At 39.5% G+C, this 72,089-nt stretch overlaps 7 protein-coding genes across 8 annotated transcripts in view; 6 read left to right on the forward strand and 1 right to left on the reverse strand.

Annotated features, from left to right (window-relative positions):
• Nucleotides 1-789: 789 nt before the first annotated feature.
• Nucleotides 790-1,734, forward strand: LOC128317274 (putative gustatory receptor clone PTE03). The gene has a single exon (XM_053228665.1). It carries the CDS (start codon nucleotides 790-792, stop codon nucleotides 1,732-1,734), a length of 945 nt encoding a protein of 314 aa, XP_053084640.1.
• A 12,052-nt stretch (nucleotides 1,735-13,786) lies between these two features.
• LOC128317294 (putative gustatory receptor clone PTE03) lies at nucleotides 13,787-14,731 on the forward strand. The gene has a single exon (XM_053228692.1). The coding sequence runs from the start codon at nucleotides 13,787-13,789 to the stop codon at nucleotides 14,729-14,731; it is 945 nt and encodes a 314-aa protein (XP_053084667.1).
• A 3,747-nt stretch (nucleotides 14,732-18,478) lies between these two features.
• On the forward strand, nucleotides 18,479-19,423 carry LOC128317292 (putative gustatory receptor clone PTE03). The gene has a single exon (XM_053228688.1). It carries the CDS (start codon nucleotides 18,479-18,481, stop codon nucleotides 19,421-19,423), a length of 945 nt encoding a protein of 314 aa, XP_053084663.1.
• Nucleotides 19,424-31,481: 12,058 nt separating this feature from the next.
• Nucleotides 31,482-32,426, forward strand: LOC117595858 (putative gustatory receptor clone PTE03). Its single transcript, XM_053228673.1, has one exon. The coding sequence runs from the start codon at nucleotides 31,482-31,484 to the stop codon at nucleotides 32,424-32,426; it is 945 nt and encodes a 314-aa protein (XP_053084648.1).
• Nucleotides 32,427-34,083: 1,657 nt separating this feature from the next.
• On the forward strand, nucleotides 34,084-35,253 carry LOC128317264 (olfactory receptor 10J4-like). Its single transcript, XM_053228530.1, has one exon. The coding sequence runs from the start codon at nucleotides 34,084-34,086 to the stop codon at nucleotides 35,026-35,028; it is 945 nt and encodes a 314-aa protein (XP_053084505.1). The 3' UTR covers nucleotides 35,029-35,253.
• A 2,677-nt stretch (nucleotides 35,254-37,930) lies between these two features.
• Nucleotides 37,931-52,836, reverse strand: wipf2b (WAS/WASL interacting protein family, member 2b). 2 transcript variants are annotated; one of them, XM_026917972.3, is made up of 8 exons: nucleotides 52,738-52,836; nucleotides 49,363-49,461; nucleotides 47,189-47,321; nucleotides 46,971-47,111; nucleotides 46,145-46,681; nucleotides 45,869-46,066; nucleotides 43,048-43,149; nucleotides 37,931-42,872 (listed from the first exon to the last, which is right to left on the reverse strand). In XM_026917972.3, the coding sequence occupies exons 2-8, from the start codon at nucleotides 49,402-49,404 to the stop codon at nucleotides 42,832-42,834; spliced, it is 1,194 nt and encodes a 397-aa protein (XP_026773773.1). In that variant the 5' UTR covers nucleotides 49,405-49,461; nucleotides 52,738-52,836; the 3' UTR covers nucleotides 37,931-42,831. The 2 variants fall into 2 exon arrangements, with proteins under 2 accessions (XP_026773773.1, XP_053084474.1); XM_053228499.1 differs by lacking the exon at nucleotides 37,931-42,872 and having other exon boundaries at nucleotides 42,879-43,149.
• A 14,593-nt stretch (nucleotides 52,837-67,429) lies between these two features.
• Nucleotides 67,430-72,089, forward strand: part of LOC117595878 (uncharacterized) — an 11,286-nt gene continuing 6,626 nt past the window's right edge. The window contains exons 1-5 of the mRNA XM_034298752.2: nucleotides 67,430-67,507; nucleotides 67,619-67,700; nucleotides 67,918-68,140; nucleotides 69,112-69,362; nucleotides 69,483-72,089. The exon at nucleotides 69,483-72,089 is cut by the window's right edge and continues 2,801 nt beyond it. Coding sequence (XP_034154643.2) covers nucleotides 67,632-67,700; nucleotides 67,918-68,140; nucleotides 69,112-69,362; nucleotides 69,483-72,089 — 3,150 coding nt within the window. The 5' untranslated portion in view covers nucleotides 67,430-67,507; nucleotides 67,619-67,631. The remainder of the gene's footprint in view (nucleotides 67,508-67,618; nucleotides 67,701-67,917; nucleotides 68,141-69,111; nucleotides 69,363-69,482) is intronic.

The following is a 72,089-nucleotide window of genomic DNA, read 5'->3' on the forward strand; positions in this document are numbered from 1 at the left end:
ACAAAAGCATGAACTAATTTTTCTGCATCGTGTAGTTGTCAGGTGGCAAAGTGCACACTCAGTCTGTGTGCATAGCATACTCCACCAGCTATACCAGCCTCTCTCTCTCCCCCCTTCTCTCTGTACAGTAGTTTCTGAAAGCACTAAGAAACACACATAAGTAAACTGGTGGTAATAAGACACAGGTAAGGATTATTAAGTGTTACCTGCCAGTTAAACCCGCCCCCTCTGACTTTTCAGCCACCTTGTATTGTATTCAGTTACATGCAAAGAAACAAAAGAGTTTTAGCTGTCAGACTGACCTTTGAATATTGTTGGACCAAAATGTAAATGTATATTAAAAAAATTAATATGATGTAACATAAAAGCAAGACACAATTTAAAAGTAAAAAATAAAAAGAATAATACAATTGTCTGTGAATGAGAAGATGATTATTTAAAAAAAGCGTTCCTGAAAGACATACACTAGAATTCAAAAAGACATTCAAGATGTGTTTAGTCTGCAGTTATTTAGGAGAAGGACATTAAAAGACTTTATATATAAAAAAAGAAGGTTTTTCTAATTTAAACCATTGACATTACTGATAAGCCAGATTTATGATAGCAAATGTCAGGAAGGAGGCAGGAATTTTCTTCTAGTTGCTCTCAGCAAATCACTAAGGACTATGTGTCTGGATGAGAGAGTATTAAAGTCTGTGAAGTTGATTTCCTCACCACAACTGTGGTTTATCTGCACTCTGCTCTCTGAATGACTACCATTAAATCACATGGATTACTTTACAGAAATTAATGGATTATTCTACCAATTTTACATATTTAACACTGGAAGGACATGTTGAATTAGAGCATTACAGATATCTTTATTTTATATTTACACTCACTGTCTATATAATGATTATCTTCTTTAATACTGTTATCATTTCTGTCATATTCAAAACGAAACGTCTCCATGAGCCCATGTACATTTTGATTGCTGCATTGCTTTGTAATGCTCTCCTTGGATCAACAGCTCTCTATCCTAAACTGCTCATTGATTTACTGTCTGAAAAACAAACTGTGTCTTATAAAGAGTGTTTATTTCAGGCATTTTGTATTTACACATATGCTGCATCAGAGTTCACACTGTTATCGACTATGGCTTATGACAGATATGTGTCCATCTGTAAACCATTACAATATGCAACTCTTGTAAAAATGACCACGGTCAGAAAGCTCTTATTTTTATCATGGTTTTTGCCTTCTTGTGAAGTTGGTGTCGGTGGTATTCTAGTATCCCAACTTCAACTGTGTAAATTTAAATTGAACAGAATATACTGTGATAATTATTCAGTTGTGAAATTAAGCTGTAAAGAAACATCACTTAATAACACATATGGACTTTTTATTTTTAGCATTGCTGTATTTCCTCCAGTGATCTTCATACTTTACTCTTATGTCAGGATCCTCTCAGTGTGTTTAAAGAATTCTAAAGATTTCAGAAGAAAAGCTCTACAGACCTGTTTACCACATCTTCTCATTTTCATAAACTTTTCTGTCAACATGAGTTTTGAAATTATAAATTCTAGACTCGAATCAAATCAAATTCCCCACATTATTGCCATGATCATGTCGGTTGAATTTTTACTCATTCCTCCTTTATTCAATCCCATAATATATGGATTAAAACTGCAGGAGATTTATAATAATATTAAGAAAATATTTAAATGTCAAACAAGAACTCATGTTTCTTTTTAGATACTTCCTTTCCTCTTGTTTGAGATTCAAAAAAGTTACATAATGATTGTTAACTGTATGTGATTATATTAGACTGACGTTACTATAATAAGCAACAAAGTTTGAAGTTGGTATATCCATTACACTAACATCCCGACTTCAGCTGTCTAAATATAAAGTAAGCAGAATATGCTGTCATAATTACTCAATTGTTAAATTACTCTGCAAGGAAAAATCTCTGAATAACCCATTTGGCATCTTATTTTCAGCATTGTTGTATTGCCTCTTGTGATTTTCATAATCTACTTGTATATCAGGAAACTTGCTGTCTGTTTAAAGAATTCTAAAGATTTCAGAAGAAATCTTTCCTACGTCTTCTAATTTTCAGCAACTATTTTGCCAATGCATGTTTTGATATAATAAATAAGAGACTAGAATCAAACAAATTCCCCTCATTATTGTCATGAGCCTGCCAGTTATTCCTTTGGTTCCTAGTCTAATTAATCCCATATTAAATACAGGGTGTCCCAATGTCTCCATACACAGGGGACTGTGTTTGCCAGCACCACATCGGTTGTGCCTTTCGTCAGTGGGTGTTTGTGGACATCCACTTCTCGGTTTTCAACACTTCCAGTATGTTTGAATTTGTTAATAAGTTTGGTGACAGTGTGGTGTGTGATGTGCTTGCCATGTTTCCTGTTAAAGCCCATCACAAGCTTGCGACAGCTTCCTGATCCAGCCATGAGAATGATTTCAATATGATTTCAATAGTGGACTTTGAGGAGGACAACAACCTACATGACTATAAATAAATACAGAAAGGACATTGTTCATATCACACTCTCCAGTGTCACCCAAATGAGGATAGGATCGCTTTTGAGTCTGGTTCCTCTCAAGGTTTCTTCCTCATATCATCTAAGGGAGTTTTTCCTTGCCACAGTCGCCTGAGTCGCCTCAGGCTTGCTCACTAGGGATAATTTTGTCTAACATCTAGGACTGTTTCCATGTTTTTGTTTCTGTTTGCATGCTTTTTGTTTCTTATGTTCTGTAAAGCTGCTTTGAGACAATTTTCATTGTTAAAAGCGCTATACAAATAAAATTGAATTGAATTGAATTGAATTCTTTTGTCAAAGGCATTCTTAAAGGTTATCTGAAAGAAAAAACAAAATAATATATCTGTTTACATTATATATATATATATATATATATATATATATATATATATATATATATATATATATATATATATATATATATATGGAGACTTTTGGGACACCCTGTAAATTAAACCTTCAGAAGATTATTAATACTGATTATTAATACTAATAGAAATCATGAGATGATTTCATGAAAAAGAAAATCAGAAAATACATCTTTTTCATGTAGATTTGTCTCTCTCATTAGAAACATAAATGAATATTACTTTTTCAATTTTGACTGTAATTGTTACATCATAAAGCCAATATGCCATTATGGTAAACACTATATATCACATGTATTACATATATCATTATATTTTAATTGTATATTATGAAATATATATGATACGATTTTGTATGTAATCCCAATGTCTTATATCTGCAACATATGATTAACATTAAACTTCAATATAGTACATCTATTATTCATTATAGCTCACATCTCAACTACTATACAGGTCTGTCATTACTTTTTTGTGAGACTCATAATACAATCAAACGGCACACCATGTTAGTAGCATACGGACAGGCGAGTGATTCTGAAAAATATTGGAGTGGAGTTATTACAGGCTGTGTGTGATATATATAGCTTTCTTTATGTAATTTGTTTGTGTTCTTGTTTGCTTCAATTCCATACTTTTTGCTGACACATTTTTCTTTGAAATTGTTTTCCATGATGTCATTAAACATTGGCTATCGTGATTTGGTCTTGAAGGCCATACGAACCTGTAAGTGATGTTCAACAATATCAAGGGAAAAAGCAGTGTTGAGGCAGTTAGCCCTAGCCTGACATGGCTGTGGTTACAAAACATGAAAATTTGGGTGGCAGGGGAGTTATAACACAAAGGCTAGCTTTTATACTCTCCCTGAGAATTCCATCTAGAGAGGTGACTAGACAAAACCCTGAGGCACACCTTTGACAAATGAATGGTCTGTTCTAAGCCCAGTGCTCCTTTCTGTATATATACTACTTCTGGTCACAATTACCATTGAGGGTGAGGTTGTTGGTGGAATACCACACACAGTAATTGGTGAAAAGGGAGTAGAATAGCTCTCAGCACACAACCCTGTGCAATGCCAGTGTTCAGGATGAGGGTAGAGGACATGTGATTGTGCAACCTAACAGATGTGAAAGGGATTCCGCTGTTGTGTTCTTAGACCCCCGGTATGAAAGGGTACACTGGAATCTCTTGAAGAACATGGCCCATCTTGCTTGGTGAGAGTTCAGCCTTTTGGCAGTATGTGTGCACTCTAAATCCTGACCAGTACCTGTGGAAGAGTTGGCTGGTTTATCCAGTGACAGAATTGGGTGTAGCAAGGATAATATTATGACAAATGATAGTACAACTGCAGGCAGGTACTGAACTTTGGATAACTGATCCTTCAAAGTCCTATTGAATCATTCTATCCACATGGGTGGTAAAGAATGGTTCTTTTCTTTTTGATTTTTAGCTTCTCACAGATGTCCTGCAGAATCTTGGACTCATACTGATGCCCCTGATCAGAAAATAGTTTCTCTGGGATACCATGCTCTGGTACCACTGTACTGGCTTTCTGATCTACCGTTGGATATGCATTGATATATTTAGTTCTTACAGTACTAACACATGCCTATTTCATCTGGAAGTAACAGGCATTTCAGTAATACCAGTGCACACAAACTGAAAAGGTCTAAAGGCACAAATAGATTAGAGAGGTGCCCGTCATTGAGGAACTCTTCTGAGTGTGTGCTCAGCACTATAGTGTCCAGCACATGGATCACCATGTTAATAATACAAAGTGTACCAAATGAGAGCATCAGGAATGATTGCTTGGTAATTCTCAGGGTTATCTTGGGCAATGCAAGCTGTATGGCAAAGCTCTTCGCCATCTAACACCAAACGTGGAAACTGCCACCAGAGTTGTCTCATTTTACAATTAGGAGTCTATTGGTTTTGAAAACAGCTATACACCTGAGAGAACAGGATCTTCTGGTACAGTGTAATGTCCTTTCCATCCCTACACCAAGTTACTCAAGTAATGATGAAAATACCTGAATGACCAAACTATTGCCCATAATACTTTGTCGTACTATGTAGACCATTTGTGTTCAGTAGGAGATAGTACATGGCTAACATATTCAACAACATATCTTTTGCCATTTTAAGTTTGATAAAATAGCACCAATTGCGGTATTAGATGCATCTGTACTCAATGTGAATGGTTACTTAAAATTAGGAAATGCCATGACAGGAGATGATGCAAAGGGGACATCCTTATGAGTATGTTTGTGTAAGGGTTGAGTTTTAAAGGCATAGTATGTAACAAATCACCTATAATGACTACAAAGCCCAAGAAATGCTCATACCTCAGTGGGAGACCTAGGTGTTAGGCAATCTGTTACTAGCTGTCTATGAGCTGGCTCAAGGGCCAGACCCTCCTTTGAGACAATGTGGGCCATGTACTTTACTGATGCTTCGCAAAATTGACATTTGTTTTTAGGGTTAAGCTTGAGACCATCTTCTCTGAACCTGGTCAAAATGTCTGTGATGTTCTTTACATGATCAGTGAAGTCTTTCCCCATAAAAAGTATGTCATCTAGACAAATGACACATTTCGTCCAATGCAGCCCTCTAAGGACAAGTTCCATAAGCCTTTGCAACATGGGTGGACTATTCTTAAGACCCATAGGCATAACCTTAAATTGATATAGTCTATCACCAGTGGTAAAGGCAGTTTTCTGTCTATCATTTGGGTCTAACTCTACCTGCCAATAAGTAGAGGACATGTCCATGGTAGAAAAATACTGAGATGCTGAAAAAAGCATCAAGACTATCATCCACCTGATGTAATGGGTGTGCATCAATAATGGTTACTGAGTTTAATGTACGGTGATCAATGCAGAATCTATAAGTATTGTCTTTCTTCTTTACCATGACTACCAGACTTGACAGTGGGCTATCACTATCATCCATCACTATCTAATATCAAATAAACATTTATACAAAAATAAATCACACAATTATTAGTCATAAATATATGTAAGAGATATGTACATTGTATATACACCACAATACCCAGATTATCCATAGATAACATACAGTGCATATACAGATAACATACAGATATATAAAGATAACCTAGGATATATACAGAAATAATACAGAATATACAGTGCAGAATAGAGCTGCAGGATGATTACAGGCAGTAACACATCATTGGCATAACGGTTTCTTGTGGAGTTCAGCAGCAGGGTGATGGTTGTGGAGAAGATGCTGGCCTTGAACCTCCTGGTTCTGGTGCAATGTTCCTGTATCTCCTCCTGGACGGAAGGAGGTTGAACAGTTTGTGACTGGGATAGGAGGAGTCCCTGATGATGTTGCGTGCTCTATGCAGACATCTACTGTGGTCAAGATGCTCAATAACTCGTAGTTGAGAACCTGTGATGTGTTGGGCTGTTTTCACCACCCTTTGAAGGGCTTTTTTATTGGACACCATGGAGCTGCCATACTGCACTTTGACAGAGTTGGTCAGGATCCTCTCAATGTTGCAGCGATAGAAACTTGTTAAGATGTGGGGGGGAAGATGAACTTTCTTCAGTCTCCTAAGGAAGTAAAGATGCTATTGCACCTTTCTACCAAGAATTGAAGTATTATGGTTCCAGGACAGATCCTCAGAGATGTGGTCACCCAGGAACTTGAAGCTGGAGACACGGTCTATTTCAGTCCCATTGATGTAGATGGGAGAGTGTCTGCTGCTTTTAGATTTCTGGAAGTCCACAATGAGCTCTTTGGTCTTCTTGCCATTGAGAGTGAGGTTGCTGGAATACCATGCTGCTAGACTTTGGATCTCCTCCCTGTAGTCCAACTCATCATTGTTGCTTATGTGAACTACCACTGTGGTATCATCTGTATGTTTGTTAATACATATTTGTTATGCAGAGGAACACAGTCATTGGTGAAAAGGGAGTAGAATAGCACTCAGCACACAACCCTGTGGGATGCCAGTATTCAAGATGAGGGTAGAAGACATGTGATTGCTCAACCTAACAGACTGAGGTCTGTTGGTTAGGAAGTACAGAATTCAACTGCATATGGAGGTGCTGATGCCCAGGTCACTGAGCTTGGTGATCAGTGTTAAATGCAGAGCTAAAGTCAAAGAACTGCATTCTTTTGTATGTGTTGTTTTTGTTGTTTTGTGCTCATCAAGGCACTGCTGTTTGGGAGAGTCTGTGTTGTTGGTTTATGGTCAGTGATGATCTGGATGCACTTCCACATGCATCAGCGGTCAGAGTTGTTGTGGAAGTGCTCCTCAATGCGTTTGGAAGAATGTTTAGCTTTCCTAATGCCCCTTGTCAGGTTGGCCCTGGCTCTGCTATAGGCCTCTGCATAACCAGATTTAAAAGCTGCGTCTCTTGCTTCAGCAGAGTTCATCCACGGCTTCTGATTAGGAAAGGTTTTCACATGTTTGAGGAATGTGGCATTGTCTATACGCATGTTAATATGATCCAGGACAGAAGATGTGCAAGTGATCAGATCTGTGATTGGGCCCAAGGTGGTGTGACGGCAGGCAGCCCGCGCACAAAAGACACATCACTCCTTGCACGACTGCTGGCGGCTTCAGCACCCCCATTGTTTTGGACAGCTGGTGTGCACGTGGCTGCAAGGTGGAGAGCATACAGAGGTGGGGGCTTATGTATCTATGTAAACAAAACATGGTGCACTGTCTCTATCACTGTTGGTTCCTGTTGCTCTGCTGATCTTGAATACCTGATTATTAAGTGCAGACCCTTTTATTTACTATGCGAGTTTACATGCGTTGTTGTGATAGTAGTGTATGTCCCCCCGGATGCAAAAGCTAATATGGCCATGAAAGAACTTAGTGCTGCTATTAACAATCTGCAGACAGGGCACCCTGACAGAGCCTTTATCGTCACTGGGGATTTTAATCACTGCAACTTAAGATCTGTTCTGCCAAAATTTCAACAGAATATTGCCTGCTTCACTAGAGGACAAAAAACTCTGGACCATGTATACAATAATGTGGCTGATGCTTACAAAGTCACACTCTTCCCCCACCTTGGACAACCTGATCATCTTTCATTGTTTCTGCTGCCCAAGTTCTCTCCAATCATCAAACATGTGAAACCCACAACCAGGACTGTTAAAATCTGGCTGAATGGAGCTAACACCGCTCTCCAGCAGCAGTTCTCACACACTGACTGGAGTGAATTTGCTGACCAGGCCACCGTAGACTCAGACACCAAAAAAAACACCTACACCAACTCAACAGATGTGTGGACCAGGTGCCCACACAGAAAACAATTATAATGTTCCCCAACCAGAAGCCCTGGATGAACCGTGAGGTTTGCCTGCTGCTCAAAGCACACAAGACAGCCTTCAGGTCTGGAGACAGGGAGGCCTACAGCATCGCCAGGGCCAATGTGAGGAGGGGAATCTGCAAAGCCAAACATGAACACAAACAGCGGATTGAGGCGCACTTCAACTCTGCTGACCCCAGGCGCATGTGGCAAGGGATTCAGGCCATTACTGACCTCAAACCACCCAGCACATCACCTCCAACAAACTCTGCCTTACTCCCAGATGAGCTCAACCACTTCTATGCTTGTTTTGAAAAAAGGAGGATGGAGCCAATGCTCAAGGCTGAGCTACTACCAGGTGAGCAGCCACTCACACTCTCCACCTCTGAAGTGTGTGCTACTCTGAACAGGGTTAATGCACCTAAAGCAGCTGGTCCTGATGGCATCCCTGGCCGGGTATTTAGAGCCTGTACAGAGCAACTGACTGGAGTCTTCACAGACATCTTTAACCTGTCCCTAGCTCAGGCAGTTGTCCCCACCTGCTTTAAGTCAGCTACCATTGTGCCTGTGCCCAAGCACTCTGCTGCAATGACACCCAGTGACTTTCGTCCCGTCGCACTCACCCCTGTCATAGCAAAGTGCTTCAAAAGGCTGGTCCTCACCCACCTCCAAGCCTGTCTACCTCGCTCTCTGGATCCATACCAGTTTGCTTATTGCTGCAACAAGTCAACAGAGGATGCCATTTCCATAGCGCTCCATTCTGCTCTTACTCACCTGGACAACCCCAACACTTACGCCAGGATTCTGTTCATAGACTTTAGTTCAGCATTTAACACAGTCAGCCCGTCCAAACTAATCTTAAAGCTTAAACAGCTTGGAATCAGTACTCCTCTCGGCAACTGGACTCTGGACTTTCTCTCAAACAGACCACAGTCTGTCAGACTGGACAACCTCACCTTCTCCAGTCTCATCCTCAACACTAGAGTTCCCCAGGGATGCGTATTGTCCCCTCTCCTATACTCCCTTTTCACCCATGACTGCATACCTGTACATGCCTCTAACAGCATTATCAAGTTTGCAGATGACGCCACGGTGATAGGCCTGATCAGAGGTAACGATCAGACGGCATACAGGGAAGAGATCCAGCACCTTGTGGCATGGTGTGAGGACAACAACCTGGTACTCAACACCAAAAAAACAAAGGAGGTCATCGTGAACTTCAGACGTGCTGGGAATCACACTCACGCCCCCATTCACATTAAAGGAGCTACTGTTGAGCGTGTACCCAGCTTTAAGTTCCTTGGGGTCCCCATCTCCAAGGACCTCACCTGGTCCCTGAACTCCTCCTTTCTGGTTAAAAAGGCACAACAATGCCTTTATTTCTGAGGAGACTGAAAAAGGCCCACCTCTGCTCCAAGATACTTGTGAACTTTTACCGCTGTACCATTGAGCGCATCATCACCAACTGCATCTCAGTCTGTTATGGCAACTGCACGACAACAGACCGAAAAGCCCTACAGCTGGTGGTGAAAACCGCCCAACGCATCACTGGTACTCAGCTACCCACCATCAAGATCATTTACAACAAACGCTGCCTGCAGAGGGCGAACGGCATTATCAAAGACGCCTCTCACCCGAATCACGGACTATTTACCCTCCTCCCATCTGGAAGGCGCTACCGGTGCCTTAGCGCCGCACAAACAGACTGAGAAATAGCTTCTTCCCAGTGGCTGTTTCCACACTGAACAGCTGATCACACTGTACACTGTAATATCTGTTTTCAGTTTTTTTGCACTACTGTACCTATATACATGCATATATGTGTGTATATATATATATATATATATATATATATATATATATATATATATATATATATATATATATATATATATATACATACAATATGTATGTATGTATGTATGTATATATTCATTTGTATATATTCATTTGTATATCCTGTTCACATTCCTATTATATTCTTAACATGTCTTCACCACTGTACACTGATTGTAAATACATATATCAACGCTTATAGAAAATAATAAAAGTAATCCTAAATTCTTATTTAACACCATAGCAGAATTAACTAGGAATAAGACATCAACAGAAATTTCCACAATAACAACATACAAAAGTAATGATTTCATGAAATTCTTTGATAGCAAAATTAAAAACATTAGGCAGAAGATACAGGCCCAAAGTACAAATTATACAATAGACTGGGAGGATAGACTAACCATAGATCAGAGCTTAGAAAGTTTTACTCCTCTTGAAGAGAATGATTTAATCTCGCTCATCTCTTCTGCTAAATCATCAACCTGTCTATTAGATCCGGTACCAACACGTCTTCTTAAGCAAATAGTTGGAACCGTAACTGAACCTCTGCTTAAAATAGTTAACTCCTCACTGAGCAATGGGTACGTACCAAAATCACTTAAATTAGCTGTTATTAAACCACTAGTGAAGAAACCAGACCATGACCCTAGTGACTTAACTAACTATAGGCCGATTTCAAACCTTCCCTTTCTATCTAAAATACTAGAGAAGGTAGTAGCGCAGCAGCTAATTTCATATCTACAAAGTAATAATATCTATGAACTTTATCAGTCAGGTTTCAGGCCCCACCACAGCACAGAGACAGCATTAGACAAAGTAGTCAATGTCTTGCTATTAGCCTCTGATCGGGGTTGCATTAGTCTATTAATTTTACTCGACCTTAGCGCAGCGTTCGACACTATCGACCATAATATCCTTCTTCACAGACTGGAAAAGGTCGTGGGAATTAAGGGCTCAGCCCTCGACTGGTTTAGATCTTATTTAACTGATCGCTATCAGTTTGTAGATTTAAACAGTGACCACTCGGCACGTTATCGAGTAGAATATGGCGTTCCGCAGGGTTCAGTCTTAGGCCCACTGCTTTTCACGTTATACATGCTCCCTTTAGGTAACATAATCCGTAAACATAATATTAGCTTCCATTGTTATGCTTATGACACACAGTTATACGTCTCAGCTAGGCCAGATGAGAATAGCCAGTTAAAGAAAGTTGAGGCATGTGCAATAGACATAAGAGACTGGATGCTAAGCAACTTTCTCCTGCTAAACCCGGAAAAAACAGAGGTTCTGGTACTGGGACCACAAGCCGCTAGAAGTAAGTTTAGAGATCACACTGTTACTTTAGATGGTCTCTCTGTTTCAAGTAGTCTAACAGTAAAAGATCTCGGTGTGATTATAGACTCTAATCTCTCATTTGAGGCGCATGTAGATAATGTAAGCAGGTTAGCATTTTTCCACCTCAGAAATATCGCTAAGATTAGAAATATACTTTCGCTAAGTGATGCTGAAAAACTAGTCCATGCATTTATCACGTCCAGATTAGATTACTGTAATGCTTTACTATCTGGATGCTCGTCTAGATGCATAAATAAGCTTCAGATAGTTCAGAACGCAGCAGCGAGGGTCCTTACTAGGACTAGGAAGTATGAGCATATCACGCCAGTCTTATCTACATTACACTGGCTCCCAGTAAGATTCCGCATCGATTTTAAAATATTACTCCTAACCTATAAAGCATTAAAAGGTCTCGCTCCGCAGTATTTAAGTGATATGTTAGTACCTTACGTTCCGCCGCGCCTACTTCGCTCTAGGGATGCAGGCTGTCTATCAGTACCACGCATTGCCAAAACCACGGCAGGGGGCAGAGCTTTCTCTTACCAAGCCCCAAAATTATGGAATAGTCTCCCAGTTAATGTACGTGAAGCAGACACGGTCTCAGTGTTTAAGTCGAGGTTGAAGACTTATTTATTTAACCTAGCATTTAGCGACTAGTGTTTTAGACAAAGGAGTAGATCTGGGGGACTCGTGGATGTTGAGTTTTATGGTGATCTGGTGTGTTTGGATGCTGTCTTCCTCACTCTCATTAGTCACTCAGGTTTGTGACGGCAGAGTGACTGTATGCCTTACATATCAGGGATCTCTCACGTCTGTGTTTCCCCCTGGTTCTCCTTTTAGTTATGCTGTTATAGCTAGTCCTGCCGGAGTCCCCTGCACTCCTCATTAAGTTTTATCTCCATACGGTGACTGTGAGTGTACCTAACCACTTTCCTTCTCTTTCTGCCGAGCTACACTCCTGAGCTGCCAGTGATCCAGACCCCCCTACGCTCTGGACCAGATGAGCTACACTCCTGAGCTGCCGGTGATCCAGACCCCCCTACGCTCTGGACCAGATGAGCACCACTCCTGAGCTGCTGGTAATCCAGACCTCCCCCCCCCTTCACTCTGGACCTGTCCACCGGCAATGCTTCACACTGCCACGAAGACGCTTCAGCTGTTTTCCATGGACTACACAAACACACATTGTACACACACACGCGCACTACAGTGTAAACTCATATGAGGATGGGTTCTCTGATGAGTCTGGTTCCTCTCAAGGTTTCTTCCTATCACCATCTCAGGGAGTTTTTCCTTGCCACCGTCGCCCTGCTTGCTCATCAGAGACATCACACACACTTCACTTTACTTTACTTTTGTTTGTGTAAAGCTGCTTTGAGACAATGACCTTTGTAAAAAAGCTCTATACAAATAAAAATGAATTGAATTGAATATATATATATATCATATTTATCCTTATTTATAATACCCACTGCACCTCCTGTACACAAGTCATCCATTTCCCTGTACATATCACCCTCATAGCTGTATATCCTTATTTGTAATTTATTGTTAATATGCCACTTATGCACTTCTGGTTAGATGCTAACTGCATTTCATTGACTTAGTACATGTACTTTGAACAATGACAATAAAGTTGAATCTAATCTTATCTAAAAATCTAATCTTTAATTTTGGAAGTACAATTCTCATATTGGAGTAATTAAAATCTCCAGCAACAATAAAGGTCCATCTGGATGGGCAGATGTTATTTGCTGATAGCTGTGTGCAGTTCTTCCATAGCTAGTTTAACATTCATGGAAAATTAGTGTCATGCTTTTCTGCACTTTTTACTTTTTTTTTTTTAAGTATTTGTCTCTGTGCCAAGCTCCTTCACCTTTTTACACATAGAGCTCACACATATTTACATATTCATAAGTCACAAATATTTCCATGTTTATCCTGTTTCAGCTTCCCTATGGCCAGATGAGTCCACACACTGCATGCGTTAATTTTCATGCTGTGTTCATTTATTCTCCTTCAGTAGTTGATTTATCCTAGTCAGGGTGGCAGTGGATCCAGAGCTTATGTTAGGAACACACTCTAGATGTGACACCAGTCATTCCATGCTCACACACCACTGTGCCATTGATATTACATTATATGTTATGTTTAAGGAAGTATACAAAATTTCAAATGTAACTATTGAAATGCATTCACGCTGGAGTTTGTTGTTATTACTACACCAGTATTTCCTGATACATCTTGTTAGAAGTACAAGAATGAGGGCAGGACTCAGCTAGTTACTGTCAGAGGATCACTATGGAATCCGAGCCAGTAAGAGAATATAAATGTGTCCTCCAGGAACATTGTCTAGATTATGATGCAGGAATAGCTGACAAGGCTTAAATTTCATACATTGATGGATTATTCTACTAATTTTACATATTTAATTCTGGGAGGACATGTGGATTTACAGCACTACAAATATGTTTATTTTATGATTACTTTGAAAGTCTACATAATGATTATCTGCTTTAATATGGTTATCATTTCTGTTATATACAGAAACAAATGTCTTCATGAGCCCATGTATATTTTCATTGCTGCTTTGCTCATTAATGCTCTCTTTGGAGCGACTTCTCTTTATCCTAAACTACTCACTGATTTACTGTCTGAAAAACAAATCACTTCTTATGAACTGTGTTTAGTTCAGGCATTTTGCATGTACACATATGCTTCAGCAGAGTTTGCGCTGTTATCAGCTATGGCCTATGACAGATATGTGTCCATCTGTAAACCATTACATTATGCAACTCTTGTAAAAATGCACATTGTCAGAAAGCTCATATTTTTTTCATGGTTTTTGCCTTGTTGTACAATTGGTACTGTAACTGTACTAGCATCCCAAGTTCAGATGTGTAAATTTAAATTAAATAAAATATATTGTGATATTTATTCAATTGTGAAATTAAGCTGTAAAGAAACATCTCTTAATAACATATATGGACTTTTTATTTTCAGCATTACTGTATTTCCTCCGGTGATCTTCATAATCTACTCATATATCAGGATCCTCTCTGTGTGTTTAAAGAATTCTAAAAATGTCAGAAGAAAAGCTCTACAGACCTGTTTACCACATCTATTCATTTTCATAATTTTTTCTGTCAATATTTCTTTTGAAATTATTAATAACAGATTAGAATCAAAACAAATTCCCCACATTATTGCAACGATCCTTTCAGTTGACTATGTACTCATTCCTCCTTTATTCAATCCCATAATATATGGAATCAAAATGCAGGAGATTTTTATTAGTATTAGAAGGCTGATGTCATGGAAAAAGAGGACTCAGATTTCTTTTTAGATGCAGATTCTTCATTTACTCTTATTTGAGTTTCAAAAAAGAAACATTTCAGATGTTTTAACAGAATGATTGTCAACTATGTGATTGTATTAGAGTGATGTTAATGAACAAAGTTTGGTGTAACTACCATAACAACAATATTTAACTGTGGTTGTGGTGTATAGCACTCGATGTCATTTTAATAAAACCTCTGTCACTAAATCAGGTCACAAATCATTTTGTGAACCAAATATCTCATACATCTGCAAAAAAAATAACCTTCTTAAGAAAATGCTCTGCATGTAATTAAACATTTCACATGTTTTAAAATATAAATGCATCATTCAAAATTTCATCACAATCCATTTTTATATATAATTGTATATATAATGTGAAACTACAACATATTAAGTGAACAATTAAGTGAAAAACAATCAACCATTTTAAGAAAAATAAAAATTTACAATAACCTAGTTGCTTAAGTGTGCACACCTCTAAACTAATGTATTGTTGAATCACCTTTTGATTTTATTACACTGCTCGCAAGCCACATCTTCACTTGGCAATATTTTCTCACTCTTTCTTACAAGAACATTTTAGATCCATCAGACTGTAAGGGCATCTCCTGTGCACAGCTGCTTCAGGTCACCTCACAGATGTTTAGTTGGATTCAGGTCTGGGTTCTGGCTCGGCCATTCAGAAACATTGACTTTCTTTTGGTGAAGTCATTCCTTTGTTGATTTGGATGTATGTTTTGGGTCATTGTCCTGCCGAAAGGGGAGATTCCTTTTCATCTGCAGCTTACTAGCAGACACCTGAATGTTTTGCACTAAAATTGACTGGTATTTGTAGTTATTCATGATTCCCTCCACCTTGATAAAAGCCCCAGCTCTGGCTGAAGAAAAGCAGCCCTAAAACATGATGCTGCCACCACCATGCTTCACCGTGGGGATGTTGTTCTTCTGGCAATGTGTTTTTTTTTTTGTTTGTTTTTTTTGTTTGCATCAAACATAACTTTTGGAATTATGAAATTATTATACCATTTGGAATTGGTCTCATCAGACCATAACACATTTTGCCACATGGTTTGGGGTGAGTTATTTGAGCTTGGAGGTTTTTTTTGTGAGAAAGGGCTTCCATCTAGCTCCCCTACCCCATCGCCCAGACATGTGAAGAATATGAGAGATTGTTGACATATGCAGAGAATAATCAGTACTTGTCAGATATTCTGGCAGCTCCTTTAATGTTGCCAGTGGTCTCTTGGCAGCCTCCCTGGTAAGATTTTGTCCTCAATTCAATTCAATTTTATTTCTATAGTGCTTTTAACAATGGACATTGTCACAAAGCAGCTTTACAGAAATAAATAAATTCAAATTAAATTAAACCAAAATAAATTGTAAATATGTGAATGTATCCCTCATGAGCAAGCCAGAGACGATATGAGGAAGAAACCTTGAGAGGAACCAGACTCAAAAGGGAACCCATCCTGATCTGGGTGACACCGGATAGTGGGATTATAAATAATTCCCTTCTATAACTGTGTACTAAATGGTGAAATATTGCAAGTGTGCAACCTGTGAATTCATCACAATTTTCACAAGAAGTCTGGTTTGTTAAACTTCTCCACTGTTTTTTTGTATCCATTTATTTCTGTAAAGCTGCTTTGTGACAATGGCCATTGTTAAAAGCACTATACAAATAAAATTGAATTGAATTGATTTGTCCACTGATCAGTATGAGTCCAAGATTCTGCAGGACATCTGTCAGAGGCTAAAAATCAAAAAGAAAAGAACCATTCTTTACCACCCATGTGGATAGAATGATTCAATAGGACTTTGAAGGATCAGTTAGCCATAGTTCAGTACCTGCCTGCAGTTGTACTATCATTTATCACACTATTATCCTTGCTACACCCAATTCTGTCACTGGATAAACCAGCCAACTCTTCCACAGGTACTGGTCAGGATTTAGATAGCACACATACTGCCAAAAGGCTGAACTCTCACCAAGCAAGATGGGGCCTGTTCTTCAAGAGACAACTGAGCAAAGCTGCTCCTGGTAACTGCATCCCCAAAGCCACCACAGCAATCGCAGTCCCAAGCCATCACAGTATAACTCCCCATATGAGATCTCCAAGCCATCTCCACAGCCCCCAAGTGGCACCATCCCCAGCAATCCCAATGATCTTTAGGCTGTCCATGTGGGGCCGCCCCCAGCAGCAGCACGCGATCTCAACCGATGAGAACTCCAACCAGAAGTAGGGCATCAGGATGGATAAGGCAGGTCCGGAGAGCCGAAGGGGTCAGGATCACTGCTATCTAAGGAGTAGCATGTGTAGCTCGAAAGAGAGAGAGAGACAGTGAGGGAGAGGGAGAGATGATTATTAGGTGTGCTTATTGTCATGTAATGGTTAAGGACAATGTACTTTGCATGCAGAGTGCAAGCAGGGACTCCAGCAAGACTAGCTATGACAGCATAACTAAAAGGGAGAGCCAGAAGCTAACACAGACATGAGGGCGTCCTGGGACATAAACAAATATGTTTTCAGCCGAGACCTAAACACTGAGACTGTGTCTGAGCCCCGAACACTAAGTGGAAGGCTGTTCCATAACTGTGGGGCTTTGTAAGAGAAAGCTCTACCCTCAGCTGTAGCCCACACTTTTCGAGGTACCAACAAAGAGCCTGCGCCTTTTGATCAAAGTAGAAAGTAGGCGTGGCGGATCATAAAAGACCAAAAGTTTGTTGAGGTACTGTGGCGTGAGACCATTCAGTGCTTTATAGGTCAATAGTAGTATTTTATAATCAATTTGAAATGTGATTGGGAGCCAATGCAGTGTGGATAAGATAGGGGTGATGTGGTCATATCTTCTGGTTCTAGTAAGGACTCTTGCAGCTGCATACTGGACTAACTGGAGCTTGTTTATGCATCTACTGGAACATCCAGACAGTAAGGCATTACAATAATCCAATCTAGAGGTAACAAAAGCATGAACTAATTTTTCTGCATCGTGTAGTTGTCAGGTGGCAAAGTGCACACTCAGTCTGTGTGCATAGCATACTCCACCAGCTATACCAGCCTCTCTCTCTCCCCCCTTCTCTCTGTACAGTAGTTTCTGAAAGCACTAAGAAACACACATAAGTAAACTGGTGGTAATAAGAAACAGGTGAGGACTATTAAGTGTTACCTGCCAGTTAAACCCGCCCCCTCTGACTTTTCAGCCACCTTGTATTGTATTCAGTTACATGCAAAGAAACAAAAGAGTTTTAGCTGTCAGACTGACCTTTGAATATTGTTGGACCAAAATGTAAATGTATATTAAAAAAATTAATATGATGTAACATAAAAGCAAGACACAATTTAAAAGTAAAAAATAAAAAGAATAATACAATTGTCTGTGAATGAGAAGATGATTATTTAAAAAAAGCGTTCCTGAAAGACATACACTAGAATTCAAAAAGACATTCAAGATGTGTTTAGTCTGCAGTTATTTAGGAGAAGGACATTAAAAGACTTTATATATAAAAAAAGAAGGTTTTTCTAATTTAAACCATTGACATTACTGATAAGCCAGATTTATGATAGCAAATGTCAGGAAGGAGGCAGGAATTTTCTTCTAGTTGCTCTCAGCAAATCACTAAGGACTATGTGTCTGGATGAGAGAGTATTAAAGTCTGTGAAGTTGATTTCCTCACCACAACTGTGGTTTATCTGCACTCTGCTCTCTGAATGACTACCATTAAATCACATGGATTACTTTACAGAAATTAATGGATTATTCTACCAATTTTACATATTTAACACTGGAAGGACATGTTGAATTAGAGCATTACAGATATCTTTATTTTATATTTACACTCACTGTCTATATAATGATTATCTTCTTTAATACTGTTATCATTTCTGTCATATTCAAAACGAAACGTCTCCATGAGCCCATGTACATTTTGATTGCTGCATTGCTTTGTAATGCTCTCCTTGGATCAACAGCTCTCTATCCTAAACTGCTCATTGATTTACTGTCTGAAAAACAAACTGTGTCTTATAAAGAGTGTTTATTTCAGGCATTTTGTATTTACACATATGCTGCATCAGAGTTCACACTGTTATCGACTATGGCTTATGACAGATATGTGTCCATCTGTAAACCATTACAATATGCAACTCTTGTAAAAATGACCACGGTCAGAAAGCTCTTATTTTTATCATGGTTTTTGCCTTCTTGTGAAGTTGGTGTCGGTGGTATTCTAGTATCCCAACTTCAACTGTGTAAATTTAAATTGAACAGAATATACTGTGATAATTATTCAGTTGTGAAATTAAGCTGTAAAGAAACATCACTTAATAACACATATGGACTTTTTATTTTTAGCATTGCTGTATTTCCTCCAGTGATCTTCATACTTTACTCTTATGTCAGGATCCTCTCAGTGTGTTTAAAGAATTCTAAAGATTTCAGAAGAAAAGCTCTACAGACCTGTTTACCACATCTTCTCATTTTCATAAACTTTTCTGTCAACATGAGTTTTGAAATTATAAATTCTAGACTCGAATCAAATCAAATTCCCCACATTATTGCCATGATCATGTCGGTTGAATTTTTACTCATTCCTCCTTTATTCAATCCCATAATATATGGATTAAAACTGCAGGAGATTTATAATAATATTAAGAAAATATTTAAATGTCAAACAAGAACTCATGTTTCTTTTTAGATACTTCCTTTCCTCTTGTTTGAGATTCAAAAAAGTTACATAATGATTGTTAACTGTATGTGATTATATTAGACTGACGTTACTATAATAAGCAACAAAGTTTGAAGTTGGTATATCCATTACACTAACATCCCGACTTCAGCTGTCTAAATATAAAGTAAGCAGAATATGCTGTCATAATTACTCAATTGTTAAATTACTCTGCAAGGAAAAATCTCTGAATAACCCATTTGGCATCTTATTTTCAGCATTGTTGTATTGCCTCTTGTGATTTTCATAATCTACTTGTATATCAGGAAACTTGCTGTCTGTTTAAAGAATTCTAAAGATTTCAGAAGAAATCTTTCCTACGTCTTCTAATTTTCAGCAACTATTTTGCCAATGCATGTTTTGATATAATAAATAAGAGACTAGAATCAAACAAATTCCCCTCATTATTGTCATGAGCCTGCCAGTTATTCCTTTGGTTCCTAGTCTAATTAATCCCATATTAAATACAGGGTGTCCCAATGTCTCCATACACAGGGGACTGTGTTTGCCAGCACCACATCGGTTGTGCCTTTCGTCAGTGGGTGTTTGTGGACATCCAATTCTCGGTTTTCAACACTTCCAGTATGTTTGAATTTGTTAATAAGTTTGGTGACAGTGTGGTGTGTGATGTGCTTGCCATGTTTCCTGTTAAAGCCCATCACAAGCTTGCGACAGCTTCCTGATCCAGCCATGAGAATGATTTCAATATGATTTCAATAGTGGACTTTGAGGAGGACAACAACCTACATGACTATAAATAAATACAGAAAGGACATTGTTCATATCACACTCTCCAGTGTCACCCAAATGAGGATAGGATCGCTTTTGAGTCTGGTTCCTCTCAAGGTTTCTTCCTCATATCATCTAAGGGAGTTTTTCCTTGCCACAGTCGCCTGAGTCGCCTCAGGCTTGCTCACTAGGGATAATTTTGTCTAACATCTAGGACTGTTTCCATGTTTTTGTTTCTGTTTGCATGCTTTTTGTTTCTTATGTTCTGTAAAGCTGCTTTGAGACAATTTTCATTGTTAAAAGCGCTATACAAATAAAATTGAATTGAATTGAATTGAATTCTTTTGTCAAAGGCATTCTTAAAGGTTATCTGAAAGAAAAAACAAAATAATATATCTGTTTACATTATATATATATATATATATATATATATATATATATATATATATATATATATATATATATATATATATATATATATATGGAGACTTTTGGGACACCCTGTAAATTAAACCTTCAGAAGATTATTAATACTGATTATTAATACTAATAGAAATCATGAGATGATTTCATGAAAAAGAAAATCAGAAAATACATCTTTTTCATGTAGATTTGTCTCTCTCATTAGAAACATAAATGAATATTACTTTTTCAATTTTGACTGTAATTGTTACATCATAAAGCCAATATGCCATTATGGTAAACACTATATATCACATGTATTACATATATCATTATATTTTAATTGTATATTATGAAATATATATGATACGATTTTGTATGTAATCCCAATGTCTTATATCTGCAACATATGATTAACATTAAACTTCAATATAGTACATCTATTATTCATTATAGCTCACATCTCAACTACTATACAGGTCTGTCATTACTTTTTTGTGAGACTCATAATACAATCAAACGGCACACCATGTTAGTAGCATACGGACAGGCGAGTGATTCTGAAAAATATTGGAGTGGAGTTATTACAGGCTGTGTGTGATATATATAGCTTTCTTTATGTAATTTGTTTGTGTTCTTGTTTGCTTCAATTCCATACTTTTTGCTGACACATTTTTCTTTGAAATTGTTTTCCATGATGTCATTAAACATTGGCTATCGTGATTTGGTCTTGAAGGCCATACGAACCTGTAAGTGATGTTCAACAATATCAAGGGAAAAAGCAGTGTTGAGGCAGTTAGCCCTAGCCTGACATGGCTGTGGTTACAAAACATGAAAATTTGGGTGGCAGGGGAGTTATAACACAAAGGCTAGCTTTTATACTCTCCCTGAGAATTCCATCTAGAGAGGTGACTAGACAAAACCCTGAGGCACACCTTTGACAAATGAATGGTCTGTTCTAAGCCCAGTGCTCCTTTCTGTATATATACTACTTCTGGTCACAATTACCATTGAGGGTGAGGTTGTTGGTGGAATACCACACACAGTAATTGGTGAAAAGGGAGTAGAATAGCTCTCAGCACACAACCCTGTGCAATGCCAGTGTTCAGGATGAGGGTAGAGGACATGTGATTGTGCAACCTAACAGATGTGAAAGGGATTCCGCTGTTGTGTTCTTAGACCCCCGGTATGAAAGGGTACACTGGAATCTCTTGAAGAACATGGCCCATCTTGCTTGGTGAGAGTTCAGCCTTTTGGCAGTATGTGTGCACTCTAAATCCTGACCAGTACCTGTGGAAGAGTTGGCTGGTTTATCCAGTGACAGAATTGGGTGTAGCAAGGATAATATTATGACAAATGATAGTACAACTGCAGGCAGGTACTGAACTTTGGATAACTGATCCTTCAAAGTCCTATTGAATCATTCTATCCACATGGGTGGTAAAGAATGGTTCTTTTCTTTTTGATTTTTAGCTTCTCACAGATGTCCTGCAGAATCTTGGACTCATACTGATGCCCCTGATCAGAAAATAGTTTCTCTGGGATACCATGCTCTGGTACCACTGTACTGGCTTTCTGATCTACCGTTGGATATGCATTGATATATTTAGTTCTTACAGTACTAACACATGCCTATTTCATCTGGAAGTAACAGGCATTTCAGTAATACCAGTGCACACAAACTGAAAAGGTCTAAAGGCACAAATAGATTAGAGAGGTGCCCGTCATTGAGGAACTCTTCTGAGTGTGTGCTCAGCACTATAGTGTCCAGCACATGGATCACCATGTTAATAATACAAAGTGTACCAAATGAGAGCATCAGGAATGATTGCTTGGTAATTCTCAGGGTTATCTTGGGCAATGCAAGCTGTATGGCAAAGCTCTTCGCCATCTAACACCAAACGTGGAAACTGCCACCAGAGTTGTCTCATTTTACAATTAGGAGTCTATTGGTTTTGAAAACAGCTATACACCTGAGAGAACAGGATCTTCTGGTACAGTGTAATGTCCTTTCCATCCCTACACCAAGTTACTCAAGTAATGATGAAAATACCTGAATGACCAAACTATTGCCCATAATACTTTGTCGTACTATGTAGACCATTTGTGTTCAGTAGGAGATAGTACATGGCTAACATATTCAACAACATATCTTTTGCCATTTTAAGTTTGATAAAATAGCACCAATTGCGGTATTAGATGCATCTGTACTCAATGTGAATGGTTACTTAAAATTAGGAAATGCCATGACAGGAGATGATGCAAAGGGGACATCCTTATGAGTATGTTTGTGTAAGGGTTGAGTTTTAAAGGCATAGTATGTAACAAATCACCTATAATGACTACAAAGCCCAAGAAATGCTCATACCTCAGTGGGAGACCTAGGTGTTAGGCAATCTGTTACTAGCTGTCTATGAGCTGGCTCAAGGGCCAGACCCTCCTTTGAGACAATGTGGGCCATGTACTTTACTGATGCTTCGCAAAATTGACATTTGTTTTTAGGGTTAAGCTTGAGACCATCTTCTCTGAACCTGGTCAAAATGTCTGTGATGTTCTTTACATGATCAGTGAAGTCTTTCCCCATAAAAAGTATGTCATCTAGACAAATGACACATTTCGTCCAATGCAGCCCTCTAAGGACAAGTTCCATAAGCCTTTGCAACATGGGTGGACTATTCTTAAGACCCATAGGCATAACCTTAAATTGATATAGTCTATCACCAGTGGTAAAGGCAGTTTTCTGTCTATCATTTGGGTCTAACTCTACCTGCCAATAAGTAGAGGACATGTCCATGGTAGAAAAATACTGAGATGCTGAAAAAAGCATCAAGACTATCATCCACCTGATGTAATGGGTGTGCATCAATAATGGTTACTGAGTTTAATGTACGGTGATCAATGCAGAATCTATAAGTATTGTCTTTCTTCTTTACCATGACTACCAGACTTGACAGTGGGCTATCACTATCATCCATCACTATCTAATATCAAATAAACATTTATACAAAAATAAATCACACAATTATTAGTCATAAATATATGTAAGAGATATGTACATTGTATATACACCACAATACCCAGATTATCCATAGATAACATACAGTGCATATACAGATAACATACAGATATATAAAGATAACCTAGGATATATACAGAAATAATACAGAATATACAGTGCAGAATAGAGCTGCAGGATGATTACAGGCAGTAACACATCATTGGCATAACGGTTTCTTGTGGAGTTCAGCAGCAGGGTGATGGTTGTGGAGAAGATGCTGGCCTTGAACCTCCTGGTTCTGGTGCAATGTTCCTGTATCTCCTCCTGGACGGAAGGAGGTTGAACAGTTTGTGACTGGGATAGGAGGAGTCCCTGATGATGTTGCGTGCTCTATGCAGACATCTACTGTGGTCAAGATGCTCAATAACTCGTAGTTGAGAACCTGTGATGTGTTGGGCTGTTTTCACCACCCTTTGAAGGGCTTTTTTATTGGACACCATGGAGCTGCCATACTGCACTTTGACAGAGTTGGTCAGGATCCTCTCAATGTTGCAGCGATAGAAACTTGTTAAGATGTGGGGGGGAAGATGAACTTTCTTCAGTCTCCTAAGGAAGTAAAGATGCTATTGCACCTTTCTACCAAGAATTGAAGTATTATGGTTCCAGGACAGATCCTCAGAGATGTGGTCACCCAGGAACTTGAAGCTGGAGACACGGTCTATTTCAGTCCCATTGATGTAGATGGGAGAGTGTCTGCTGCTTTTAGATTTCTGGAAGTCCACAATGAGCTCTTTGGTCTTCTTGCCATTGAGAGTGAGGTTGCTGGAATACCATGCTGCTAGACTTTGGATCTCCTCCCTGTAGTCCAACTCATCATTGTTGCTTATGTGAACTACCACTGTGGTATCATCTGTATGTTTGTTAATACATATTTGTTATGCAGAGGAACACAGTCATTGGTGAAAAGGGAGTAGAATAGCACTCAGCACACAACCCTGTGGGATGCCAGTATTCAAGATGAGGGTAGAAGACATGTGATTGCTCAACCTAACAGACTGAGGTCTGTTGGTTAGGAAGTACAGAATTCAACTGCATATGGAGGTGCTGATGCCCAGGTCACTGAGCTTGGTGATCAGTGTTAAATGCAGAGCTAAAGTCAAAGAACTGCATTCTTTTGTATGTGTTGTTTTTGTTGTTTTGTGCTCATCAAGGCACTGCTGTTTGGGAGAGTCTGTGTTGTTGGTTTATGGTCAGTGATGATCTGGATGCACTTCCACATGCATCAGCGGTCAGAGTTGTTGTGGAAGTGCTCCTCAATGCGTTTGGAAGAATGTTTAGCTTTCCTAATGCCCCTTGTCAGGTTGGCCCTGGCTCTGCTATAGGCCTCTGCATAACCAGATTTAAAAGCTGCGTCTCTTGCTTCAGCAGAGTTCATCCACGGCTTCTGATTAGGAAAGGTTTTCACATGTTTGAGGAATGTGGCATTGTCTATACGCATGTTAATATGATCCAGGACAGAAGATGTGCAAGTGATCAGATCTGTGATTGGGCCCAAGGTGGTGTGACGGCAGGCAGCCCGCGCACAAAAGACACATCACTCCTTGCACGACTGCTGGCGGCTTCAGCACCCCCATTGTTTTGGACAGCTGGTGTGCACGTGGCTGCAAGGTGGAGAGCATACAGAGGTGGGGGCTTATGTATCTATGTAAACAAAACATGGTGCACTGTCTCTATCACTGTTGGTTCCTGTTGCTCTGCTGATCTTGAATACCTGATTATTAAGTGCAGACCCTTTTATTTACTATGCGAGTTTACATGCGTTGTTGTGATAGTAGTGTATGTCCCCCCGGATGCAAAAGCTAATATGGCCATGAAAGAACTTAGTGCTGCTATTAACAATCTGCAGACAGGGCACCCTGACAGAGCCTTTATCGTCACTGGGGATTTTAATCACTGCAACTTAAGATCTGTTCTGCCAAAATTTCAACAGAATATTGCCTGCTTCACTAGAGGACAAAAAACTCTGGACCATGTATACAATAATGTGGCTGATGCTTACAAAGTCACACTCTTCCCCCACCTTGGACAACCTGATCATCTTTCATTGTTTCTGCTGCCCAAGTTCTCTCCAATCATCAAACATGTGAAACCCACAACCAGGACTGTTAAAATCTGGCTGAATGGAGCTAACACCGCTCTCCAGCAGCAGTTCTCACACACTGACTGGAGTGAATTTGCTGACCAGGCCACCGTAGACTCAGACACCAAAAAAAACACCTACACCAACTCAACAGATGTGTGGACCAGGTGCCCACACAGAAAACAATTATAATGTTCCCCAACCAGAAGCCCTGGATGAACCGTGAGGTTTGCCTGCTGCTCAAAGCACACAAGACAGCCTTCAGGTCTGGAGACAGGGAGGCCTACAGCATCGCCAGGGCCAATGTGAGGAGGGGAATCTGCAAAGCCAAACATGAACACAAACAGCGGATTGAGGCGCACTTCAACTCTGCTGACCCCAGGCGCATGTGGCAAGGGATTCAGGCCATTACTGACCTCAAACCACCCAGCACATCACCTCCAACAAACTCTGCCTTACTCCCAGATGAGCTCAACCACTTCTATGCTTGTTTTGAAAAAAGGAGGATGGAGCCAATGCTCAAGGCTGAGCTACTACCAGGTGAGCAGCCACTCACACTCTCCACCTCTGAAGTGTGTGCTACTCTGAACAGGGTTAATGCACGTAAAGCAGCTGGTCCTGATGGCATCCCTGGCCGGGTATTTAGAGCCTGTACAGAGCAACTGACTGGAGTCTTCACAGACATCTTTAACCTGTCCCTAGCTCAGGCAGTTGTCCCCACCTGCTTTAAGTCAGCTACCATTGTGCCTGTGCCCAAGCACTCTGCTGCAATGACACCCAGTGACTTTCGTCCCGTCGCACTCACCCCTGTCATAGCAAAGTGCTTCAAAAGGCTGGTCCTCACCCACCTCCAAGCCTGTCTACCTCGCTCTCTGGATCCATACCAGTTTGCTTATTGCTGCAACAAGTCAACAGAGGATGCCATTTCCATAGCGCTCCATTCTGCTCTTACTCACCTGGACAACCCCAACACTTACGCCAGGATTCTGTTCATAGACTTTAGTTCAGCATTTAACACAGTCAGCCCGTCCAAACTAATCTTAAAGCTTAAACAGCTTGGAATCAGTACTCCTCTCGGCAACTGGACTCTGGACTTTCTCTCAAACAGACCACAGTCTGTCAGACTGGACAACCTCACCTTCTCCAGTCTCATCCTCAACACTAGAGTTCCCCAGGGATGCGTATTGTCCCCTCTCCTATACTCCCTTTTCACCCATGACTGCATACCTGTACATGCCTCTAACAGCATTATCAAGTTTGCAGATGACGCCACGGTGATAGGCCTGATCAGAGGTAACGATCAGACGGCATACAGGGAAGAGATCCAGCACCTTGTGGCATGGTGTGAGGACAACAACCTGGTACTCAACACCAAAAAAACAAAGGAGGTCATCGTGAACTTCAGACGTGCTGGGAATCACACTCACGCCCCCATTCACATTAAAGGAGCTACTGTTGAGCGTGTACCCAGCTTTAAGTTCCTTGGGGTCCCCATCTCCAAGGACCTCACCTGGTCCCTGAACTCCTCCTTTCTGGTTAAAAAGGCACAACAATGCCTTTATTTCTGAGGAGACTGAAAAAGGCCCACCTCTGCTCCAAGATACTTGTGAACTTTTACCGCTGTACCATTGAGCGCATCATCACCAACTGCATCTCAGTCTGTTATGGCAACTGCACGACAACAGACCGAAAAGCCCTTCACCTGGTGGTGAAAACCGCCCAACGCATCACTGGTACTCAGCTACCCACCATCAAGATCATTTACAACAAACGCTGCCTGCAGAGGGCGAACGGCATTATCAAAGACGCCTCTCACCCGAATCACGGACTATTTACCCTCCTCCCATCTGGAAGGCGCTACCGGTGCCTTAGCGCCGCACAAACAGACTGAGAAATAGCTTCTTCCCAGTGGCTGTTTCCACACTGAACAGCTGATCACACTGTACACTGTAATATCTGTTTTCAGTTTTTTTGCACTACTGTACCTATATACATGCATATATGTGTGTATATATATATATATATATATATATATATATATATATATATATATATATATATATATATATATATATATATACATACAATATGTATGTATGTATGTATGTATATATTCATTTGTATATATTCATTTGTATATCCTGTTCACATTCCTATTATATTCTTAACATGTCTTCACCACTGTACACTGATTGTAAATACATATATCAACGCTTATAGAAAATAATAAAAGTAATCCTAAATTCTTATTTAACACCATAGCAGAATTAACTAGGAATAAGACATCAACAGAAATTTCCACAATAACAACATACAAAAGTAATGATTTCATGAAATTCTTTGATAGCAAAATTAAAAACATTAGGCAGAAGATACAGGCCCAAAGTACAAATTATACAATAGACTGGGAGGATAGACTAACCATAGATCAGAGCTTAGAAAGTTTTACTCCTCTTGAAGAGAATGATTTAATCTCGCTCATCTCTTCTGCTAAATCATCAACCTGTCTATTAGATCCGGTACCAACACGTCTTCTTAAGCAAATAGTTGGAACCGTAACTGAACCTCTGCTTAAAATAGTTAACTCCTCACTGAGCAATGGGTACGTACCAAAATCACTTAAATTAGCTGTTATTAAACCACTAGTGAAGAAACCAGACCATGACCCTAGTGACTTAACTAACTATAGGCCGATTTCAAACCTTCCCTTTCTATCTAAAATACTAGAGAAGGTAGTAGCGCAGCAGCTAATTTCATATCTACAAAGTAATAATATCTATGAACTTTATCAGTCAGGTTTCAGGCCCCACCACAGCACAGAGACAGCATTAGACAAAGTAGTCAATGTCTTGCTATTAGCCTCTGATCGGGGTTGCATTAGTCTATTAATTTTACTCGACCTTAGCGCAGCGTTCGACACTATCGACCATAATATCCTTCTTCACAGACTGGAAAAGGTCGTGGGAATTAAGGGCTCAGCCCTCGACTGGTTTAGATCTTATTTAACTGATCGCTATCAGTTTGTAGATTTAAACAGTGACCACTCGGCACGTTATCGAGTAGAATATGGCGTTCCGCAGGGTTCAGTCTTAGGCCCACTGCTTTTCACGTTATACATGCTCCCTTTAGGTAACATAATCCGTAAACATAATATTAGCTTCCATTGTTATGCTTATGACACACAGTTATACGTCTCAGCTAGGCCAGATGAGAATAGCCAGTTAAAGAAAGTTGAGGCATGTGCAATAGACATAAGAGACTGGATGCTAAGCAACTTTCTCCTGCTAAACCCGGAAAAAACAGAGGTTCTGGTACTGGGACCACAAGCCGCTAGAAGTAAGTTTAGAGATCACACTGTTACTTTAGATGGTCTCTCTGTTTCAAGTAGTCTAACAGTAAAAGATCTCGGTGTGATTATAGACTCTAATCTCTCATTTGAGGCGCATGTAGATAATGTAAGCAGGTTAGCATTTTTCCACCTCAGAAATATCGCTAAGATTAGAAATATACTTTCGCTAAGTGATGCTGAAAAACTAGTCCATGCATTTATCACGTCCAGATTAGATTACTGTAATGCTTTACTATCTGGATGCTCGTCTAGATGCATAAATAAGCTTCAGATAGTTCAGAACGCAGCAGCGAGGGTCCTTACTAGGACTAGGAAGTATGAGCATATCACGCCAGTCTTATCTACATTACACTGGCTCCCAGTAAGATTCCGCATCGATTTTAAAATATTACTCCTAACCTATAAAGCATTAAAAGGTCTCGCTCCGCAGTATTTAAGTGATATGTTAGTACCTTACGTTCCGCCGCGCCTACTTCGCTCTAGGGATGCAGGCTGTCTATCAGTACCACGCATTGCCAAAACCACGGCAGGGGGCAGAGCTTTCTCTTACCAAGCCCCAAAATTATGGAATAGTCTCCCAGTTAATGTACGTGAAGCAGACACGGTCTCAGTGTTTAAGTCGAGATTGAAGACTTATTTATTTAACCTAGCATTTAGCGACTAGTGTTTTAGACAAAGGAGTAGATCTGGGGGACTCGTGGATGTTGAGTTTTATGGTGATCTGGTGTGTTTGGATGCTGTCTTCCTCACTCTCATTAGTCACTCAGGTTTGTGACGGCAGAGTGACTGTATGCCTTACATATCAGGGATCTCTCACGTCTGTGTTTCCCCCTGGTTCTCCTTTTAGTTATGCTGTTATAGCTAGTCCTGCCGGAGTCCCCTGCACTCCTCATTAAGTTTTATCTCCATACGGTGACTGTGAGTGTACCTAACCACTTTCCTTCTCTTTCTGCCGAGCTACACTCCTGAGCTGCCAGTGATCCAGACCCCCCTACGCTCTGGACCAGATGAGCTACACTCCTGAGCTGCCGGTGATCCAGACCCCCCTACGCTCTGGACCAGATGAGCACCACTCCTGAGCTGCTGGTAATCCAGACCTCCCCCCCCCTTCACTCTGGACCTGTCCACCGGCAATGCTTCACACTGCCACGAAGACGCTTCAGCTGTTTTCCATGGACTACACAAACACACATTGTACACACACACGCGCACTACAGTGTAAACTCATATGAGGATGGGTTCTCTGATGAGTCTGGTTCCTCTCAAGGTTTCTTCCTATCACCATCTCAGGGAGTTTTTCCTTGCCACCGTCGCCCTGCTTGCTCATCAGAGACATCACACACACTTCACTTTACTTTACTTTTGTTTGTGTAAAGCTGCTTTGAGACAATGACCTTTGTAAAAAAGCTCTATACAAATAAAAATGAATTGAATTGAATATATATATATATCATATTTATCCTTATTTATAATACCCACTGCACCTCCTGTACACAAGTCATCCATTTCCCTGTACATATCACCCTCATAGCTGTATATCCTTATTTGTAATTTATTGTTAATATGCCACTTATGCACTTCTGGTTAGATGCTAACTGCATTTCATTGACTTAGTACATGTACTTTGAACAATGACAATAAAGTTGAATCTAATCTTATCTAAAAATCTAATCTTTAATTTTGGAAGTACAATTCTCATATTGGAGTAATTAAAATCTCCAGCAACAATAAAGGTCCATCTGGATGGGCAGATGTTATTTGCTGATAGCTGTGTGCAGTTCTTCCATAGCTAGTTTAACATTCATGGAAAATTAGTGTCATGCTTTTCTGCACTTTTTACTTTTTTTTTTTTTTAAGTATTTGTCTCTGTGCCAAGCTCCTTCACCTTTTTACACATAGAGCTCACACATATTTACATATTCATAAGTCACAAATATTTCCATGTTTATCCTGTTTCAGCTTCCCTATGGCCAGATGAGTCCACACACTGCATGCGTTAATTTTCATGCTGTGTTCATTTATTCTCCTTCAGTAGTTGATTTATCCTAGTCAGGGTGGCAGTGGATCCAGAGCTTATGTTAGGAACACACTCTAGATGTGACACCAGTCATTCCATGCTCACACACCACTGTGCCATTAATATTACATTATATGTTATGTTTAAGGAAGTATACAAAATTTCAAATGTAACTATTGAAATGCATTCACGCTGGAGTTTGTTGTTATTACTACACCAGTATTTCCTGATACATCTTGTTAGAAGTACAAGAATGAGGGCAGGACTCAGCTAGTTACTGTCAGAGGATCACTATGGAATCCGAGCCAGTAAGAGAATATAAATGTGTCCTCCAGGAACATTGTCTAGATTATGATGCAGGAATAGCTGACAAGGCTTAAATTTCATACATTGATGGATTATTCTACTAATTTTACATATTTAATTCTGGGAGGACATGTGGATTTACAGCACTACAAATATGTTTATTTTATGATTACTTTGAAAGTCTACATAATGATTATCTGCTTTAATACAGTTATCATTTCTGTTATATACAGAAACAAATGTCTTCATGAGCCCATGTATATTTTCATTGCTGCTTTGCTCATTAATGCTCTCTTTGGAGCGACTGCTCTTTATCCTAAACTACTCACTGATTTACTGTCTGAAAAACAAATCACTTCTTATGAACTGTGTTTAGTTCAGGCATTTTGCATGTACACATATGCTTCAGCAGAGTTTGCGCTGTTATCAGCTATGGCCTATGACAGATATGTGTCCATCTGTAAACCATTACATTATGCAACTCTTGTAAAAATGCACATTGTCAGAAAGCTCATATTTTTTTCATGGTTTTTGCCTTGTTGTACAATTGGTACTGTAACTGTACTAGCATCCCAAGTTCAGATGTGTAAATTTAAATTAAATAAAATATATTGTGATATTTATTCAATTGTGAAATTAAGCTGTAAAGAAACATCTCTTAATAACATATATGGACTTTTTATTTTCAGCATTACTGTATTTCCTCCGGTGATCTTCATAATCTACTCATATATCAGGATCCTCTCTGTGTGTTTAAAGAATTCTAAAAATGTCAGAAGAAAAGCTCTACAGACCTGTTTACCACATCTATTCATTTTCATAATTTTTTCTGTCAATATTTCTTTTGAAATTATTAATAATAGATTAGAATCAAAACAAATTCCCCACATTATTGCAACGATCCTTTCAGTTGACTATGTACTCATTCCTCCTTTATTCAATCCCATAATATATGGAATCAAAATGCAGGAGATTTTTATTAGTATTAGAAGGCTGATGTCATGGAAAAAGAGGACTCAGATTTCTTTTTAGATGCAGATTCTTCATTTACTCTTATTTGAGTTTCAAAAAAGAAACATTTCAGATGTTTTAACAGAATGATTGTCAACTATGTGATTGTATTAGAGTGATGTTAATGAACAAAGTTTGGTGTAACTACCATAACAACAATATTTAACTGTGGTTGTGGTGTATATGCACTCGATGTCATTTTAATAAAACCTCTGTCATTAAATCAGGTCACAAATCATTTTGTGAACCAAATATCTCATACATCTGCAAAAAAAATAACCTTCTTAAGAAAATGCTCTGCATGTAATTAAACATTTCACATGTTTTAAAATATAAATGCATCATTCAAAATTTCATCACAATCCATTTTTGGAATTTTTTTATAACAAGTTCGAACTAGACTTTGCTTCATTATTTATTTTACTGTAGAACAGAGGAAGCCTCACTGGAATACAGGCAAATGAAACTTCAAATCAATTAAATTTTTTTATATAGTGCTTTTGTCACAAAGCAGTTTTACAGAAATCTGTATATAGATTTATATCCCTTTTGAGGAAGCCAGAGGTGACAACTGAAAGGAAAACCCCCCTGAGATGACAGGAGTAAGAAAACTTGAGAGGAACCAGACTCAATGGAGAGGGACCAGAAAACTGACTAATCCTCTTCTGGACAACAGTGGAGTGTAAGATTATGAGTCATTACTAACTGTATGTTATCAAGTCCAGTAATACTGAATGTGTTGAAAGGCTCTAAGGAGACTGTGCCTGAGTCATGAGCACTAATTGGAAGGCTGTTCCATGGCTGGGGGACTTTTGTAGGAACAAAAAAATCTGCTCTGCTGTAGTCTTCATTATTCTAGGTACTAATAAAGGGTCGGAGCAGTGAATCATAATTTTGTTTAGGTACTGAGGTGCAAGAAATTCTGGTGCTTTATGGGTCATTACTTGTATTTTTTTCTGGTAGCCAATGCAGTGTGGATAAAATGGAGGTGATGTGGTCAAATTTTCTGGTTCAAGTAACAACTCTGGCTGCTGCATTCTGGACTAACTGAAACTTGTTTAAGCACCTACTGGAACATCCAGACATCAATGCATTACAATCCAACATGGAGGTGACAAAAGCGTGAACTAGTTTTTCTCCCATCATGTAGAGACATTAAACGTTCCTTCCCCAAACTCTGCCCAAAGACACACAAAGGTGTGTTAAGGTTGGAGTGGAAGAACTCGAAGATATTATTCCTCTTATGCCACAATGATTTGACTACTGCTAAGATTTGTAATTTATTATTGTATAACACATTGCACTTTTTAACTGTTAAATATATGGAACATCTTCAAAAACATCAAGTCTTCAGGACAGAGGAGTTTGTGCTTTCCTCTTTCTCAGTAACATGATAAGCACTTTTGTTTTTCACTTGTATAGAGCTACTATAATGTAGTTGGTAACAGGAACAACTACAACATGGAAGTTGACGAAGATGATGAAGATCAGGAGGGAGACTGGGTGTTTCTTCTAGTTGCTCTCAGCAAATCGCTAAGGAATATGTGTCTGGATGAAAGAGTATAAATATCCATGAAGTTCATTTCCTCAGCACAGCTGTAGTTTATCTTTGTCTACACTCTGCTCTCTGAATGGCTACCAGAAAATCACAGATACATGAATGACTTTTCAGAAATTAATGGATTATACTACCAACATTACATATCTAATATTGGATGGACATGTGGATTTAGAACATTACAGATATCTTTATTTTATTATCACTATCACTATCAACATAATGATTATCTGCTTTAATACAGTTATTATTTTTGTCATATTCAAAAACAAACATCTCCATGAGCCCATGTATATTTTTATTGCTGCATTGCTTTGTAATGCTCTCTTTGGATCCACAGCTCTTTATCCTAAATTGCTAACTGATTTACTGTCTGAAAAACAAATAATCTCTGTTGGAGCTTGTTTATTTCAGGCATTTTGTCTGTACACATATGGTGCATCAGAGTTCACGCTGTTATCAGCTATGGCCTATGACAGATATGTGTCCATCTGTAATCCATTACATTATGCAAATCTTCTAAAAATGTCCACTGTCAGAAAGATCTTATTTTTATCATGGTTTTTGCCTTGTTGTGAAGTTGGAATAGCCATTATACTAACATCCCGTCTTCAGCTATGTAAATTTAAATTAAATAGAATATACTGTGATAATTATTCAATTGTGAAATTAAATTGTAGGGAAACATTTGTTAATAACTTATATGGTCTTATCATTTCCAGCATTGCTGTATTTCCTCCAGTGATCTTCATAATCTACTCGTACATTAGGATACTCGCTGTGTGTTTAAAGAATTCTAAAGATTTCAGAAAAAAAGCTTTACGGACCTGTTTACCACATCTTCTTATTTTCATTTTTTTTTCTGTCAACACAAGTTTTGAAATTATAAATAACAGACTAGAAACAAATCAAATTCCCCACATTATTGCCATGATCCTGTCAGTTATTCCCTTCGTTATTACTCCTCTAATTAATCCTATAATATATGGATTAAAACTGCAAGAGATTTTTAATAATATAAGGAGATTAATTTCATGGAGAAAATGGGCACAAGTTTCTTTTTAGAAGTAGAGTCTTCTCTTTCTCTTGTTGCTTTCTCTTTAGAATTGGAGCTTAACATGTTAATATGTTTACTATTAATTTTTTTCCATTTTGACAGTAATGGGCATTATCACATGGTCAGTATACCATTATGGTAAATACTGTATATTACATATTATACATATAATTTTGTCAAATGACTCATATTTACAACATACTTTTAACATTAGATTCAAATATATGTAGCAAAAATGCATTATCTCACATCTCGACCACTATGCAGCTCAGTTATTTATTTATTTATTTATTTATTTATTTATTTGTAAGAATCATTATAAGACCAAACTGCAAATTGTGTTAGTAGCCTACAGATACAGTCAATATGCTGACCAGGGAAAAAGTGTGTGTGTGTGTGTGCCGTGTGTGTGTGTATACATACATGTATACACACACAGTTAGGTCCGGAAGTATTTGGACAATCACAGAGTTTTTGTGGAACCTCTTAAAATAAAACTGAAAGTCTACACTTCGATCACATTTTGATTGTTTTATTTCAAATCCATTGTGGTGGTGTATAAAGGCAAAATCACAAAAACTCTCTTTCAGTGTCCAAATACTTCCGGACCTGACTGTATAACATATATATATATAATCTGTAAGTGCTGCTTAACCATATTGAGGGTAAAATCATTGTTGAGGCAAATTTTTTAGGAGTTGTTAAAGGGCAAGCCTGTGGATGAGGCCTGCAGTAGATGTGTGAGATTTGGGTGCTGCTCACTGGCTATTTGTTTTCACATCTGTTGGTGTGGCTCCAAAGCAGGACAAATTTTATAGCAGGGGAGTCGAAACACAAGGCCCCACTCCTATACTCTGTAAATCCCCTCGACCTCAGCTCAAACACCATAACTCCAAAAACACACTGCATCTTATCATCTAAGGTATCGTCCTGATTAAAGTGGACATGCATCAGTGAAGGCGATGGCGAAAAATCCTCCACGGCTTCTCCACACTCTTCACTGTGCTCCATATTTCGCTAGTTAGCTAGCCTAACTGTCAGGGTTGTTTAGATTTGGCAGGGATGTGGTGTATCTCCGTTGGTATTCAACACGTCATCACTCTGACTCCCTGTTTCAAAAGGAAATACATTAACATTTGGTATAAAATCACAGCTCTCAAGCTACACTATGTGGCCAAATGTATGTGCACCCCTGACCATCACACCCATGTGTGATTGATGAACATCTCATTCCAGATTTATTCCCTTTTTGCTGTTATAATAAACTTCACTCTTACAATATAATAATGTGCTTCCAACTTTGTGGCAACAGTTTGGAGAAAAGACCACATATACGAGTGTGCCCACATACTTTTCGCCATATAGTGTATTTCATGGGGACCTTACTGGATTTGAGGCACGTGCAGTGTGCAGCTCCAGCAGAGCCATAAAACTAATGTAATACAAGAGTAATTGGAGTTTCTCTGAGTATCACAGCTAGTAAAATCAGACATCTGAGTAAATTATACTGTAGAGGCTGATCAAATCTATTTCTTGGACAGTTCTTTACAAATAACATTTTCTAATGTTTATTATAAAGACAATAACAATTACAGAGCAAGCTTGTTGCTGAGAATATCGAAAACTAACAGCTGTAACGTGGTCACAAATTATTCTTGTTGTACTAAACCAGTCATCATTTAAAATTTGTTAAAAACAAAAAATTAGGCAATTAAAATCTCAGGTAATATCCTCCTCAGTGGATGTCAGATCTGAGGCACCCAGTGGCTCAAAAGCACTGATCCAGACTTTACTGAGATGCTACTGAGGCCAGAGTTGAACATGGTGTTAAAACCTGCCAGATGTTGCTTTACATCACATCCTCTGTCCATCATTAAGCTATAAGGAGTTTCCACACTGCTCTCTCAGCTGAGCCGCCGACTTATCCTCATGAGTCCTGTTTAAGAACTGGTATGTCTTTAAATAGTGTAAAATCATGCACAGATATATTATTTTTCACATTTATTGCATTGATTCATTTACTTTGAGAGTGTAGCCCAAGAGCGCTGAAGCTGGAAATGCAGTGTGTAGCCTGTGTGGCTGTTACCTGATGTGCGGTTTGAGCTTCTTTATTGCACAAATTTAACAGCCCAAAAACAGCAACGTCTTGAAACAGCTTATGATTTAAGTATTGAAAAGACGACTGGCTGACTAGTAAGAATTAGCAGTCCTGACACTCGTAATTACTATATGCAGTGTGTATGTGGGGGAAGAAGACACTTGAATACTTTGGGACTGTACTTTAAGTTGAACACTCTTACTCAAGTAAATTTCCAAGAGGGGAAAAAGCTTTTTACTCCTTACATTTCACTTTGACAAAGTCTGTTTTTTTTTTCCTTAGTCAATTCCTTCAAGCCATGAAATCTAAAGTATTTTAGGTTAACTTTAAGTTTGGTTTATTAGCTTGTTAAATTAGCAGGCTAGTTGTTTGCTTTAGCATTCACTCCAACAGGGTTCTTAAACAACATTAGCTAACTAGCAAGTCAAATTCTAGGTTTCTCTGAGTTAGCATAATATTTTCCTTATGACTGATCACTTGGCGAACTAGCGGGTCACACAGGGTCAGAATTGAATTGCTTTTTTTCATCAGTTCAAAATATTTACTTTTTACTCTTTAATACTTGAGTATGTTTAAGGGTCTAATATCTTTTATAGTATCCGTACTTTCATTTAAGTTCACTTTCCCTGAACCTTTTCTATTCCTGACTACATGTTAATAGATTTTAAGAGTTTATTTGGAATCTGCAAACATGTTAATTCAGACTTACTAAGCTTTTTCCATGTAATGAAAATGATTATGGTGGTGTTTATAAGTATGCGCACCCTCCTTCCTGCTGAAAAAGGCTGAGACAGAAAAGTAAATACAGGAAATATTATTCAGAATATTTCTTTACTAACACATACAGATGATGAGTCAGAGGCTGTTTATTCACATTTTCTATATTATAACAATTTTACAACTTTAAAGTACATTAATGCCTATCACTACCATTTTCTCTACAAGGGTACATTATGTACTGATGAGTTCATGACTAGAAATGAATAAGATGATGTGATCATGTCAGTTAACAGCAGTAGGAAACAAAACCATTCATGTTTTTCCCCTGAAATTCATTAAAATGTACAAAGCACTTGGATGGAAATGTTCCTCATGTGTGCAAGGTGATTTCTCAGCTGCATTTAATGTAAAATTCCAGATGCATAAAACACAACATACTTTTTTTTTCCCAGGAGGATCCAGTAATCGTGTGCCGATAATAAGTTTTACAATTTATCGCAATATTCAACACACAATACTCTTATCAGCAAGCGCATAATTACGTCATACGTGAAGAAACTAGACATGCTTAGAGAAAGCCGATACTGAGGAACTCCTTCACAGAAGAGTTCGGCATCTGTCTCGAAAAGAATGTTTCTTAATTATAATTAACTTTAATATTTACTCTAATAATGCAGCACGACCAGACAGGAGAGGTGTGTAACCTGCTTCTAGCACTAGTGTTAGCTCGCTTGGAAAGCTGACAGATTATTACACTGTTAAAGTGTACAAGGTACATCAAGGCTGAAGGTAAAGAGAACTGAACTGTCAGTCAGAGATAGGAGGCTCTGGAAACTGGAGGGTGGGGCTAGGAGAATAGCTCAAGAGAATTGAGGGGGCGGAGTCAGGCACCAGGAGACTGTCTCCAGAGAACGCAGAGGGTGAGGACAGGTGATTAATAGAGAGCTGAGGAGGTGGAGCCAAGTGATAGATTACAGAACAGAAGGGCAGGGCAGGTGGATGGTCCCTGGGGTCTGAGAGGGTTAGAGAACCCAGAGGACTAAAGGGGCGGGACCAGGTAGGAGAGGTGCACCAGGTGTGTAAATGCATTGAAGCGTAAAATGTGAATAAGGACGTGTAACAACTCATGAGGAACATTAACGCAACATTTGTACTGCAGATTTATAAAACTGACAACGTTTTCACAATTAATAAATTTCTGACTTTCTTTACTGTGTTTAGTTTACAATTCCTTTAGACAGGAAGTGATGTCGTACATTAGATTTACAGTGAAAAGCACACAGCAGCTTCACCATGCAGAAAATCCCAGCGCTGGTCCAAGTCAGTCCCAAACATCACATGCCTTTAATACAGGGTTCTAGTGGAGCGGGTCGGTTCCGCAGGGAACTCTGGGTTCTCTCAGCAGGAGTGAAAATGTGTTAATGTGTTTAAAAAAAAAAAAAAAAAGTTTAATCACTTCTTTTCCAATGGTGTAACAAGCTGGAATTCCCTTGCAGGCATAAACGACAACAAAAACAAAAATACAAACCCCCCCCCCCAAAAAAAACCTACAAATTGTCAAAAAAACAATGTGGTCCATAAACATAAAAAACTAAAGTTTATAATGTTAATAAAGCACCCCAACTGAAAAGAAAAGAAATAAAAGCATATTCTGGCATTCGTGAGATATTATAATGTAGATGTGAGTCAGGGGCAGACTGACTGAACTTTTTTAGAAAAAATCTACAATAAATAAATGAATAAACGAGTAATTCAGTTCCATATTTTTGTTTAATTTAGTGTTATACAGAAGTTAATGCACGTAGCATGTAGACTGACAGCAGAATACATTATAATATCTCAGAAATCTAATATTTATGTAAAACTCTGGTGCTGAGGTTACAGAGAGAAACAGCACACTGAAACAGAACCTCCAGCTCCTCTCGGCACGCCGTCAAACAAGTCGAGTGAATTAGTGCAGGAAGGTGAAGTTTACTCACTTAAAGTTTGATTGATTATTAATCCAAACTTCAGAACCAACACTGGCTCACTACTGCACGAGAGCGCAAACGTAATGGCACCCCCCACTGACCACAAGTGCATGGCTGTGTTTCAAACCGAGTGCTGCGCACTACACTCTCACTCTATACACTACACAGGTGACTGTAGAGCCTGAACAGAACTGGATCAGAAACAGGAACACAGACCGGACCAGAAAAGAACCAGATCAATACAGACACTGAACCAGATTAATAGAAGACCTACAACAGAACAAAAAACAGATCATTAAAGGAACAGGGATGGAACCCAGACAGGACTGGATCAATACAGGAATGAGAACAGAACCAAAGAGATTTGGAACAGAACCAGATCAATACAGGGACAGGGATGGGGAAAAAAGATAAAAACATTTTACCACCCAACATTTGTCATGAACATTTCTCGCCTGTGTCTGTGCTAGAACAGGGTTCTCTCTCTGCCACTTTTAAAATGTCGAACCACAGCATCTTCCTGTGACCCCCGGACCCACCCCCCCCTGACATTCACAGAATGTCATGATGTTGTAAATAGTGCACTCCATCCCACCGAGTGAACACACTAGTGCACTCCATCCCACCGAGTGAACACACTAGTGCACTCCATCCCACCGAGTGAACACACTAGTGCTCTCCATCCCACCGAGTGAACACACTAGTGCACTCCATCACACCGAGTGAACACACTAGTGCACTCCATCCCACCGAGTGAACACACTAGTGCTCTCCATCCCACCGAGTGAACACACTAGTGCACTCCATCACACCGAGTGAACACACTAGTGCTCTCCATCCCACCGAGTGAACACACTAGTGCACTCCATCCCACCGAGTGAACACACTAGTGCACTCCATCACACGATTTGAAACACAGCCCATGTTTAAGAGCTCAGTGATTATTAGATGCAGGAGAGGTGATGTATGACCCTATGTCAAGGGTTTTAAAAAGATTTTTGACATTGACTTTTTTTTTTCTCTCGAGTCGCCATGTCGAACCCTAAACCTGTAACATTAATGTAATTAACATCATTTAATGTTAATGACCTCAGGAACCCCTTTAGCACACTGAAGAGGGGAAAAGAGATTAATACTGTAATAGTTACATCGAGTGGCCAAACCTGGAACTACAGCTCGTAACTGTCTTCATAACAGACCACATATATTTAAATTTAAACTCACAGGATGTTTTAAAAATGGTGGACACAATTAGTGCACTTTTTAGGGATTTGTAGCTGCTGGGATATATATCAGAGTTTCTGCACAGAACTGTTGGTGCCGGTCACAGTGTCCGGGAATGAAGCAGTTTGCCAGATGAATGAGTATAATTCCGGTCACTTGTTAATTACTACTGCTGCGAGAAAACCCTAAAATTCTGAGCTGTACAACAATGACACCATCCAGTAAAATTAACGTTCAATAAAATTACTAAATAAAATAGTCAACAGGCCTATGAACACAACAAATGCCGAGAACAAGAAATTCTTCGTTGGTGGAAAGATATTTCTTTATAACAAGGCTTCTAATAACATTTTATTTATCTTTGTTTTAACTAGATGTCAATGTAATTAAAGAAACAACCAAACGTTACCTTGCAGCGCATTTTCTCAAAAGGTACATTTCTGCTTCTTTGCAGCTGGACCAGGATCATATATCTCCATGATATCAACATGTTCCTAATGGTCTCGATTAGGCTGATCAGAATCGCCTGCTTTTAGCAAGACACTTTAAAGAGTGGCCCGTTCTGATATTCTCTGTTCAGCACTGTGATTGTACAGTGACTATACGCTGCTAGGTCTCGGGATCAGCTGCCTTGAGGTCCGCAAGGAAGAGGAGATATTAATTTTAGAATTGGGTAAAGCAATATCTGACTGCGTAAGAGTACATTTTAATTCCGGAGTATATATGACTGTGACTGAATGATGTGTCTGGATGTTCTGTGAATGCCAGCAGAAAGTTCTGCCTATAAGAGCACCCAGAGAATCCGTCACTCAAACAAACCCCCGTGACCAGCGGCGTTAGCGTTATTCAGCTAAGATGTGTACTATGCTAGCTGTCTAATTTTCTCAGATAAAAATGGATGTTAAAGAGAATTGGGAACCATTTAGCAAACTACATGAATACCATTTTAATTTCTGTCTGTTTTTTGACCAGAACCACTGTAGCTGTGATGTTACAGAAAAATGTTTGTATAATGAAGGCTGCTGGGTTTCGCTGCAGAAATAAGAAGCGAGTCGACAGTCAAAGTCTCCAGAAGAACTGTGGCTGCTTCTGCAAGATGCTCAGTAACACTTCCAGCTCATTTCCTTATAAAACTGCACACACTGCACCTCAGATACTGCTTTATTTATTTAAAGCGAAGAATCGTCACATTAAATACTGACTTTGTTTCATTTATTACTGTTTACTGCTCTTTATAGGATTTTTTAATGTAGAAACATTTAATTTCATTATTTTTGAAGGCGTCTTTACTCTACAGCATTTCTTTGCATGTGACTAAGACTTTTGCACAGAACTGTAAATATATATGTGTGTGTGTGTGTGTGTGTGTGTGTGTGTGTGTCCGTCTATCTATATGTGTATGTATTACTTTGAAATGTGCAGACACTGTGTCCAGCAGGTGCTTAGTTTGCCGGTCATGTAGAGTTTTTACCGGCTAACAGAAACCCTGATATATATATAATTAGTTTCTCGTTTAGAGGACAATGCTCGCTAATTAGCTTGCGTTCCAAATTTAATCTTTCATGCTACTCTGGCGATTTGATGAAAACATGGCACTATCACAGTTTAACGTGTACATCACCTGTACATGAGAATAAAACATGTTCCCTGTGGGTGAAGAAGATACTCCCTCGGAGCTGGGTCGTTTCCAGGTGGACAGATGGAGTCACACAATGGGGAATGAGGCGTGGTAAATAAGGTGCAGGATTTGTGTAGCTTTAGAGTGTGTGTGTGTGTGTGTGTGTGACCGCTCACAGTGTTCATCGGCCCACAGGAGGAAGTGGAGGAGCTCCTCTCATTACTGCAACACACACAGAGTATTTTTTAAAATCAAGTTAAATGCATTTTAATACATTTTTAAGATCTGACCAGATGAAAATTAACAAAGTGTTGACACTAAAACAAACCCAAATAAATTCAGACGTGTGCTCGCCTGAGGAAGTCCTTCACATGGTCAAATTTAAACATGTTCTCACCTCTGGTGGCTTTACTGGGGTAAATCTTAGTGAAGTGTCTGTACTCATCTGGTGGTGGAAAATCATCCAGCGGATGGAAAGAGTACTTTGATTCAAAATCATCTGGAGGAGGAAAAAAAAAAAGACAAAAATAAACTACATAAAAGCCAAAGTAGATTTATTTCCATAATGTTACAGAAAATACACAAAATAAACAGTCCTAATAGAATAGAATAGAATAGATTTTTTATTGTAATTGTTTTGAACAACGAAAGACTGTTTAGCAGCTCACAAGGTTTTGGCATAATAGACAAATACAAATAAAAAATAAAATAGACAAGAAGAGAGGTATTCTGAAAGGTAATATATACAATGGTTAGTGCAAAATATTGTAGTGTACACTGGAGCAAATTTAACAAGAACAGCAGTGCAGAATACAGTATACATAGTGTTGCTGTATACTCTATGAATATATCCTGATATACAAACATAAGTGTAACAGTATAAGATTTGTGTAAACATATGAGAGGTGTTTACAGATTAGTGCAAATATGCAGTGTGGTGTGTGTGTGTGTGTGTGTGTGTGTGTGTATTACTGCACTCGTAGACCTGAGACATTGGTTTATTGTTGGATAATGCTTGGGAGCAGAAGGAGGGAAGGAGGAGGATTTATGCATTTGACTGCCTGTGGGAAGAAACTGTTCTTTAATCTGTTAGTCCTCGTTTTGATTGTTCTACATGATTGTAATACTGACTCCATCAGCTGCACCTATGAATCAGAAGGGGCGGAGCTTAAGTTAAATCAGCCAATCACAAACATGATCATGTGACATCACTACTAAACCTTGTGTTTCATTTATCCATCTTGACACTGCACGTAATTCAGCATAAAATTCTGGTTGGAATTATAAAATATAACATCATTTTTAAGCTACACAGCTGCCTACAGTTGAGGCCAAAAGTTTATACACCCCTAGAAATTCAGACTCCAAAACTCCACACATTTCACTTTACCACATGTTTCCTGTGTTACATTAGGGTCTCTATTGTATTTCCATAAGAGCTATTTTAATATTATATATATAATAGTTAAGAGACAGACTTATTTAAGCTTTTATTTACTATACCAGTTTTTCAGTGGGTCAGACTATATATACACTTTGTTAGTATTTTATTGGCATTGCCTTTTAATTGCTCGAAATTGAATCAAACTCTTTTTGAAGCCTTTGACAGCTTCTCACAATACTTTGGCGGAATTTTTGCCCCTTCCTCCTGCTGTGGCCGAGAATGTCTCTGACTACTGACACCACTCAGGCTATACGTCATCGTGTCCCTCCCTCAGACTGCAGCTTTCAGAACAAAGAGACATGTTGCGATCAAGAAAAAGGACTTTGTGAGACTAAACCATGGAGAGGAGCCTATTCCTCCTGCCATCATCATCATAATGATTCCTGAGCAGCTGTCTCTGGTCTGACCGACACGTCATGGCTGGTTCCTTAAGATGAAAAAAGGAGAAACAAGGGACATGAACACAGATGGTTTCTGAGCTACACCCTAAGAAAGGAAAAAAAGGAAGGACATGAGCAATGTCGTTGCGTGGACACAGGCTTCAGGAAGGAGCAGGAGGGGTTTCCTGTGATGCCTCAGCAGCCAATCAACACTCTCCCATATGGGAAGGTGGTCTTGGACATTTCCTTATTCTGCAAAAGGTACAAACCACTTCAAATATGGACATGAGATGAGCTGAAGTAACAAGTACAGTTACAGTAACATTTATAGTTGAAGCACCTTTAGATGTTATCACGGAATTCAGAACTTTTGAGAGGTGTGCAGAAAAACCCAAAAACAGTCAGTCAGTGACATCACCAACAATCGTGAGAGCAGAAATACAGAGGCCAAACCACAAGATACAAACCTCTCATCAGCAGTAAGAATCAGAAGGCCAGATTTGAAATCACAAAGGAATACAGAGATGATCCAAGTTCTGGAATCACGATTAATCTCCACCAAAGTGATGGAAAGGCCAAAGTGTGGAGAAAGAAAGGATCTGCTCATGATCCAAAACATACGAGCTCATGGGTGAAGCATGGTGGAGGTAGTGTCATGGCTTGGGCTCGCATGGCTGCTTCTGGAACAGACTCACTAATCTTTACTGATGATGGAGCTCATGATGGTAGCAGCAGAATGAATTCAGAAGTCTACAGAAACATTCTGTCTGCTAATTTACAGAGAAATGCATCCAATCTAATCAGGAGGAACTTCATCATGCAGCAAGACAACAAAGCACTTCATCAGGGGGAAAGTGGAAGGTTTTAGACTGGCCAAGTCCATCAGCAGACCTTAACCCAACTGAGCAGCATTTCACCTCCTGAAGATATTCATATTCATCTTTTGCTCTCAAACTCAAATGTCTTCAGTGTAGAGCAAAAACAATAAGAACTGGCCTTGCTGTTCCAATACTTTCGGAGGGGACTGTGTATGCATGGGCATGACTGTAATATTATACAGTCATAATGTCAAGAGTAGCATGTGTTTTATTTTTTTACTTACTTTTGATATTTTAGTTTGGTATCTTCAGTAGCGCTGAAGATATCAAAGTCTTAATACCGGTTTCAAAGCTATATTTAAAAAACTGAAAGCGCCCCCTTGTGGATAAATTGTGTTCTCTCAGTGAAATCTCAAGATAAAGGGAAAGTTGATGATGAAATTATAAACACAATATATTGGAATTATAAAGATAATGTGTGTATCCGTGTGTTCGAGCTGCCTGTTAAGCTAATCAATATTGCTAGCAAACATTGGCTACTGGCAACTAGAGCACAGGTACGTGAGCGACACTCACCTGCGAAGGAGCGGGAATTGTGGGTGTTGTGGGCGTGGCCGTTGCGAGTAGGGGGAGGAGGAGGCGGAGCTCCAGCGGGAGAGCGTGAGGGGGGAGGTGGGGGTTTACCCCTACTGGGGGCATCAGAGTGTGTCCGATATGGTGGAGGGGGCGGAGCTTCACGACTGGTCCGTGGCATCTGTGCAGGTACTGGAGGAGCTGCAACGAGTTTATCCAACGTTAATTAAAAAATGATAAACAAATAAAACAAATAAACAAACAAACAAACAGGCTCACCTGCGCCACGGCCGGGGGGGTCACGTACTGGAGGAGGAGGACGGGAGGCAGCTGGGGAGGGGCAGGGGCTTGGTGGTGGAGGGGGCGGGGCGTGAGCTCGTGTAGGGGCGTGGCCTCCTGCTGGGGGCTTCTTGCTTAACGAGTTGTGCCTCTGCGGCAGTTCAGGGGCGAGTTCGTTCACCGGACTGGACGATCCATTAGACACGGACAGCTGCTGGCGATACGGGGGCGGGGGAGGGGGCGGCGCTAAAGAGGATGAAGATGAGGAAGAAGAGCGACTGCTGGCTGGAGAAGGAGGCGGTTTCACTGGAGGAGGAGGCGGAGCCGGTGTGGGTGGGAGGGGCTTGTCACGGTTATAAGTAGGTGTGGCACATTTCTGAGAAGGAGTGGGCGGAGCATTGCCACGCCGGCTTGCAGGAGGAGGGGGAGGGGGAGATGGCTGGTGGGCTGGGGTCTCACTGTCGTCCGGGCAACCAGGAGGGCGGGGCGCAGCGGGGCGAGATGAGGGTTGGAGTGAAGATCTGCCCACGGAACCATCTAACACACACACACACACACACACACACACAGTAAGTCAGATCACGGACCAAATGTAATAAAACAGCGGAAGTTGTTGCTGCTGTTTGAGACGCTGTGTGTGTGTGACGGCGTATTGTGATGTCATGTTCTACGCTCCTGTATGTAGTGAGCGTATATAGTGAACAGGAAGCTGTATGACCTCAGCTGAATGCTGAGAAATAACACTGTGTATAAATAAATAAAAACACGTCTAACGTTGTAATAAACAGTTTAATAAATACTGTAATATTAACCGCCTCCGTTTTACCTGCTACAGGACGCAGTTTAGGCACTCCACCTTGAAACAAGCCTCCTATTGGCTGCTGAGCTCCCGTGGACACGCCTCCACCACTAGCTCCGCCCCCAGAGTTGGGTCCACTTCCACTGCTAGCTCCGCCCCCTTTGGGCTCTATGAGAGAACATAAGAGCGATCATTCTGTGTTCATGTTGTGTTAATTATCTCAGTAAGCAATCTCACTCTCTTACTCTCGATCATGGGAGCGCTGCGGTCATTAACCACGCCCACTTTCTTCAGTTTGGTCCCGTTACAGATATCGGAGAGTAACGCTCCTCTGCCTTTCGCCTCTTCCTGAGACAATTTAGGTGGAGTCGTGTTCGCCTTACAAATACACACAGGGTAAAAATATAGTGAATACAGACACACATTTATTCATAATCAGGAAATAAGAACAGAAAAGTAGCTTTTAAAAGGAAATGAAAAACAGTGTCCGGGGTTCAACAGAAACAAAGCGGGGAAAAAAAAAAGAAAAAGGAAAAGGAGTTTGAGGAAGTGTTCAAATCAGAATGAAGCTCCCTCAGGGCATCAATTACAAGCATAAGTGAATCACTCAAGGTGTCATTTACATACCAGGGCCTGAATTTCATTTTTAAACTGGGGGTGAATTTCCCCACTACACGGGTCACATGGGGGGATTTAAAGATTATGGAGGGAGAATAAATTGACACATCGGGCTAAATTAATAATCTTCATTTATTTCTGTCTACAGATTTTAATGTATGGTGGTTTTCCAAACAGCTTAATAACAAAATTCGTCATGCTCTCCTCCAAACTGACATTAAGAACTGTATTAAAACTATATATTAAAGTCTCTCTGTCACTTAATGTTTCATTATTTCGAGTTGCTTTCATTTTTATGCCTTCTGAATGAAGAAAGAATGTCTCAGCTTTAGATATAGCATAATTTTTTTCTAATATTTAAGCGCTGTGAAATAATCTAGTCAGAGTGTCAGATTTTTTTTTATTTTAAGAAACATGGGTCGTTACGTGAGAGAGGATGAACATCAGTAAGCAGGAGACTATTTTTACATACTGTCTTATGTTCATTCATGTTAAATCTCGATAAAAGGCGCATTTTAAGACAGGGAGATGATGATTTCCTCGCGCTTCGGTGCGGCGGTGTTGAGTCGGCAGTCGGCAGTCCGCTCACACACTATAAAGAGCAAAACAGCATTTAATGTTTGAATTTCGGGATTAAAATAGTATCGGCTTCCAAATTATATTATCTTCACATGCAGCTCATTATGAATATTCGAGTGCGTCACACGGCCTTGTGTGAATAAGAGGAGTGTGACGCAGGCCACGGAGAGCTACAGCGCTCAGAGACAGTCGGAGACGGCCAGTGCAGCGCTGTTTGTGGAATTCAATTCTAAAATAAAGACAGACTGTTTGAACCGGTGATTTCTTTTTTCGCGTCTGTTGATGTATTTCATAATTTGATCTGAGATGAAGCAAATACATTTGTGCGGGAATTTCTCGCATTATAAAAGTTAAACTTGCGGGAATGGTTTAAATTATGCGCAATCCCCGCAATCCCCACAATCCCACGCCGAAATTCGAGCCCTGCATACACAGATAGATAGATAGATAGATAGATAGATAGATAGATAGATCTGTCACTGCAGGTACTCAGCAACAACATACACATACATAAGTGAATCCTCTGGGTGTTGTTTACAATGTAAATGAATCACTTGAGGAGTCGTTCATAAAATGTAAGGAATCATTTAGAGTCATTTAGAACATTATGCAAATCATGCAAGGAGTCATTTTAAATGAAAGTGAATCACTTTAAGGAGTTGTTTGCGAGCTTAATTAAGTCACTGAAGAAGTCATTTACAAATTTAAGCGAATCACTTCCAAAATCGTAAATCAATCGACACAAAGCTAACGGTCAGATCGTGTTCCTCTGCCCTTAAAGCGGGTTGGACGAACCCTCAGCACCGTGAGGCACTGCCATGGGGCGTGATTTTATTCTTAATGAGATCACAATCTAAATTATAGCCGTCAGATTTATTATTTAAAGTCTAATTAACTTGAATTGTCACTTAAATTGAATTGGCTTCATCTAAACCAGAACTAATGTGTATTTAAAACATACTGCTACTTGTGTTTGTGGGCGGATGTGTTTATAAACATAATGTTATGAATATTCATAAATCTGTGCTGTGATGATAAAAGGCTGCACGCTGACAGGTTAGAAAAACAGCTGCAAATCTCCAAGACCCCATTTGTGTTTGCAGTTTGTCAGAAGATGTTTAGAGTTAAATATTAACTCCAACCTCACAGCATGTGGAGCTGACTTACAGTGCTAACTTACTAGCTACTAACTTGCTAGTTACCTAGTTATGCAGATGCTCACCTGGCTGAAGGTGGGAGGCGGAGGCGGGGGAGGGATCGGCATCCTGCAGCGTGTGTGCGTGTGTTTGAGACACACTCAGATATTCACAGGACAGCTCATCTGTGGGGGGAAAAGTCACACACACACACAGAGTTAGTGATGTAACTGATGTGACGTTGATAACAGCGTCCTCCCGTGGAGAATCTTATTATTATTTAACATAAGAACAACTAACAGAGGTCCAAGTTATTCACACTGAGATGTTAAAGAACAAACACAGAAATAAAACTGAAGTTTACACGCATCCTCCACGCTGCAGTAACGTGTTTAATAAAACTATACACACGTTTAAACTTCATTCTCTCTCCAGCTGTATATTATACACCATAGATACAACAAACTTAAATCTTAAATCACACTGGATTTATTTTTAATAATGCACTAATATAACCATTATTCTCAGTTACACTGATTATAACTAGGCTTCTGAGACATCAGTCTACACGTCTAATAATCGCCTCTACATGATATTACACTGCCATAATACCCAGTGATGTTTACTCTGATTATATTATATTATATTATATTATATTAATTATATACCAGATCTGCAAATCTTTCATAGAAACTCCTCAATTTAACATCGGAGTACGTCAGTACGAGTTATCACTCAAAACCATGCAATAAAACAGGAGAGGAGCCAATCGACATGAATATGGAATCATCTGCGCAGGTGCTCTCCGATACTACCTGACACTACCTGGAAGCCCCGCCCCCTTCCCCCACCTCCCATACTCTGGACTGGACTTGCAGGACGCGCTCGCTTTCTATAGATCAGTACATGTTCGACTTTAGACACTAACATTAGACACAAACGGTAGACATTTCTGTCTAAAGAAAAAAATAACAGATGAACTTTTAAAGCAGTGAACTTTGATGAAAGATGAACTTTTTTATCTGACAAACACATTAGAAATAATGCTAATGGGCATGATCATTAGACAGTGATTAAATATACTTTTTCATATTTTTGTTTTGTTTTGAGCAGCACGCTCCTTCGCACCATTTTTAGAAGAAGATCAACAGTGAAAATGTCACCCACATGGACACTGGACAAACAATCTGTAAAAGGAGTATATAAAAAAAATACTGTTGAGTTTTTTTTAAACTGTGTTTACTGCAGAATATTAAATATCCACCATCCGGAGATCGTGAGTTTAAATCCCGATGGTGTCGCAGCCACCTGTGGCCAGGAGAGAGCAACTGGCCGTGCTCTCAGAGTGGGAGGGGCGTGCCGTCTTCCCCCAACAGCAGTGACGCCAGCCAATCAGGACTGAGAGTTCATGCATGTGGAAGTGGGCGGATAGCGCTTTCCTGAGAGTGTTACTCCGCCCCCTGGCAGCTCGAAAACACGCAGTTGGCTTCATAAGTGCTTCATTGGAAGAAGCAGTTAGCCTTCACCTGGCTGGTGGCGGTCACATGACAGGGGAGAGCTGCCTGATGGGTGGGAACTGGCCATGACTCAATTACGGAGATAATCAGATAATCAATAATAAAAAAAAATTCCACGTGATACGATCAGTGTGGGATACTGACCTCATACTAATGCCTTACTGAGAAAACGCCTCAGTGGATCAGACTGGAAACCGTGTCGGATGCTGATTCAGTGTTTGAGGCTGAGTTCAGATTGTTGTATCCATTGAACACTATACTAGCAAAGGTTTGTGCACCCCTGACCATCACACCCATATGTATGTGTTGAACGTCTCATTCCAGATTTATTCCCCGTGTGTTTGCTGTTATAATGAGCTCCACTCTTCTGGGAAGCTTTCCACTAGATGTTGGAGCGTGGCTGTGGGGATTTGTGTTCATTCAGCTACAAGAGCATTAGTGAGGTCAGGCGCTGATGTTGGGATGTCGAGGAGGTCTGGGGTTCAGTCGGTGTTCCAGTTCATCCCAAAGGTGTTCAGTGGGGTTGAGGTCAGGGCTCTGTGCAGGACACTCGAGTTCTTCCACTTCCGCTTTGTGCACAGGGGCATTGTCATGCTGGAACAGGTTTGAGTCTCTTAGTTCCAGTGAAGGGAAGCTGTAATGCTTGTTGTGGAACCTTGTTTCTCAAGTTCTTTTAATAGGAAACTAATTGGAGGAATTCAAGTTCTGAGTAAAACTGAAGCACAAGAACAACAGCTGAAGTGTAAAAAAAGATACATGAAATGATCTCCATCAGGTGAAATGAACAATTTTAATCTGAACCTTCTTCCCTGGGACTCTTCAATCCTCTTCTCCTAGTAAAGCTATTTATCTCCTCAACACACATTTCATAGAAGGAAATGTTGATTCAGCTTCTGGTAATAAGATAAATGATGGATAAATATTAGTAAACAAAGACAGAGAGACAGGTGTGATGGTCAGGCGTCCACATGCCCGTGGTCATACAGTGTATTTACAGAGATGGCACTGAGCTGGTCTGATCCTGTAACAAATATAACTTGCTTTGTTATTGATTTTATAATGCATTGTATTTTATACTTTATTATATTAATTTATTTTTGCCATGTAAGAGATTTGTATATTTAAGTTTAACTAAATGTAAAAAAGCTGCTGATTTGTATGTCATGTTTTAGCTATAAATTTTTTTTCCTTGTATCTTTTACGTGAAATGCTTTAGTTAAAAAGCACTTTACTTTAGTAAAGAACTGATACTCGAGGTTTCAGTATCGGAAAAGAAAAAAATATCATGTCTCTTATTTACTATATTCACACACTCAATGATGAAAATGAAAACAAACATCAGTTTGACATTAACATGCAGATTGCCCATGAGTAACTTAATTTACATAAATACATAAACTTGTAAATATTAACAGTATGTAAATATGTTTACTGTGTGTATAATGTATGGATTAAAAGTTAGCACTCTGTCTTGTCTATTTATTTAAAAAGAAGTTAATGAGAGAAAAATGTAAATCAGCTCCGATTCTGAACCTTTACAGCTCCATCACTTCCGGTTTCATTGTGTTTAAAAATAACAAAGTTATAAACAATAATAAATATTAAAGATATTTTAGTGTAAAACTAAAAACCCTTTTCATACAGATTTCCTCCAGCAACTCACAAAACCTTCTGTTTGACCAAACATTCAGAGCTGACTGCATTATAATTATTATTAATTATTATTAATTATTATTATTAACTATCATTATTATCATTAGATTGAACAGGAGGCTAATGGAGGCTAAGCTAGATCAATAGCATCATTAAACAGCCGATACCAAACAGCTTCACAATATTTATTTAATTCCTATAATTATTATTCATGACTAAACCGCAGCGCGCTATTAGCTCCCAGTGTAACAGTTTATAAAGAATAAAAATCACAGTAAAGTTTAAACTCACAGCTTCACATAAACAGCTCGGCCTCTTCCTGACTCCGCCTGCAGACTGAAACGCGCATGCGCAGTGCACATCAGCGCTGTAGGTTTGCGCCCCCTGGCGTCCTGGAGATGGCACTACAACACAGTCTGTGTACCAAAATATCAATCAGGTTGTTCTTTGACTCGATTCAAAATCCTGACCAGGTGCAGGAGAAACGCAAAGCTAGTAATGTGTTTGATTTTTATTGTCAGAAATAGCAAGTACAAAATTTAAGAGACTTTTTTTCCCCTTTGTAAATAAAAAACTTAAATCAGTAAATGAACTTGGAGAGAACAGGGTGAGTTTCCCTGAAGCCTGTAAATCATTAGGTCAAGGCCTGACTATACACCTGCAACTCCTGCTTTTAGTTAGCTTCAGCTACAGCTTTGGAAATTATTATGGCCATGGTCCTTCACAAAATATCAGATTATGATGATTATGCTGGGAAGCAAAAGGATTTTCCTTAAGATTTTGTGCTTAAAATCAACTCCAGTGCACATTTGTAATTAGAGGAGGCTAAAGCTCTAAATGATCTAAGAACCAGGAGGTATTCCAGAAAGCAGGTTATACCATTTATCTGGGTAAATTTACTCAGAGTAAACAGATAACCTCAACTTCCGCTTCTAAAAACAGGGTAACTTTCAGGATATCCAAGCAGCCATAGCAGCTTTCTCTCTGAACTCATCCTCCTCCGGAGCAGGTTATGTTCCGGGATTAGTCCGTTTCAGAGAGCTGACGGAGCATGGCGTGCCCGTAGAAGAATGTCCAGTGGACGTGGAAGCATAGATTATACGAGATCTTTTTTTCCGTGAGTGTGTGATAAGACCACGTCTAGAGGTGTTTTCATGTCCAGTTGAATGTTTGCAGGAGCGTTACCGTTTTTCACCCCAGGTAGTCTTCTGTGTAACATGGGCGATGCAGAGCACGTGGGAAAGGCAGCTTTGTGGAGGGCCAGTCTTACAGTCTGCCTTGCACTCACGGTTCCTACACACTCTTGTGCAGTTCCCTGGCCATAAACCTGTTAGACTCTTCTTTAATGAGTTCCACAGAGTAGCAGCTTCGTCCGTTCTATGATATTCTATGAGAGACCTTTTTAGATGCCTATAGCACTACTTCATCTATCTATACATACATATGTACACAGACACAATAACATTTTATCGAAATCATCTACGCCATGGAAAGTGTAGATGACCCACAAAACTCCGCCCCCAGGACATTCATAGTGCTGGTTTGGGGGGATGTCACTGACATTTTTTATAAGATGGTTATATACTCAAGTATACAATATAGTGGTTTATGGTAACTACTCTACTAGAAGGCTGCTGTCTCATTGGTTTTAGTTAAGCACTGAGATTGTGTGCTATACAATGGTGGTCACTACACTAATGACTGATTATCACTAACTAAATAATGACGTATATCCTCAGTGGTACAAGTAGTGAAGACAGTGACATTGTTGTTGGCATTTGTCTGTTCACCTCCAGCAATAAATGACCATCAGGTATCATACTCAAATAAAAGTAATGAGACTGGTTAAAAAAAATAAATTAATTAATTAAAAAAAGTGATCATTTCCAAGCCCTTAAGAGACTCTTTGAAGATATAAAGCAACTAATGAGTGATTCCTAGTGATCCTAGTTCTTTGAGGATAAAGAAGTGTATCGTTTGAGGAAAACTGTAACTGCTGAATGATGATGGCGGCGACATCTTAGTTCCTTCAATCCTCGTTGGCTGTTTGCTTCATTATTGACGTTTACTCTCTTCTGGTTTGTCATGGAGGACATTCTCATTGTGTTCTTGAGTGTCAGTGGGTCAAGAGACAGCAGGAAGAGGGCAGAACTACATGAAATGATGAAGCAAAAAAAGAATTGCTGTTTGCACAAGAAACTCACAGCAGTAACAGTTGTTGATTGGTTTTAAGGTACAAGGGGAACCAGTAACATCATGCTTCCAGAACATGGACCAAATGGATGCACCTTCTAAGTTTTTTTCATTTCAGTTATGAGAAAAAGAAAAGAATGGACAGAGACTATTTACAACTAGTGCTCTGAAACGTGAGCTATTTTATCTAAGCCAGCCAAAATATGCCAAAGAGCAGTCAGATTTTGAGAATCTTTATACCTGTGAATATAAAGAAACCCAGGTAACAGAACAGCTATTCCTAGAAGGGTTGCCTAAATGTTTTATGAGAATCAGATGCAGCACTCAGTGGTGTAATAACCTTACAGCTGAAAAAAAGTTCTGCAGAGCATAGAATGTGCCGAATCACCTGGCGTAGATGGACTTTTTGTCTTTCTGGCCTGTCCTGGGGAGGACTTACTGGAAGTCCTTAGGAATAGTTTAACTAGGGGGTTGCTGCCATTGAGTTGTAGGAGATCAGTCCTCATACTGTTGCCAAAAAAAGGAGATCTCACTGACAAAAAAAAAACTGGAGACCTATAAAGAGTCCTTCCTATGCAGTGACTACAAACTGCACTCTGAAGTTTTAGCTATGAGGCTGGGAAGCATCTTGGAAGAGGTTTTTCACACTGATCAAACCTACTGTGTACCTGGGAGGTCTATATTCAATAACATCTCTCTAGTTTGAGACATTATTAATGTCTCAAAATTATTTGGGCTGAATATGGGATTGATTTCTACAGAGAGAGTGGAACATGACCATCTGTGGAAAAGTCAAAGCTTTTGGTTTTATTAACAAAATAAAGTTTTATGTTGTGACATTGAAAGTGTGCTGAAGTTTAGTAGCAGCTTATGTGCTCCGCTCAAATTGTGTAAGAGTAAGGCAAGGGGGCTCTGTCAGGTATGCTCTATGCTTTAGCAATAGAACCTCTTCTAAACAAACAGAACTGAATTAAAAGGGTTCTCATCCGAGTGTCAAATTCAATTCCAATTTTATTTGTATAGTGCTTTCAACAATGCACATTGTCACAAAGCAGCTTTACAGAAATATGTAAATTCAGAATATAAATTTTTAATTTATACATTTATTCCTAATGAGTGAGCCAGAGGCGACGGTGGTGAGGAAAAACTCCCTGAGACAATATATGAGGAAGAAACCTTGAGAGGAACCAGACTCAAAAGGGAACCATCCTCATCTGGGTGACACCCGATAGTGCAATTATAAATAAATCCCTTCTATAACTGTGTACTACATGCACAAATAGTGCAGTTGTGCAACCAGGAAATTCATCACAGTTTTCACATGAAGTCTGTTTTGTTATCATCTGTTCCCTGATGGAGACTTGGGTGCAAAACAGTTCATGGCAACTGCAGTCCAGAGGCATCTTCATGGTTTCTAAGTGGTACCATCCACAGTAATCTCATGTAACTTCAGTCTGTCCATGTGGATCCATCCTCAGCAGCATCAAGTGGTTTCCAATTGATGAGAACTGCAAGCAGAAGTAGGGCATCAGGATGGATCAGGCAGGTCCGGAGAGCAGAAGGGGTCAGGATCACTGGCATCTCAGGAGTAGCATGTGTAGCTCGATAGAGAAATTATTACGTATACTAATTGTCATGTAATAGTTAAGGATAATGTACATTGTGTAAATGTAGATGCATTGCTTGGTGTTTCGAGGACTGAAACTATCTCCAGCAAAAATTAACTGGGGTAAAAGTGAGGCTTTTTCAGCTGGGCAGTGGACAGCTGATGTGCCAAAACTCCCAGGAGGACTGCTTTGAAAAAAAAAAAAAAAAAAAAAGTTCTATGTAATAGGAGTATATCTGGGAGATGATTTAGTTGTTCAGAGGAACAAGGGGAGATTGAAAAAACAAAAAGGACATTTAGATAAATGGAAATGGCCGATACCCGAAATGCCTTATAGGGAGCACACACTCAATATTACCATCTTTCTCAAATGCGTTGGCCAGATTTGAATTTCTAACTCTTTTAATGAGTATGTCAAATTGGCACAGGCACCAGATGCATATGTCTTGCTGATCAAAACTGATGTGTTGCTTCTCAGTGAAAGTCATACTTTCCAAAACATATCACCAATAAACAATAAATTTTACCAATATGATTTTTTTTGTAATTCATTTGTCCAATAAATTAGTAAGCTGTCAGGTGAAACTTGAACTTCACTAATGAATGGGAAGTTGAGAAATTCCCATCTAACCAATTACACATCTTGTCAACTTAGTCAAGTGCTATGAATATGAATATTGTCAAACATTCATAGAGCTTTACTACACAGAATCACTACAACTTCCCAACATGGAGGAACCTGGCCAAGTTAACCACGATCAGGGGCAACTAAATGTATGCAGTCATGGAAGAGGAGGAAGAGGATGCATGGTGGCATAGTGAGGGGAAGAGAGCAGTACAGAGGAAGAGGCAGAAGAGTACAAAAACAGAGCTGTTCCAGATGCAATACAGGCCACAATTGTGGACCAGGTCAGGTTTAAATGTCTGACTAATTATTATAAACCTGTTTTAAATTCAATTCTCCCTCTCTGTACATGTTTTGAGCATGGAGGGAACATGCAGAGAGCTTTATGGCATTTTGCTACCTTTTCATACTTTTCTATCTTTATCTTTATCCTGAGATAAGAGCATAATTAGTTATAAATAAGAGTCAGCTGTTGTTAGATGAGTGATTGTGAGCAGGATGCCATGGCCTCGAGATGAAATAAGGCTATGAGGTTGATTAGTGAACTTTGACTAGGCCACCCTGGAGCTTGAACCAAGGAGATTTGTGCTTCATAATGTGTACACTCTACCACCACCAGGTGGAGGGGATTCAGATGGGGCAGGCATGCCTACAAAGCATTGTAGGGAAACAACAGGAAAAACTAAACAAAGGAGATGTCAAAATAGCATATTCCAACAAAGGACTCTTCTATATTAAATCAATAAAAATAAAATAGGAAAAGGGGAATAGGCCTCTGAGTTTCAGAAAAGAGTTTTTATATATATAAAAAAGACATGGAATATTTATCTTTTAGTTTTCACTTCATTCCTGTCTTGTTTCTCTTTTCTTTGTCTTTTTCCCTTTTCTCAAAAGAATCTTTTGATTCTTGTATTTCTTTTCTTCCTCTCTCTTTATTCAAGCTCAAACAAAGCCCTGACATACCATACCAGTCACCCCTCTACAAAGGTGTGACAAAGAGCAGCCTGAGAGGTTCGCCTTAAATATCCTGCCTGGCAGGTGCAAGCAATCCAGGTTAATCAGCCTGGAGGATTCCAGGCAACTGATTTCTCTGGAATGGCTGCTCTCACTGTGTGCTGCTGCTGCCCCCTGCTGGCTGCCGGCGGTGTAGTGCAGCTCCTTACATCTACATAGACTCACAGAGCACTTTATTAGGAACACCTTTACACCTACTCATTCATGCAGTTATCTAATTATCTCAGCCAATAGCAGTGCAATGCATAAAATCATGCAGATTCGGGCCAGCAGCTTTGGGTAACTTTCACATCAACCATCAGAATGGGGAAAAAATGTGATCTCTGATTTTGACCAGGCATGATTGTTGGTGCCAAAAGGGCTGTCATAACTGCTGATCTCCTGGGAATTTCACACACAACAGTCTTTAGAGTTTATTCAGAATTGTGCAGTAAAGAAAAACATCCAGTGAGCAGCAGTTCTGCAGAAGGAAACGCTTTGTTGATGAGAAAGATCAAAGGAGAATGGCCAGATTGGTTCAAGCTGACAGAAAGGCTACAGTAACTCAGATAAACACTCTGTACAATTGTGGTGAGCAGAAAAGCATCTCAGAATGCATAACACATCAAAAGGTGAGGCGGAGGGGCTACAACAGCAGAAGACCACGTCAGGTTCCACTTCCATCAACTGAGAACAGAAAGCTGAGGCTTCAGTGGGCACGGGCTGACCAACACTGGACAGTTGAAGACTGGAGAAACGTAGCCTGGTCTGATGAATCTGGATTTCTGCTGAAGAACACAGATGGTAGGCTCAGAATTCAGCACCAACAGCATGAAACCATGGACCCAACCTGCCTTGTGTCAACAGTCCAGGCTGGTGGAGGTGGTGTGATGGTGTGGGGAATGTTTTCTTCTTACACTTTGGGCCTGTTAATACCAATCAATCATGGCTTGAATGCCACAGACTATCTGAGTTTTGTTGCTGACCGTGTCCATCCCTTCATGGCCACAATTTACCATCTTCTAATGGCTTATCATTCCAGCATGATAATGCACCATGTCACACAGCAAAACATATCTCAAACTGGTTTCATGAACATGATAATGAGTTCAGTGTTCTTCAGTGGCCTTCCCAGGCACCGGATCTGAACCCTGACACCAGATCTGAGTCCAGTAGAACACCTTTGGGACGCGGTAGAATGGGAGACTCACGGCATGAAAGTGCACCTGAAAAATCTGCAGGAATTGTGTAAAGCAATCATGTCAACATGGACCAGAATCTCAAAGGAATGTTTCCAACATCTTGTGGAATCCATGCAGAATTGAGGCTGGTTGGAGAGCAAAGGGAGGCTCTACCCAGTATTAGTAAAGTGTTCCTAATAAAGTGCTCGGTGAGTGTAAGTTTTAAATGTACTCATGGAGACAGCAGCTACACTGTGATCGCCAGTACTGAAAGCCTGAGATGTTTTGAGTGTGGGGACATGGGGCCTAAAAAGTTGAGTTGTCTGGCTGAGGTACAGCACCAGCAGATCGGGGACAGTCAGCGCTAGAACACCGGGGGACCAGAGCTCGAGGCTAATGAGTCACAGAGCACTGACACAGTGGAGCCCGAGATTGAAGAGGTTAGTGCTAAACCCAGCAGGAATCTAAAGATGCTAACACTGTAAACAATGCTGACAACTAATGTTATTTCTTGTACGGACGCTGATCTTAATCCTGGTGCAGACTGCCACTGATCCCACAGAGCTGCAGCAGGAGAACATACAGGACTCGAGCAAAAGCAAAATGAAGTGGAGAAACTCGGCCAAGGTGGAGAAAACTTCATTAGAGATGAAAATACGTGGAAGGAGCACAATGAAAACCAAAACGAGAAAATGCCAAAGAAAATCCTAGAAAAGAGCACTGAATCAGTAAACACAGTACTGTCAGACAGTGAAAGGCCAGAGTGCAGTACAGGTGCTACAGGAGAACAGCTCACACACATGGAGGAAGGTGAGATCTCCTCAGGTGAGGCGAGTTACTCGGACTGTTCAGGTGTGACAGAAACTCAGCCAGAGATCAACTGGTTTCTAGAACAGTCTAAAGGAAAGAGGAATGTTTCACTGTCGAGTTACTTTCCTGATAAGTCTAGGTTTGTGAAGTCAGCACTCCTGCATCCTGAGCAAACACTGGACAAATACTTGGCTCTATAAACTCAGTCTACTAGAACTTGGATATCTGATCTTTTGTGGACATGTAAATGTGTTTTGAGTGTGGACTTTCTTTTTATATGAAAAGAAGAACAGACTGCGTAGGGGTCAGGGATTTGGGCGTTCAATGGTGTTATTTGTAAATATGCAAATATGTAAATATTTTAGACTGATGCATTAAAAGCATCTTAAAAGTCATAGTCTCTCTCTCTCTCTCTCTCTCTCTCTCTCTCTCTCTCTCAGAAAATGCAGCCTGTTATTTTACAGAGAAACCAGAAAGTGTAAACTCCTCAATCCTGAAAATTTTAAAGCACTGTGACTGTTGCAAAGCACTTACAACCGAGACTCCTTCCATAAATGTTAAATGGATGTTCAGCATCTCGTGCAACAGTGAAAGAACTTGGTGTAATTATTGACTCCAGTCTCTCATTTGAATCTCATGTAGATAATAATTTTAGGAAATTAGCCTTTTTAATCTCAGTAATATTACATAGCTAAGAAATACGTCCTCACGTGATGCAGGAAATGCTGCTACTGCATAACCAAGCTCCACTTGGAGTCCTTACTAGAACCAGAAGATATGTGTGTTGAGATAAAACTGAAGTAATTTGCTCAGGAAATGAGATAAGGCCGGGATTGGATCAGAGACAGAGACTCCAATAAAATGTGATCTGCTTCATTTAGCATTTTATAACAGTCAGTTTATTGGGCTTAAAACAAGTGCTATTATTATTATTATTATTATTATTATTAATCAATCTTTGACATTTTATTGATTTTGTTTATTGGATGATGGTTGTTGTGTGATTGTTGGTTGATATTTAGAGATAATTACATTTTTCCCTATATTTTTTTATTGCCACACAAGTTATGCACTAAATTAGTACCAAAATTCAACACTTGATATTTGTGAAGTATTTGTAGGAAATAGCTGTTTCCTTTATTTGTAAATAAATAAAAGCCAAAGTGCTGCAATAAACCTATTTAAAAATGAAATGAAATAAAATTAAGAAATGGTCTGTATAGTTCAGACACAAGGATACAGAAGTTCATCTGCAGAGACCTCGATGTTTACATCTGCACTCAGTGACAACATAAAGACTAAACATAAAAACTGAGTCGAAACAAAAACTCATGCTGCTTTAAACTTTATTTCTGATATAAGAAATCTTTTTACTGCCTTTTCCAAGATCAGGCTAAAAATATTCAGATCAGATCCATTTCATGCAGATGCTTCAGGCAGTGGCTGGACGTCAGCTTTTCTCAGGTTCAGTGGCACTGATGGATCGGTGGATTTCCAAACAATCAGGACAAGACACTCGTTATTTCCCACATACAACTGAGAGAGAGAGAGAGAGAGAGACAATGAGATAGAAAATTAAATACTTAAAATTAAGAAAAATATTGAAAACCCCGTTTTTCAAAATCTTTTCTGTGTTACGCTTTATGTGTGTGTGTTTTTAGTCTCTCAGACACACACACATACACACACTTTTTTTTGTTTGTTTAACAGGACACTCCAGTTAAACAGGACATGGATGAAGGTTAAATGATGCATTATTATACAGATCCAAGGGAATCAACTGATGCCCTATCCCTGTAAACACCCTAGTGCATCATGGGTAATCACTAAACTACTGCATTGATGTTCAGACCAATAAACCCCTTTACATTTTACACATCACAGCCCTCACTTTACTATTTTATTTTCTCTAGTAAGTGCTTTTTTTATTTAAAATTTCTATCAGATTCTTCTCAAAACATTTATATAAGCCAGAATCTGGTGCTAACATCACATCACATATTTATTATATCAATTTTCTGAGGAAACTGTGATAAAATAAGATAAGATAAGGCAGAACAAAAGGACTTTCTGAGGAATGTTCAGATAAGACAGACAGACAGACAGACAGATGGACAGACAGACAGACAGGCAGGCAGATGGACAGACAGACAGATGGGCAGGCAGATGGACAGACAGACAGAGAGACAGACAGACAGACAGATGGAGAAACTAAAAAAATAATGACTCCACCACCTAGCGGCAGAGGCATAAAACAACTAAATAATTACCAAAAGATGTCAGAATTAGAATTAGGATACCTCAAGACTAGGAATTCTGTCTGTGATGGACTGGTGTATTCCTGCCTCATGCCCAGTGTTCCCGGGATAGACCTCAGGTCCACTGCCCCTCTGACCAGGATAAAACCAGATAAAACACTTACTGAAGATGAATGAAAGACTACAGATGAATCTGTAGAGACCTCAATGTGTAGATCAACACAGCCTCTTTAGAACAAATGCAACTTATTTTTAGAGAAAATCTGTGTCATTTGCAAAGAAGTGCTAGAGTGCCAATAATTTTAATTATGATCTTAGATTATTTTAAACTTTGAACATTTATAGCAGTGACAAACCAACTAAGAGTGAACATAAAAAAGAGCCAACAAACCTGTGCTGATTTAAAGAGCATGATTTATGAAAGGAGGTGAATGAGCTGTTACTATGGAAACGATAATGTATTAGAAGGAGCTCATTAATATAAACCTGTGATCTGCAGCTACATGACTGTCACAGCTGCTGTTATAGAAAACTAATCAACACCCTCTGACCAATCACAATGCAGAATTCACCAGCACTGTGGTGTGAAATACAATAACAGCCCTAAACGTAAAATATTGAAACATCCTGAAAACCAATGATGGATTAACCCCACGCTGAAAAAGGGGAATATACGCTCAGAGTTAAGAGAATATGGCTCGTGTGGTTTACATAAAAACATTTAGTTACTCTTTAACATCTAATTTAATTGCTTACACCAAATTTAATGTGAACAAAAATGTGATCTACTAGCTTGAATCATGTGGTGTGAGTGTGATTTACTGACCTGATCTGATGAAGGTAATGGAGGAACGCGAACCCTGAAGTGTATAAAAACACTCTGTCCCAGATTAAGGTTAAAACGATAAATATTTCAGTAAAATTAGTAACGAGTGAAACTGTGTTTTGTAAAATAAAATGTTATTTTAAAAGCAGTGAACTTAGAAATTTGTTCATTTGACTGTAAATGTATAAACGTTTCTTCATTATACAGCTCCATGTGACTGAACTGATGACCTCCTCCCTATTCCTGATATTCTAGTGCATGATGGGTAATCACTACCCTACTGCAGTGATGTTTTACAATCTATATTTATGCCATTGGGCAGATGCCCTTATCCAGAGTGACTTACATTTCTCTCATTTATACAACTGAGCAGTTGAGGATCTTGCTCAAGGGTCCAGCAGGGGCAGATTAGCAACACTGGGATTTGAATTCACAACCTTTTGAGCAGAAGCCCATCGTCATGACCACTGAGCTACCACTGCACTATGTTCTGACCCACTGACCACTTTACATTTTGCTTTTTCATTTTTACAGTTTTCTTCTCAGAACATTCATATAAGCCTGAATTTGTTGCATGCATCATATTTGTTATATCACTTTAAAGTTATTCATGAGAAACCGTAATTCACTTTAAAGGCCAGACAAAAGGATTTTCCAAGGAATCTTCAGATAAGTCAATCATTAACCCTAGGTACATGAAGAGGCAGCATTGGAGGAACAATGTTGTAACAAAATGGGTTAAAGACAACAAAGTGAGAGTGTTGGAGCCTTCATCACAAAGCCCTGACCAGAATCCTGCAGAAAATCTGTGGACTGAACAGAAAAAGCACATCTGAGTGAAGAGGCCCACAAACCTGACTGAGTTACAGCAGTTCTGTCAGGAAGAATGGACAAAGATTTCAGTAAAGTATTGTGAGAAGCTTGTGAAAGGTTACAACAAGAGTTCAAGATTCAAGGTAAGCAATTAAAAGGCAAACGGACTTTCTGAGGAACCTTCAGATAAGTCAGTCATTAACCCTAGGTATCTGAAGAGGCAAGATTGGGAGGAACAGCTTCCTGGATCTGAACGTGATGTATTTGGTACCAGAGCACCTTGGGATAAAGTCCACGAAGGATTTTGTGATTATATTTTATGATATTTTGTGTATTGTCAGACTTGAGGTTGTATGTACTGGACACTCAGGTGAAAAGAGTGGTGGAGCTTCCACCTAATCACCACTAGGTAGGGATTCGTAGACTGTGTCCAGGACATGTAATGATGCAATTTTCTAATAATAACAGTATTTTCATGCAATAACCTGATGTTTTCACATTATAACGTGCTTTCTCATAATAATGTTATGTTTTAATGTTATAATAAAATGCTGAAGGGGATTTTTTTTCTGTGGCAATATAAAGATTCTGTAGATAAAAATCACAGTTCTACTGTTAAATTCATTTCTATAAACGTGAAACTATAATTACAAAACTAATTCAACAGACAATAATCAAAAAGTATTATTTTTACAAAACCATATACTCAACATTTCTAAAATAATAAAAGCATTATTATATATTCAGTTGAATGTATATAATAATATGACATTTTTTCATCAAATCTTCAGTGTTTATTTTTATTAAGCTAAGTCCTAGTTCTTTTATAAAAAAAAAAAAAGTTATAAAAACTGAAAGTCATATAGTTAGTTATGAGTCAGATATATGACTTTCAGTTTTTATAACTTTTCTTTTTATAAAGCAACACAGACTCTTTACTTTGATTTTAGTAATAAACAACATATATATTAATAAATATTACATATTAATATTTATAGCTTTGTGCAATATGAATACAACATGTCCAGGTTTGATGACAGGAAAAATCTAAATACCTGCTTAAAGTCACTTCAAGATGCAGAACATTTTAGCTAAAATATATACGACTCATTTTATCTGCCACATTCATCTTTAAGGGCCTGAACATGATCATGATCATTTCCCATTGACGATCATTTGCTTGTTGTTTTTGGAGGATTTTGCACACATTGGGTTAATTATTCCAGTGTTTTGCAACATAAAGAGCTAACCTGGAGTGTTTCATGTGTTAAATGGATTGAACAGTAAGGGGACTTCTTAATGGTCTTAATGGTAAAACAAGTCTAGTCCATCTTGTGACTAATTTGTTTGGCAGAATCCCCTTAAAATATACCTCAAACAGGAAGGAAGCTATTCAAGAAAGCCTATTTAAGACATTTATCTGCAATGGGCAGGCAGACAGATAGATAGACAGACAGACAGACAGACAGACAGATGGACAGACAGATGGGCAGACAGACAGATGGACAGACAGATGGACAGACAGACAGATGGAGAAGCTAAAAAAATAATGACTCCACCACCTAGCGGCAGAGGCATAAAACAACTAAATAATTACCAAAAGAGATCAGAATTAGAAACCCTACAGCCCTGAGCTAAATGCTACAGCCCCACCCTAAACCCTACAGCCCTGAGCTAAACCCTACAGCCCTGATCTAAACCCTACAGCCCTGAGCTAAACCCTACAGCCCCACCCTAAACCCTACAGCCCCACCCTAAACCCTACAGCCCTGAGCTAAACCCTACAGCCCTGAGCTAAACCCTACAGCCCTGAGCTAAACCCTACAGCCCTGAGCTAAACCCTACAGCCCTGAGCTAAACCCTACAGCCCCACCCTAAACCCTACAGCCCTGAGCTAAACCCTACAGCCCCACCCTAAACCCTACAGCCCTGAGCTAAACCCTACAGCCCTGCCCCAAATCCTACGGCCCTGCCCCAAATCCTACAGCCCTGAGCTAAACCCTACGGCCCCATATACACTCACACTCAGAGCTGTGCAGATTCTCTCAGAAGATATGACCACATCACCCCTATCTTATCCACACTGCATTGGCTCCCAGTCAAATTTTCACAGGCATAGAGTGTTGTGGTGAACTGGGATGTTTGGATGCTGTCTTCCCCCCCCCCCCCCCCCCCCCCCCGCCCCCCCGCTTTATGTCCCAGGACTAGCTCATGTCTGTGTTAGCTTCTGGCTCTCCCTTTTAGTTATGCTGTTATAGCTAGTCTTGCTGGAGTCCCTGCTTGCACTCTGCATGCAAAGTACATTGTCCTTATCCATTAGAGGACAAAAGCTTACCTAACAATCTCTCTCTCTCCGTTGAGTACACATGCTACTCCTGAGATATCAGTGATCCTGACTCTTTTTGCTCTCTGGACCTGCCTGATCCATCCTGATGCCCTGCTTCTGATTGGAGTTCTCATCACTTGGAAAAGACTTGCTGCTGCTGAGGATGGACCCACATGGACAGCCTAAAGTTATATGAGATTACTGTGGATGGTACCACTTAGAAACCATGAAGATGGCTTTGGACTGCAATTCCCATGAACAGTTTTGCACCCAAGTCTCCATCAATGAACAGTTAATAACTTCAACAAAATAGACTTCATGTGAAAACTAGGATGAATCTCCTGGTTACACAATTATACTTTTTGAATATGTAGTACAGTGTTATAGAAGAGAATTATTTATAGTTGCACTAGACCAGACTTCTTATGAAAACTGTGATAAATTTACTGGTTGCACAACTGCACCACTTGTCCATGTAGCACATAGTTATAGAAGGGAATGATTTATAATCACACTATTCGGTGTCACCCATCACTTTAGTGGCAGGCTGAAGCCCAAGCTGATCTAGCTGGTCCTGGCCGCGAGCGAGAGAGTGTAAAATAAGCTGTCTCGCTGTCTCAGCTCGTGTGAGTCGTCCCCAAAGTGCGTACTGGAGAGACAGGCCATCGGCATTTCCATGCTGAGCCCCCACCCGATGTTGTACCTGAAATTTGAAGTCCTGCAGGGACAAGAAGCAGCGGGTTACCCTTGCATTGGTGTCTTTAGCCCTGGCCATCCAATGGAGTGGGGTGTGGTCCTTGACCAGGGTGAAGGGCCGTCCATTGGCACTGGGGACACCTCTACAGAAAGCTTTTACTTCTGCTTCCATTCCTGGCCACAGGAAGCAGTCCTGCAGCTTCTCCAGGGTATTACGGGCCCCCAGGTGGCCGCCAAGGGGGTGAGAGTGAGTGCTTCTCAAACATTTCTGTTCAACATTATTTTAGGAGAAATTCTTATTTTCATGTTACTGTTAAAACTGAAAATGAGAGGTCAGGTGAACATTCCTCAAAACGTGGATGTTTCAAATATGAGGAAAGTAAGGCAGTGTTTTGCAAAACTGGAAAGAAGTGTGTTCAGGACAGAATATTTCTATGTAAGGTATTTTTTTCAAACCTTAGTAACAACCTCATAAAAAAGAACAAAGTACAAAACATATACTTAAACTTGTAATAATCAGTAACCAGTAATAATCATTAACTCCTGGGTTCTTGCTTAGTCGGTTATCATACACAATGTGATTTATCTTAAATGGTGTAAGTCATAAGCTCCACCCCCTTCTGTCCTCACATTAGACAGGTGAAAGAGGCTGAGGTTTATAAAGAGCAGCAGACTGCACGAGCTACTTCACTTTTCTCCCAGCGGTGGACTTCTCTGCACAGGAATGAAATCAGGTTCCCTTTTTTTTTTACTTTATTTATATATAATGCAATTCCAGTGTTTTTCTTATCTTACCTCACATCAGTATTAAATATTGAGCAACGTTTCATGTTTGAATTGAACAGAATAACCTGAATAATGGGTGCCCAGGTTTCAGTCAAGAATCAGACTCCTTATACCTGGCACTTTGCCACCCAGGACAGAGGGGTAAGAACTTTTGGTGCATTCACTGCCCAAGATTATTTATGCAATTCTATATTCTAAGTCCTGCTTCATATTTCTTTTGTCCTAGTTAGCATGTCCTCTGATTAGGCAGATAATAACTGAGAACTTGACATAATAGCTCACAACAATGTCAGTCTGTTCTTTATGTTATTTTACTCAGTTTTTTTGATGGAAACTGATGTATATTTCTGCTCCCCAGTATACACGCATCAATGCTGGCTGCACGACATCCTATCAGGAGGCCAGGTTAATCCATCGCTACATCTACATCAGATATGAAAATCACACATGGAATAGTTTTAGATATGAGTTTAACACTCATAAAGGCGACACCTCGTTTATCTTAAGGGAAACCTATGACCGTTCTCAAATTCAGATGCACTGCACCTCCGAGGGCGGCACTCATTACTGTCCCAACTACGGTAAGCTCCTGCAAACATATCAGTTCTGAACTACACTACACAGCCAAAAGTATGTACCTCTAATATTCTCTGTCAGAGAGCTAACTAATATACACTTAGCACAAATAAAGCTATTACTAACGACGGAGGAAGAATGACTAAACATCCTTAAAAATCCTAAAAAATAAAAATGTGACACTGACATGGGTAAACTTTCATCATTTAATGTCAGTTCCTACATCACACATCAATGATACCATGCCAAATTAAAAGACAGTGTTGGTATAGAACTTTTTTTTTTAATAGATTTTTTTTAGATGCACTATAGTGTCTCATAGCCCTTGTTTTACAGACCCTGTTTTTATGTCTGTCAATTTAGGTGAAATGAACAATCTCACACAATTGCTCTAGCAGAATTCTCTGAGGGCCTTAGTCACTGGTACTACTCCAGTGGTATAGTGTCTGCCATATTTTCTCCCATTCATAAAACAAACAGATATTAATAATTAAATTATCAGTCTTTTGGAATTTAAGAAAGTCATGGAATCATTGTGTAAACCAGAAAATAATGGAATATTAAGAATATTTAACTCTTTTCAGGGTTGTTTCCATTCAGGTTTTATAATTTGCATTTTCAAAATTTTCAAAATAAAATAGCTGGATGGAAAATGCCATAAAAACTATTCTGCTTTTATAACTTGCACATACAATTGTTTATTGTACATTTACATTTATGGCATTTGGCAGATGGCCTTATCCAGAGTTACTTACAGTAGTGCAAGTCTCTATCAATAAATACATCCAGATACTGGTTCAGTAGGTCACAGAATAAGAACGCTGTCTAAAAACTCTATTGCGAACATTAACATAGAATGAAAAACTCACAGACAACAAAATCAATTTTTATTGTACACTATATTGTATATTTCTCTCTGTTGTCCAGCATTCTATTATTTCTATTACATACATATTCATATGATGTCTTTAAACAGGAAAAATAGAAGAAGATGAAAAGCAGAGACAGCAAGAGGAGGAGAGAAGACGCTTGGAACGTTTGGAACGTGAGCAAAGGATTCAACAGGAGCTGGACAGAGAGAGTGAATCGTCCAGACTCAAGCTTTCTCGAGCAACTGAGCGGCTTCGTGAAAAACAGAGCTTCAGAAGTCACGAACAGCATCATGAACGCACACAAGTTCTCCATCAGCAAATAGAAGACGACGCTGCTGCGATCGAGAGGGACGAGGTATGACTTTAATATGGATTTAACTAAATTACAAAACTACTGTATATACAGCATGTGTATATACAATGTGATAAACTTTTGACTGAGAGCCATTTTTGTTTCGCACATTTATTTATGTAGGTTATTGATGTTGAAGAAAAATTCAAAGAGCTTTTGTTAAAGTACCAAATCACAGAAGATAAAGAGATACAGCAATACAAGATTTGGGGCAGGATTAAGACGCTCCAGAATGAAGTTACAGTTCAATACTGTAGAGAAAACAACCTTTCAATATGGTCTCAGTTTACCTTTGATCACACTGTAGGATATAACGAACTGTCTCTTACTGAGAAGCTCACAGTTCTTGAGGCATCTCTACAGTTCATTCTGCACAGTAGCACTGAAGACACTAAAGATGATGGAGATCAGCCGTTTGGCTGGGAGAAGAAGTATGACTTTCTCTTGGGTTTGGTGGAGCAGCTTCACGCCACAAATCCAACTTTGGCCGAACGCATTTTGTTGAATGTACTTGACACGATTTCAGAGCTGTCACCACAAAGTAGGGACATTTTGGGTCAAATATTGTTCAACAGAATCTGGACACCAACAGAAATAATGCTCTTCATTTGCAAAAGTGCAGCTATCAAATGTGACAAACTCGATTCGGTTCTCCACATGGCACAAACCTACCACCTGGACTGCATCCTCGTTCTCTCTGCTCTTACGAATGAAAACCCTTTAATGTTTCTTCAAGAACAAATAAAAAATGACAAGGAAAAAGACGCAGACACAATTGTGAAGGAACTTCGTGAAGCAAACTGCCCTGAGAAAGTCTTGGTCCGGTTGAAGGATGTGCTTAGATACATGGAGTCTGAACTCCCAAAATATAAATCGGTGGACCTTACCAAGGAACAAATCAATGATTTGAAAAGGAAGATAAAATCTCTCGATCTTACAAACCCAGATATCAACATTCTCAAAGATGTATTAATTGGAATGTCAATAGCAGTGCAAGACTCCTCAACAATCACCACAAAAGACAACACAGTGATTCAAGGCTATTTTCCAAGACGTACACAACTAGCATCATTGCTTTTGCTCCTCCTGGCACAGCTGACAGAAAATAAAGGATGTCTTCTTGAGATTGGCACCGGTGAAGGCAAGTCCTGTATCTTAGCCATGTTTGCTACAATTCTGGCCATTCATGGAACGAAAGTGGACATTGTGACCAGCTCACCAGTTCTCGCCCGACGAGACCAAGAAGAGTGGAAAAAACTGTTTGAAATGTTTGGTGTCACCTCATCTGTAGTACCGCCACCTTCCTCAAGTCCCTATTCACCAGAGAAACAAGAGGAATGTCTTAAAGATGCTTACAGACAACAAATAGTATATGGCACAGTGGGAGTCTTTGCAGCAGACACACTTAAACAGGAATTCGAGAAGAGGACAACCCGTGGTGCAAGGCCATTTGAGCTTGTAATAGTGGATGAAGTGGACTATATGACCTTGGACAATGGAGTTCAAGTGACATTCTTGTCCCATGAATCTAGCGGATTTAGGCATGTGGAGCAAGTGCTTTCCAACATATGGGCCATGATATCTACTTGTCAACCAATTGAAATGCTTGAGACAGGTGAGATAAAATGGGCGACAAGGATACAGTACTTTCATAAAGCTGTAACAGCAGCCATTATGGGCCTGGAAACATCAGACAGCTTCTCAGCAAACGAGATCTTGTTGCCCGGAGTGACTTTGGGGTTCTACACCCAGGAGGATATTGAAATGATAAATCAAGCTGAGAGCAAGAAAGAGAAAGAAAATGAAGGTGATGGGAATGAGGACGGAATGTCTAAAGCATTATCTGAAGTCATGAAGAAACTTGGAGTTTCACAACAGTACGATCTGCTGAGTATATTTGAGGAGGTCTTGGAGAACAGTGCAGTGTTTAAGTGCTATTCTTTAGAGAACAAGAAAGCCAAACGTTTTGAAGCTCGGGAAAAACAAGGTGACCTTAATGTTGAAATTCTACTGCTGGAAGGAGGACTGGCATGCGAAATCATGTCTGAGAAGTCACTCATTGACGCAACTGTAAGCACAATAAAGTCATCTATCAAGTACTCGGACAACCTCCAAACGGCCAAAGAATCCAACAACTTCATCGTCATTCCTGTTTTCTTGAGAAGCTACGTTGAGAATCAGTTACCAGTTTTTGTTGAGAATGCACTAAAGGCTGTCGAGATGTCGCTGGGCCGAGAATACATGATCGACACCTCCCCGGCCGCTGAAAGGGAAGCTGCAGACAGTCCTAACATACAGGAGTATAATGCGATAATTCCAGTGGACTTCAAAGCGAGCGGTGTGCTGGAGAAAAACAAGAAGTGGGGTAATGGCCTTCAACAATTTTTGGAGTTCAAGCACCAGCTTGCGATTTCACCGATATCCAATGTGACAAACTACATGTCAAATTTCCATTACTTTAAGAGGTACCTCAGTGGGAGCGGTATATTTGGTGTTTCTGGTACATTAGGAGGTAAGGCAGATCAGGACTTTCTGGCAAGACATTATAAAGCAAAGAGTTACACTGTACCTGCACACCGCCATAAAAGAGTGGTCGAGCTTCCAGTCGTCCAGGTGAAAGGTGGAAATCACCAATGGATCCAGACTATTTGTGAAACTTCATGGAAAGTAGCAGAGAGAGGACAAGTGGTCTTGGTAATTTGTGAAGATGTTAAAACGGCAGATGAACTA

The sequence above is a fragment of the Pangasianodon hypophthalmus genome, chromosome 23 (assembly GCF_027358585.1).
Source record: "Pangasianodon hypophthalmus isolate fPanHyp1 chromosome 23, fPanHyp1.pri, whole genome shotgun sequence".
NCBI lineage: Eukaryota > Metazoa > Chordata > Actinopteri > Siluriformes > Pangasiidae > Pangasianodon > Pangasianodon hypophthalmus.

Excerpts from the sequence above, each read along its gene's own strand:
- LOC128317274 (XM_053228665.1), top strand. The coding sequence starts at position 790 with ATGGATTATTCTACCAATTTTACATATTTAACACTGGAAGGACATGTT.
- LOC128317294 (XM_053228692.1), top strand. The coding sequence starts at position 13,787 with ATGGATTATTCTACTAATTTTACATATTTAATTCTGGGAGGACATGTG.
- LOC128317292 (XM_053228688.1), top strand. The coding sequence starts at position 18,479 with ATGGATTATTCTACCAATTTTACATATTTAACACTGGAAGGACATGTT.
- LOC117595858 (XM_053228673.1), top strand. The coding sequence starts at position 31,482 with ATGGATTATTCTACTAATTTTACATATTTAATTCTGGGAGGACATGTG.
- LOC128317264 (XM_053228530.1), top strand. The coding sequence starts at position 34,084 with ATGGATTATACTACCAACATTACATATCTAATATTGGATGGACATGTG.
- wipf2b (XM_053228499.1), bottom strand. The coding sequence starts at position 49,404 with ATGCCGATCCCTCCCCCGCCTCCGCCTCCCACCTTCAGCCAG. Across the intron at positions 47,322-49,362 it reads CGCCTCCCACCTTCAGCCAG|GCGAACACGACTCCACCTAA; the intron begins GTGAGCATCTGC and ends TGTATTTGTAAG. Across the intron at positions 43,150-45,868 it reads CAATTCCCGCTCCTTCGCAG|ATGATTTTGAATCAAAGTAC; the intron begins GTGAGTGTCGCT and ends TTCCTCCTCCAG.